Below are 72,089 nucleotides of genomic sequence, written 5' to 3' on the forward strand. Positions count from 1 at the left end.
GCGAAGCGGTTTCCTTGGCACGTCTTGTCGAAGCAAAGATCGTGTTCCCCTTATTCTGGGATTCCCATCAATATGGACGTGGGTAACCCAACCGCGCCATTGATTGTGACGCTTGGGAGATAAGCGAGTTTTACCAGGCCGGTGGGGACACATGTTTTTGTCCGCCCATATAAGGGGATAAAGATCCAACTCTTTTACCTGCACCTTCTTCCTCCTTGGCTTATCCATCCCCGCGAACTCGAGCTCCAGCGCCCAAGTCCGCACTTCTCACCTCAACCTTCTCCAACTATGTCCGGAGCGGGAGGCAAGTGGATGGCCTCCTCCATCACGGAGGGGCAGATCCAGAAGCTACGCGACGCCGGATATTTGTCTAGCAACATCGCGCACCGGCTCCCCGACGAGGGAGAGCTCATTCCCACCCCCAGGCCCCATGAAAGGGTAGTATTTCTTCCCCATTTCCTCCGCGGACTGGGCTTCCCACTTCATCCCTTTGTCCGGGGGCTCATGTTCTACTACGGCCTAGATTTCCATGATCTGGCCCCGAATTTCATCCTCAACATCTCGGCGTTTATCGTCGTGTGCGAGGCCTTCCTCTGCATCCAGCCCCACTTCGGCTTGTGGCTCAAGACCTTCAGTGTCAAGCCGAAGGTTTTGAAGGGCAGCCAAGCGGAGTGTGGAGGCGCCATGGTGGGCAGGATGTCCCACGTTACTTGGCTGGAGGGCACTTTCGTGGAAACCATTAAGGGGTGGCAATCGGGGTGGTTCTACATCACCGAGCCGCGTGACCCTGATTGGGCAGCGGCCCCCAAATTCAGATCTGGCAGCCCTACACGGGTCACCTCCTGGAAAGAGAGTGGCCGGATCTGGGGTGATTCGGAGGAGCTGACCGGACTCCAAGCCTGCATCCAAAAGCTGGTGGACAAGAAGCTCAAGCTTGGCAACGTAGTCCAGGTCATGCTCATCCGCCGGATTCTCTCGTGCCAACGACGGGGCTTCAACATGTGGGAGTTCGATCCGGCACAGCACCAGACTCTGAGCGGGCTCTTCGACACTACGTACGAAGATGTCTGGAAGGTGCTGTTCAAGGGTGCCGAGGCTCCCGCATCCGCTACCGAAGATCGCGGATTCCGCTCGCAGCATCCAGCTGACGAGGTAAGTGATTTTGCCACTTGTTTTCCATAGTTTGACTCTATGCGGGATCTAAACTCCCTTTATGTTTGACAGGACTGGCTGGCGAAGGCCGAACAGACCATCTGTCCGGCCCCATTGCCAAAGGACCCAGCGGACGCCCGCCTAACGGGGCTGCTGGCTCCGGCACCCCACATGGTGCCAGAGAAGAAGGCCAAGAAGAAGGCCACGGGTACTCGAAAGAGTTCCCGTTTTCAAGTGTTATCGGATGATGAATCTGAGGCTGACTCCTCCCACCAAGGCGAGGAGGAGAATAAGAAAGCCTCTCCCCCAGCGGGGGAAGGGAAGAAAAGGAAGGCCTCCCCAACAAGGAAGGCCGAAGGGTCCAAGAAGGGAAAAACTCTTCCCCCGGACTGCTCTGCCAACACCAGTGACGATGACGAGGACTGGCCTCCAAGGGCCAAGCCCCAGGCGAGATCGTAAGTATCCGGACTACCGAATAACTTCAAGGTTTTTCCTTTTCGCCACATAATGTCTTTCTAATGCCGCATACAACCCTGCAGTCCGCCCAAGGATGATCTTCCCGCTTCGTCGAGCAGGTCCTTAGGTGCGTCGGATATGGATTCTCTTCTGACTGCCTCCACCCCCCGTGACACGGACGATGCCGAGGTGGGATCCCAGGAAGGGACCCACCAGGAGGAGGAGGCCCCGGAGGTGTCACAGGACAACCTCCCGGACTTTGCACCGGACTCGGCCTCGGAACCCGCAGTGGCTCCAGAGTCCGGCAGGCGACCCCTTCGTAAGAAGAGCAAGACCGTGATGCCGGCAGCCTCCGTCCAATCGGAGGCGCCGGATAACTTGCTGGAGGCGCTCAATGGCGCCTCCATTGAAGAGGAGCACCGCACTATTATGAGTGCGGTGATTCAGAAGGTTCAGCTCGCCAAGAGCGGGCTGACCGAAGCCTGCAGCAGCCTTCTAACAGGCTTTGAGGTAAGAATTTCGATATATATAAAATGGTACCGCATAGACAGTAGCCCCTGATGCTCGGTTCAGTGTTTGGAAAGAAAAGCGGGACTGAGGATCTAAAAAGATATACACAGGAGTCATAAAAAATATGTCAATATGGGATTGCAGGCTGCGCTGCTGACCTCTGCCGCACTGACTGCGGAGGTTAATACTTTGAAGAAAAGCCTCGAGCGGTCCGAGAACGAGCTCGGCCGTGCCAAGAAGCAGCTCGAGGACAAGGAAGGTGAGTAACACCTTACCTTATTAAAGTTGTACCTTACAGAAAAGGATTTTGGTTGCAAAAAGAATGACAAGGATAACGTGGGTATTGCAGGGGCCACTAACGAGGTGGTGACCCTGAAAAAGGCGGTGGCCGCGGCCGAACGCAATGCGGCCGCGGAGCGCACCGAGCGAGAGAAGCAGGAGGCGCGGGTGGCGGAGGTACAGCAAGAGCTCCAGGATCTCGTGAAAAAACATGAGAGCCTGGAGCGTGACTTGAAGACTCGAGAGTCTGAGCTTGCAACGGCTCTTGAGAGTGCCAAAGCCGCTAAGGCCGAAGCCTACAAGTCCCTCCAGGAGATCGAGGCGGTGAAGAAAATAGCAGTGGGTAAGGCATTTTTCATGCAAAGTAAGCCTGTGAGTGTAAATTATCTGTTGCTTACCCGAATTCGGAGCTCTCCAGGAGCGTTCACAGATCTTCCTCGCAGCGTGTCCGATGCTGCCGCGTTCTACCGGGCCGAGGTGGGGAGCTCGACGGAGAAGGTCTTCTGGTCTCAGTATGCTGAGGCCGGACATCCGGTGCCCCTTAGCGACCAGCTGAAGCAGCTGGTTGAGCTCCACAAGGCGGCCGAACAGGCCATGAAGGGCCTCATAGTTCGTCTGTGGCCTAAGGAGGCCATGCCTGGGAGCTACTTCGGCCTGGTGCGGCGGCTGGTGGATGCGTGCTCGTGGGTTGAAGTCATCAAGCACTCCACCTGTATTGAAGGTGCCCGTCGGGCCCTTGCCCGCGCAAAGGTGCACTAGGGCAAGATGGATGCCCAGAAACTCGTGACGGACCTGCCACGAGAGGGCAAGGAGCATCGCACGCCCGAGATGTATTATAAGAGTGTGCTGAAGGGCGCCCGCACTATTGCGGGTGAGTGCTCCAGAGATGTAATATTTGAGTAGACTCGCATTTTGTTATCCTGTGCACTGAAAACTTAGTTCATATGCGCTAAGCAATGCTTGTTAATTTAAAATATTACCTTCTGTGCGGCTGTTTATCAAATCTAAGAGATGGCAAGTCGTCGACTTCAGCCCCCATGCCACGAGTGCTGGGGTGTTCGGGATAAACTTGAGCACTCTTGTTCCCATTTTTGGGTCCATCTAGGGAGGCGCTCAACACAGCGAACAAGGCAACCGGACTTATAATGCTTGAACACTCTCACTTAGCCATAGAATTCTATAATTTTAAATTTCGGCGAAGCCCCTAGTCTTTGGAAGGCCGAATTTGGGGCGCTATCCACGCCTGGGCCGGACAAGATCCGGCTCCTCGCTCTAAGCGGCATAAGTCTTTAAGGACTCGCAAAAAACCTCTCGAACAGCGACCGGCTCTCGCCTCATCATGACGGTCAGTTTTAACTTTCTCCACTGAGGCGTTAACCCAGCTCAACTGGGGCGCAATCGCAGTGGTTCTCCCAGCGCTACCTTAGCCGATACAACGGAACGTAAGGTACCAAAACATGGGAGCCGGGCAAACCCAACTATTGACCCAAGACATGATTCGGAGCCGATGCATATAATGCTAAGTTCGGGGTGCCACACTTGTGAAAGTGTTCGGACTTATCACACCATGATGCGGGAAACATAAGCCCCTGGTGTGTTTTAACCGTACCAAAGTGTACGGATGCAACATGTCGTAAATGAACATATGTATAAAAAAGAAATGCAATTATAAGCAAAAAGGTGCTGCATTGTTTTATTCAAGAGGTGCTGCTATGAATGCAGAACGATACAAATAGTGCGATAAGCAAGGGACGGGACTGTTAAACATGTCCCCCTCTAGGGGTAGGCTGCGGAGTGGTGTACAAAACAGATTTAATGCTTGTAATGGAGACCACCTGGATATTCGTTGTAGCCTTTATCCTTCCCTGGCTGTTGCATCGTGAGTTCGGTAGGTTTGCTGCCGGACAGGGCCTCTTACGAACGGAGTCCTGTGGGTTAAAATAAAAATAAAAAAGAAAAAAAAGAATGACACACTTGAGAGCCCCTGGTGTGGTTGAGCTGCAGTCTGGGCTTATCGTGGTTGTGCCCCTCTCCCCATGCCCATGGTATCTTGAGAGCGTAATGGTGTATGCAAAGGACCCGTTTTGACGTTTTACAGGGGCTGGGGTTGGGGCCGCACTGCTACGCGTGCTCGGAACGTGCCAGGTGGTCTTGTTGTAGGTTACTCCGGGCGCGCTTAGCTATGTCCGGCCGCTTAACGGCCGGACTCGAGAATTGCCTTAAGAGGCTGCATTGTACTTCTGCCGCGAGAGCCGTTGTATGTTCCTCCGTTCGGAGAGAACGTTCAGTGTTTCCGTTGACCGTGAGGACTCCTCGAGGGCCTGGCATCTTGAGCTTGAGGTATGCGTAGTGCGGCATTGCGTTGAACTTTGCAAACGTGGTACGTCCGAGCAGGGCATGATAGCCGCTGCGGAACGGAACTATGTCGAAGATTAACTCCTCGCTTCGGAAGTTATCCGGGGATCCGAAGACCACTTCCAGTGTGACTGAGTGTCGGTGTCAAAACCGGCGGATCTCGGGTAGGGGGTCCCGAACTGTGCGTCTAGGAGGATGGTAACAGGAGACGAGGGACACGATGTTTTTACCCAGGTTCGGGCCCTCTTGATGGAGGTAAAACCCTACGTCCTGCTTGATTAATATTGATGATGTGGGTTACAAGAGTAGATCTACCACGAGATCGAGGAGGCTAAACCCTAGAAGCTAGCCTATGGTATGATTGTTGTTCGTCCTACGGACTAAAGCCATCCGGTTTATATAGACACCGAAGAGGGCTAGGGTTACACAGAGTCGGTTACAATGGTAGGAGATCTACATATCCGTATCGCCAAGCTTGCCTTCCACGCCAAGGAAAGTCCCATCCGGACACGGGACGAAGTCTTCAATCTTGTATCTTCATAGTCTTGGAGTCCGGCCGATGATGATAGTTCGGCTATCCGAACACCCCCTAGTCCGGAACTCCCTCAGTAGCCCCTGAACCAGGCTTCAATGACGATGAGTCCGGCGCGCATGTTGTCTTCGGCATTGCAAGGCGGGTTCCTCCTCCGAATAATTTATAGAAGATTGTGAACACCAGGATAGTGTCCGGCTCTGCAAAATAAATTCCACATACAACCGTAGAGAGAATAATATTACACAAGGTCAATCTGCTGACGTATTTTGTGGCGTAATGTCGCACCACTACAAAGCCCTCGAATTGTTTTTATTGTTCCATCTCAGCGCGTTTAGCAAGGCGGTTTCCTTGGCACGTCTTGTCGAAGTAGAGATCGTGTTCCCCTTATTCCGGGATTCCCATCAATACGGACGTGGGTAACCCAACCGCGCCATCAATCGCGACGCTTGGGGGATAAGCGAGTTTTACCAGGCCGGTGGGGACGCGTGTTTCTGTCCGCCCATATAAGGGGATAAAGATCCAACCTTTTTACCTGCGCCTTCTTCCTCCTTGGCTTATCCATCTCTGCGAACTCGAGCTCTAGCGCCCAAGCCCGCACATCTCACCTCAACCTTCTCCAAACATGTCCGGAGCGGGAGGCAAGTGGATGGCCTCCTCCGTCACGGAGGGGCATATCCAGAAGCTGCGCAGCGCCGGATACTTGTCCAGCGACATCGCGCATCGGCTCTCCGACGAGGGAGAGCTCATCCCCACCCCTAGGCCCCATGAGAGGGTAGTATTCCTTCCCCATTTCCTCCGCGGACTGGGCTTCCCACTTCATCCCTTTGTCCGGGGGCTCATGTTCTACTACGGCCTAGATTTCCATGATCTGGCCCCGAATTTTATCCTCAACATCTCGGCGTTTATCGTCGTGTGTGTGGCCTTCCTCTGCATCCAGCCCCACTTCGGCTTGTGGCTCAAGACCTTCAGTGTCAAGCCGAAGGTTGTGAAGGGCAGCCAAGCGGAGTGCGGAGGCGCCATGGTGGGCAGGATGTCCCACGTTACGTGGCTGGAGGGCACCTTTGTGGAAACCATCAAGGGGTGGCAATCGGGGTGGTTCTACATCACCGAGCCGCGTGATCCCGAATGGGCAGCGGCCCCCGAATTCAGATCCGGCATCCCTACACGGCTCACCTCCTGGAAAGAGAGTGGCCGGATCTGGGGGGATTCGGAGGAGCTGACCGGACTCCAAGCCTGCATCCAGAAGCTGGTGGACAAGAAGCTCAAGCTTGTCAACATAGTCCAGGTCATGCTCATCCGCCGGATTCTCCCGTGCCAACGACGGGGCTTCAATATGTAGGAGTTCGATCCGGCGCAGCACCAGACTTTGAATGGGCTCTTCGACACTACGTACGAAGAGGTCTGGAAGGTTCTGTTCAAGGGCACCGAGGCTCCCGCATCCGCTACCGAAGATCGCGGATTCAGCTCGCAGTGTCCATCTGACGAGGTAAGTGATATTGTCCTTTATGGGACGCTTGTTATTCATAGTTTGACTCTATGCAGGATCTAAACTCCCTTTCCTTTGAAAGGACTGGCTGAAGAAGGCCGCACATGCTATCTGTCCGGCCCCATTGCCAGAGGACCCAGCTGACGCCCGCCTAACGGGGCTGCTGGCTTCGGCACCCCACGTGGTGCCGGAGAAGAAGGCCAAGAAGAAGGCCACGGGGACTCGGAAGAGTTCCCGTTTTCAGGTGCTATCGGACGATGAATCCGAGGCCGACTCCTCCCACCAAGGCGAGGAGGAGAAGAAGAAAGCCTCTCCCCTAGCGGGGGGAGGGAATAAAAGGAAGGCCTCCCCAACAAGGGAGGCCGAAGGGCCCAAGAGGGGAAAAACTCTTCCCCCGGACTATTCCGCCAACGCCAGTGATGACAACGAGGATTGGCCTCCAAGGGCCAAGCCTCTGGCGAGATCGTAAGTATCCGGACTCCCGAATAACTTCAAGGTTTTCGTTTTCCGCCACATTATGTCTTTCTAATGCCGCATACAACCCTGCAGTCCGCCTAAGGATGATCTCCCCACTTCGTCGAGCGGGTCCTTAGGGGGCGTCGGATATGGATTCTCTTCCGACTGCCTCCACACCCCGTGATGCGGACGATGCTGAGGTGGGATCACAGGAAGGGACCCACCAGGAGGAGAGGGCCCCGGAGGTGTCGCAGGACAACCTCCCAGACTTTGCACCGGACTCAGCCCCGGAACCCATAGTGGCTCCAGAGTCCGGCGGGCGACCCCTTTGGAAGAAGGGCAAGACCGCGACGCCGGCTGCCTCCGTCCAACCGGAGGTGCCGGATAATTTGCTGGAGGTGCTCAACGGCGCCTCCATCGAAGAGGAACACCGCACTGTTATGAGTGCGGTGATTCAGAAGGTTCAGCTCGCCAAGAGCGGGCTGACCGAAGCCTACAGCAGCCTTCTAACAGGCTTTGAGGTAAGAATTTCAATATATGTAAAATGGTACCGCATAGACAGTAGCCCCTGATGTTCGATTCGGTGTTCGGAAAGAAAAGCCGGACGGAGGATCTTTAGAAAGATAATCGCAGGAGTCATGAAAATATGTCAATATGGGATTGCAGGCTGTGCTGCTGACCTCTGCCGCACTGACTGCGGAGGTCAAAACTTTGAAGGAAAACCTCGAGCGGTCCGAGAACGAGCTCGGCCATGCCAAGAAGCAGCTCGAGGAAAAAGAAGGTGAGTAATACCTTATGAAAATTGTACCTTACAGAAAAGGATTTTGGTTGCAAGAAAAATGACAAGGATAACTGGGGTATTGCAGGGGCCACTAACGAGGTGGCGACCCTGAAGGAGGCGGTGGCCGCGTCCGAACGCAATGCGGCTGCGGAGCGCACCGAGCGAGAGAAATAGGAGGCGCGGGTGGCGGAGGTACAGCAAGAGCTCCAGGATCTCGTGAGGAAACATGAGAGCCTGGAGCGTGACTCGAGGACTCGAGAGTCTGAGCTTGCAAAGGCTCTTGAGAGTGCCAAAGCCGCTAAGGCCGAAGCCTACAAGGCCCTCCAGGAGATCGAGGCGGTAAAGAAAATAGCAGCGGGTAAGGCATTTTTCATGCAAAGTAAGCATGTGAGTGTTAATTACCTGTCGCTTACCCGAACTCGGAGCTCTCCAGGAGCATTCGCAGATCTTCCTCGCAGCGTGTCCGATGCTGCTGCATTCTACCAGGCTGAGGAGGGGAGCTCGACGGAGAAGGTCTTCTGGTCTCAGTATGCTGAGGCCGAACATCCGGTGCCCCTTAGCGACCAGCTGAAGCAGCTGGTCGAGCTCCACAAGGCGGCCGAACAGGCCATGAAGGGCCTCATAGTTCGGCTGTGGCCTAAGGAGGCCATGCATGGGAGCTACTTCGGCCTGGTGCGGCGGCTGGTGGATGCGTGCCCGTGGGTTGAAGTCATCAAGCACCCCGCCTGTATTGAAGGTGCGCATCGGGCCCTTGCCCGCGCAAAGATGCACTGGGGCAAGATGGATGCCCAGAAGCTTGTGACGGACCCCTCCACCAGAGGGCAAGGAGCATCGCACGCCCGAGATGTATTATAGGAGTGTACTGAAGGGCGCCCGCACTATTGCGGGTGAGTGCTCCAAAGATGTAATATTTGAGTAGACTCGCATTTTGTTATCCTGTGCGCTGAAAACTTGGTTCATATGCGCTAAGCAACGCTTGTTAATTTAAGATATTACCTTCTGTGCGGCTGTTTATCAAATCTGAGAGATGGCAAGTCGTCGGCTTTAGCCCCCATGCCACGAGTGCTGGGGTGTTCGGGATAAACTCGAGCGCTCTTGTTCCCATTTTTGGGTCCATCTAGGGAGGCGCTCAACACAACGAACAAGGCAACATGACTTATAATGCTTGAACACTCTCACTTAGCCATAGAATTCTATAATTTTAAATTTCGGCGAAGCCCCTAGTTTTCGGAAGGCCGAATTTGGGGCGCTATCCACGCCTTGGCCGGACAGAATCCGGCTCCTCGCTCGAAGCGGCATAAGTCTTTAGGGACTCGCAAAGAACCTCTCGAACAGTGACCAGCTCTCGCGTCATCATGACGGTCAGTTTTAGCTTTCTCCACTGAGGCGTTAACCCAGCTCAACTGGGGCGCAATCGCAGTGGTTCTCCCAGTGCTACCTTAGCCGATAAAACGGAATGTAAGGTACCAAAACATGGGAGCCGGGCAAACCCAACTATTGACCCAAGAACATGATTCGGAGCCGATGCATATAATGCTATAAGTTCGGGGTGCCGCACTTGTGAAAGTGTTCAGACTTATCACACCTTAACGCGGGAAACATAAGCCCCTGGTGTATTTAGCCGTACCAAAACGTACGGATGCAACATGTCATAGATGAACATATGTGTAAGAAAGAAATGCAATTAGAAGCAAAAATGTGCTGCATTGCTGTATTCAATAAAAACCGCTGTAAGTGCAGGACGATACAAGTGGTGCGGTAAGCAAGGGATGGGACTGTTTAACATGTCCCCCTCCAGGGGTAGGCTACGGAATAATGCATAAAACAGATTTAATGCTCATGATGGAGACCACCTGGGTTTTCGTTGTAGCCTTTCTCCTTCCCTGGCTGTTGCATCGTGGGTTCGGCATGTCTGCTGCTGGACAGGGCCTTTGACGAACGGAGTCCTGTAGGTAAAAAATAAAAGGAAAAGAAAAAGAAACGACACACTTAAGAGCCCCTGGTGCGGTTGAGCCGCAGTCTGGGCTTATCGTGGTCGAGCCCCTTGCCCCATGCCCATGGTATCTTCAGAGCGTAATGGAGTACGCAAAGGGTCTGTCTTAATGTTTTACAGGGGCTGGGGTTGGGGCCGCACTGCTACGCGTGCTCGGAACGTGCCAGGTGGTCGTGTTGTAGGTTACTCCGGGCACGCTTAGCTGTGTCCAGCCGCTTGGCAGCCGGACTCGAGAATTGCCTTAAAAGGCTGCTTTGTACTTCTGCCGCGAGAGCCAATGTATGTTCCTCCGTTCGGAGGGAGCGTTCAGTGTTTCTGTTGACCGTGATGACTCCACTAGGGCCTGGCATCTTGAGCTTGAGGTATGCGTAGTGCGGCACCGCATTGAACTTTGCGAACGCGGTACGTCCGAGCAAGGCATGATAGCCGTTGCGGAACGGGACTATGTCGAAGATTAACTCCTCGCTTTGGAAGTTATCCGGGGATCCGAAGACCACTTCCAGTGTAACTGAGCCTGTACAATTGGCATCTACACCTGGTATGACGCCTTTAAAGGTCGTCTTGGTAGGTTTAATCCTTGAGGGGTCTATGCCCATTTTGCGCACCGTGTCCTGATAAAGCAGGTTTAGGCTGCTGCCGCCGTCCATCAGGACTCTGGTGAGATGAAATCCATCGACGATTGGGTCCAGAACCAATGCGGCAAACCCACCATGGCGAATGCTGGTGGGGTGGTCCCTTCGGTCAAAGGTGATCAGGCAAGAGGACCATGGATTAAACTTCGGGGCAACTGGCTCCATCGCGTATACATCCCTGAGTGCACGCTTCCGCTCCCATTTGGGTATGTGCGTGGCATATATCATGTTAACCGTCCGCACCTGTGGGGGGAAACCCTTCTGTCCTCTATTGTTCGGCGGTTGGGTCTCTTCCTCGTCGTCGCTATGTAGCCCCTTGTTGCTATTTTCGGCAATTAACTTGCCTGCCTGCTTGAACACCCAACAGTCCCTATTGGTGTGGTTAGTTGGATTTTCAGGGGTGCCATGTATCTGGCACAAGCAGTCAAGAATTCGGTCCAAATTGGACGGACCCTGAGTTGTTCTTTTGAATGGCTTTTTTCGTTGACCGGGTTTAGAGCCTCTGAATCCGGCATTGACTGTCGTATCCTCACTGTTATCGCCGTTAATGCGGCGTTTGTTTTTGTTGCGACGCGACCTGCCTCTACGGTCCTTGATATCCGGACTGCCAGAATTTTTGTTGAGGTTGTTGCTGCGTGCTAGCCAGCTGTCCTCACCCACACAAAAGCGGGTCATGAGTGATGTAAGGGCTGCCATGGATTTCGGCTTTTCCTGTCCCAGGTGCCGGGTAAGCCACTCGTCGCGGATGTTATGCTTGAAGGCCGCGAGGGCCTCGACATCCGGACAGTCCACGATTTGGTTTTTCTTGGTTAAGAACTGTGTCCAGAATTGTCTGGCTGATTCGTCTGGCTGCTGAATTATGTGGCTTAGGTCATCTACATCTGGTGGTCGCACGTACGTGCCTTGGAAGTTATCGAGGAATGCGGCTTCCAGGTCCTCCCAACTCCCGATTGACTCTGCTGGCAAGCTGTTAAGCCAGTGCTGGGCTGGTCCTTTAAGTTTGAGTGGGAGATATTTGATGGCGTGGAGATCATCTCCGCAGGCCATGCGGATGTGGAGGAGATAGTCCTCGATCCAGACCGCGGGGTCTGTTGTGCCATCATAAGATTCAATATTGACGGGTTTAAACCCTTCTGGGATTTGATGATCCATTACCTCATCTGTGAAGCACAGTGGGTATGCGGCGCCTCTGTACTGGGCGATATTGCGACAGAGCTCAAAAGAGCTTTGTCTGTTGTGTTCGGCCCGGCCGGACTTACTGTGTCCGGGGTGACGGTGATCGTCACGTATCGTGGGGCGCCCACGTGATCCATAGATCGATCTTGATTGTCTTGCCTTATCCTCCAATATGTCGCGCAGGTCCGGAGTGTTCCCCTGTGGCCTTGTGCTTTTCGAGCGATGCCGGGGTACGGGTCTAGTGAAGGGCCTTGATGAAGGAAATATGCCCTAGAGGCAATAATAAAGTTATTATTTATTTCCTCATATCATGATAAATGTTTATTATTCATGCTAGAATTGTATTAACCGGGAACATGATACATGTGTGAATACATAGACAAACATAAAGTCACTAGTATGCCTCTACTTGACTAGCTCACTAATCAAAGATGGTTATGTTTCCTAACCATAGACATGTGTTGTCATTTGATTAATGGGATCACATCATTAGGATAATGATGTGATTGACATGACCCATTCCGTTAGCCTAGCACTTGATCGTTTAGTATATTGCTATTGCTTTCTTCATGACTTATACAAAGTTCCTGCAACTATGAGATTGTGCAACTCCCATTTTCCGGAAGAACACTTTGTGTGCTACCAAACGTCACAACGTAACTGGGTGATTATAAAGGTGCTCTACATGTGTTTCCGAAGGTACATGTTGAGTTGGCATAATTCGAGATTAGGTTTTGTCACTCCGATTGGCGGAGAGGTATCTCTGGGCCCTCTCGGTAATACTCATCACCTAAGCCTTGCAAGCATTGTAACTAATGACTTAGTTATAAGATGATGTGTTACAGAACGAGTAAAGAGACTTGCCGGTAACGAGGTTGAACTAGGTATTGGATACCGACGATCAAATCTCGGGCAAGTAACATACCGATGACAAAGGGAACAACGTATGTTGTTATGCGGTTTGACCGATAAAGATCTTCATAGAATATGTAGGAACCAATATGGGCATCCAGGTCCCGCTATTGGTTATTGAGCGAGAATGGTTCTAGGTCATGTCTACATAGTTCTCGAACCCGTAGGGTCCGCACGCTTAACGTTACGATGACAGTTGTATTATGAGTTTATAAGTTTTGATGTACCGAAGTTTGTTCGGAGTCCCGGATGTGATCACGGACATGACGAGGAGTCTCGAAATGGTCGAGACATAAAGATTGATATATTGGACGACTATATTCGGACACCGTAAGTGTTCCGGGTGATTTCGGAGAAAACCGGAGTGCCGGGGGGGGGGGTTACCGGAAACCCCCGGGAGAGTATTGGGCCTTATGGGCTTTAGGGGAAAGGAGAGAGGGGCGGCAAGCATGGGCCGCGCGCCCCCTCCACCCTCTGGTCCGAATTGGACTAGGAGGGGGGGCGGCGCCCCCCCTCTTTCCTTCCCCCTCTCCCCCTTCCTTCCCCCTCCTAGTAGGAGTAGGAAAGGAGGAGTCCTACTCCTACTAGGAGGAGGATTCCTCCTCCCTTGGCGCGCCCAAAGGGGCCGGCCGGCCTCCCCCTCCCTCCTTTATATACGGGGGCAGGGGGCACCCCATAGACACACAAGTTGATCTACGGATCGTTCCTTAGCCGTGTGCGGTGCCCCCCTCCACCATATTCCACCTCGGTCATATCGTCGTGGAGTTTAGGCGAAGCCCTGCGCCGGTAGAAAATCATCATCGTCACCACGCCGTCATGCTGACGGAACTCATCCCCGAAGCTTTGCTGGATCGGAGCCCGGGGATCGTCATCGAGCTGAACGTGTGCTGAACTCGGAGGTGCCGTACGTTCGGTGCTTGGATCGGTCGGATTGTGAAGACGTACGACTACATCAACCACGTTGTCATAACACTTCCGCTTACGGTCTACGAGGGTACGTGGACGAACACTCTCCCCTCTTGTTGCTATGCCGTCACCATGATATTGCGTGTGCGTAGGAAAATTTTGAAATTACTACGTTACCCAACAGTGGCATCCGAGCCAGGTTTTATGCGTAGATGTCATATGCACGAGTAGAACACAAGTGAGTTGTGGGCGATATAAGTCATACTGCTTACCAGCATGTCATACTTTGGTTCGGCGGTATTGTGAGATGAAGCGGCCCGGACCGACATTACGCGTACGCTTACGCGAGACTGGTTTCACCGCTACGAGCACTCGTTGCTTAAAGGTGACCGGCGGGTGTCTGTCTCTCTCACTTTAGCTGAATCGAGTGTGGCTACGCCCGGTCCTTGCGAAGGTTAAAACAGGACCAACTTGACAAACTATCGTTGTGGTTTTTGATGCGTAGGTAAGAACGGTTCTTGCTAAGCCCGTAGCAGCCACGTAAAACTTGCAACAACAAAGTAGAGGACGTCTAACTTGTTTTTGCAGGGCATGTTGTGATGTGATATGGTCAAGACGTGATGCTATATTTTATTGTATGAGATGATCATGTTTTGTAACCGAAGTTATCGGCAACTGGCAGGAGCCATATGGTTGTCGCTTTATTGTATGAAATGCAAACGCCCTGTAATTGCTTTACTTTATCACTAAGCAGTAGCGATAGTCGTAGAAGCAATAGATGGCGTAACGACAACGATGCTACGATGGAGTTCAAGGTGTCGCGCCGGTGACGATGGTGATCACGACGGTGCTTTGGAGATGGAGATCACAAGCACAAGATGATGATGGCCATATCATATCACTTATATTGATTGCATGTGATGTTTATCCTTTATGCATCTTATCTTGCTTTGATTGACGGTAGCATTTTAAGATGATCTCTCACTAAAATTATCAAGAAGTGTTCTCCCTGAGTATGCACCATTGCCAAAGTTCGTCGTGCCCAGACACCACGTGATGATCGGGTGTGATAAGCTCTACGTCCATCTACAACGGGTGCAAGACAGTTTTGCACACGCGGAATACTCAGGTTAAACTTGACGAGCCTAGCATATGCAGATATGGCCTCGGAACACGGAGACCGAAAGGTCGAGCGTGAATCATATAGTAGATATGATCAACATAGTGATGTTCACCATTGAAAACTACTCCATCTCACGTGATGATCGGTTATGGTTTAGTTGATTTGGATCACGTGATCACTTAGATGACTAGAGAGATGTCTGTCTAAGTGGGAGTTCTTAAGTAATATGATTAATTGAACCTAAATTTATCATGAACTTAGTACCTGATAGTATTTTGCTTGTCTATGTTTGTTTGTAGATAGATGGCTCGTGCTGTTGTTCCATTGAATTTTAATGCGTTCCTTGAGAAAGCAAAGTTGAAAGATGATGGTAGCAATTACACGGACTGGGTCCGTAACCTGAGGATTATCCTCATTGCTGCACAGAAAAGTTACGTCCTGGAAGCACCGCTAGGTGCCAGGCCTGCTGCTGATGCAACTGACGACGTTAAGAACGTCTGGCAGAGGAAAGCTGATGACTACTCTATAGTTCAGTGTGCCATGCTTTACGGCTTAGAACCGGGTCTTCAACGACGTTTTGAACGTCATGGAGCATATGAGATGTTCCAGGAGTTGAAGTTAATATTTCAAGCAAATGCCCGGATTGAGAGATATGAAGTCTCCAATAAGTTCTACAGCAACAAGATGGAGGAGAATAGTTCTGTTAGTGAGCATATACTCAAAATGTCTGGGTATAATAATCACTTGATTCAACTGGGAGTTAATCTTCCGGATGATAGCGTCATTGACAGAATTCTCCAATCACTGCCACCAAGCTACAAGAGCTTTGTGATGAACTATAATATGCAAGGGATGAACAAGACTATTCCTGAGCTCTTCGCAATGCTAAAAGCTGCGGAGGTAGAAATCAAGAAGGAGCATCAAGTGTTGATGGTCAACAAGACCACTAGTTTCAAGAAAAAGGGCAAAGGGAAGAAGAAGGGGCACTTCAAGAAGAACAGCAAGCAAGTTGCTGCTCAAGAGAAGAAACCCAAGTCTGGACCTAAGCCTGAAACTGAGTGCTTCTACTGCAAGCAGACTGGTCACTAGAAGCGGAACTGCCCCAAGTATTTGGCGGATAAGAAGGATGGCAAAGTGAACAAAGGTATATGTGATATACATGTTATTGATGTGTACCTAACTAGAGCTCGTAGTAGCACCTGGGTATTTGATACTGGTTCTGTTGCTAATATTTGCAACTCGAAACAGGGACTACAGAATAAGCGAGCACTGGCCAAGGACGAGGAGATGATGCGCGTGGGAAATGGTTCCAAAGTCGATGTGATCGCGGTCGGCACGCTACCTCTACATCTACCTTCGGGATTAGTTTTAGACCTGAATAATTGTTATTTGGTGCCAGCGTTGAGCATGAACATTATATCTGGATCTTGTTTGATGCGAGACGGTTATTCATTTAAATCAGAGAATAATGGTTGTTCTATTTATATGAGTAATATCTTTTATGGTCATGCACCCTTGAAGAGTGGTCTATTTTTATTAAATCTCGATAGTAGTGATACACATATTCATAGTGTTGAAACCAAAAGATGCAGAGTTAATAATGATAGTGCAACTTATTTGTGGCACTGCCGTTTGGGTCATATCGGTGTAAAGCGCATGAAGAAACTCCATACTGATGGACTTTTGGAATCACTTGATTATGAATCACTTGGTACTTGCGAACCGTGCCTTATGGGCAAGATGACTAAAACGCCGTTCTCCGGAACTATGGAGCGAGCAACTGATTTGTTGGAAATCATACATACTGATGTTTGTGGCCCAATGAATGTTGAGGCTCGCGACGGGTATCGTTATTTTCTCACCTTCACAGATGATTTGAGCAGATATGGGTATATCTACTTGATGAAACACAAGTCTGAAACATTTGAAAAGTTCAAAGAATTTCAGAGTGAAGTGGAAAATCATCATAACAAGAAAATAAAGTTTCTACGATCTGATCGTGGAGGAGAGTATTTGAGTTATGAGTTTGGCCTACACTTGAAACAATATGGAATAGTTTCGCAACTCACGCCACCTGGAACACCACAACGAAATGGTGTGTCCGAACGTCGTAATCGTACTTTACTGGATATGGTGCGATCTATGATGTCTCTTACTGATTTACCGCTATCATTTTGGGGTTATGCTTTAGAGACGGCCGCATTCACGTTAAATAGGGCACCATCAAAATCCGTTGAGACGACGCCTTATGAACTGTGGTTTGGCAAGAAACCAAAGTTGTCGTTTCTTAAAGTTTGGGGCTGCGATACTTATGTGAAGAAACTTCAACCAGATAAGCTCGAACCTAAATCGGAGAAATGTGTCTTCATAGGATACCCAAAAGAGACTATTGGGTACACCTTCTATCACAGATCCGAAGGCAAGACATTCGTTGCTAAGAATGGATCCTTTCTAGAGAAGGAGTTTCTCTCGAAAGAAGTGAGTGGGAGGAAAGTAGAACTTGATGAGATAACTGTATCTACTCCCTTATTGGAAAGTAGTTCATCACGAGAACCGGTTCCTGTGACAACTACACCAATTAGTGAGGAAGCTAATGATAATGATCATGAAACTTCAGATCAAGTTTCTACTGAACCTCGTAGGTCTACCAGAGTAAGATCCGCACTATAATGGTACGGTAATCCTATTCTGGAAGTCATGTTACTTGACCATGATGAACCTACGAACTATGAGGAAGCGATGATGAGCCCGGATTCCGCAAAATGGCTAGAAGCCATGAAATCTGAGATGGGATCCATGTATGAAAACAAAGTATGGACTTTGGTTAACTTGCCCGATGATCGGCAAGCCATTGAGAATAAATGGATCTTTAAGAAGAAGACTGACGCTGATGGTAATATAACTGTCTATAAAGCTCGACTTGTTGCAAAAGGTTTTCGACAAGTTCAAGGGGTTGACTACGATGAGACTTTCTCACCCGTAGTGATGCTTAACTCCGTACGAATCATGTTAGCTATTGCTGCATTTCATGATTATGAAATTTGGCAAATGGATGTCAAGACTGCATTCTTGAATGGATTTCTAGAAGAAGAGTTGTATATGATGCAGCCGGAAGGTTTTGTTGATCCAAAAGGTGCTGACAAAGTGTGCAAGCTTCAGCGTTCCATTTATGGACTGGTGCAAGCATCTCGGAGTTGGAATAAACGCTTTGATAGTGTGATCAAAGCATATGGTTTTATAAAGACTTTCGGAGAAGCCTGTATTTACAAGAAAGTGAGTGGGAGCTCTGTAGCATTTCTAATTTTATATGTAGATGACATATTATTAATTGGAAATGATATAGAATTTCTGGATAGCATAAAAGGATACTTGAATAAAAGTTTTTCGATGAAAGACCTCGCTGAAGCTGCTTACATATTGGGCATCAAGATCTATAGAGATAGATCAAGACGCTTAATAGGACTTTCACAAAGCACATACCTTGACAAAATTTTGAAAAAGTTCAAAATGGATCAGGCAAAGAAAGGATTCTTGCCTGTGCTACAAGGTGTGAAGTTGAGTCAAACTCAATGCCCGACCACAACAGAAGATAGAGAGAAAATGAAAAATGTTCCCTATGCTTCAGCCATAGGCTCTATCATGTATGCAATGCTGTGTACCAGACCTGACGTATGCTTAGCAGTAAGCTTGGCAGGAAGGTTCCAAAGTAATCCAGGAGTGGATCACTGGACAGCGGTCAAGAACATCCTGAAATACCTGAAAAGGACTAAGGATATGTTTCTCGTATATGGAGGTGACAAAGAGCTAGTCGTAAACAGTTACGTCGATGCAAGCTTTGACACTGATCCGGACGATTCTAAATCGCAAACCGGATACGTGTTTTTATTAAACGGTGGAGCTGTAAGTTGGTGCAGTTCTAAACAAAGCGTCGTAGCAGGATCTACATGTGAAGCAGAGTACATAGCTGCTTCGGAAGCAGCAAATGAAGGAGTCTGGATGAAGGAGTTCATTTCCGATCTAGGTGTCATACCTAGTGCATCGGGACCAATGAAGATCTTCTGTGACAATACTGGTGCAATTGCCTTGGCAAAGGAATCCAGATTTCACAAGAGGACCAAGCACATCAAGAGACGCTTCAATTCCATTCGGGACCAAGTCCAAGTGGGAGAAATAGGGATTTGCAAGATACGTACGGATCTGAATGTTGCAGACCCGTTGACTAAGCCTCTCTCACGAGCAAAACATGATCAGCACCAAGACTCCATGGGTGTTAGAATCATTACTATGTAATCTAGATTATTGACTCTAGTGCAAGTGGGAGACTGAAGGAAATATGCCCTAGAGGCAATAATAAAGTTATTATTTATTTCCTCATATCATGATAAATGTTTATTATTCATGCTAGAATTGTATTAACCGGGAACATGATACATGTGTGAATACATAGACGACAAACATAAAGTCACTAGTATGCCTCTACTTAACTAGCTCATTAATCAAAGATGGTTATGTTTCCTAACCATAGACATGTGTTGTCATTTGATTAATGTGATCACATCATTAGGATAATGATGTGATTGACATGACCCATTCCGTTAGCCTAGCACTTGATCGTTTAGTATATTGCTATTGCTTTCTTCATGACTTATACAAAGTTCCTGCAACTATGAGATTGTGCAACTCCCGTTTTCCGGAAGAACACTTTGTGTGCTACCAAACGTCACAACATAACTGGGTGATTATAAAGGTGCTCTACAGGTGTTTCCGAAGGTACGTGTTGAGTTGGCATAATTCGAGATTAGGTTTTGTCACTCCGATTGGCGGAGAGGTATCTCTGGGCCCTCTCGGTAATACTCATCACCTATGCCTTGCAAGCAACTAATGAGTTAGTTATAAGATGATGTGTTACAGAACGAGTAAAGAGACTTGCCGGTAACGAGATTGAACTAGGTATTGGATACCGACGATCAAATCTCGGGCAAGTAACATACCGATGACAAAGGGAACAACGTATGTTGTTATGCAGTTTGACCGATAAAGATCTTCGTAGAATAAGTAGGAACCAATATGGGCATCCAGGTCCCGCTATTGGTTATTGACCGAGAATGGTTCTAGGTCATGTCTACATAGTTCTCGAACCCGCAGGGTCCGCACGCTTAACGTTACGATGACAGTTTTATTATGAGTTTATAAGTTTTACTATGTAATCTAGATTATTGACTCTAGTGCAAGTGGGAGACTGAAGGAAATATGCCCTAGAGGCAATAATAAAGTTATTATTTATTTCCTTATATCATGATAAATGTTTATTATTCATGCTAGAATTGTATTAACCGGAAACATGATACATGTGTGAATACATAGACAAACATATAGTCACTAGTATGCCTCTACTTGACTAGCTCATTAATCAAAGATGGTTATGTTTCCTAACCATTGACATGTGTTGTCATTTGATTAATGGGGTCACATCATTAGGAGAATGAGGTGATTGACATGACCCATCCCGTTAGCTTAGCACTTGATCGTTTAGTATTCTGCTATTGCTTCCTTCATGACTTATACATGTTCCTGTAACTATGAGAATTGTGTAACTCCCGTTTACCGGAGGAACACTTTGGGTACTACCAAACGTCACAACGTAACTGGGTGATTATAAAGGAGTACTACAGGTGTCTCCGAAGGTACATGTTGAGTTAGCATAATTCGAGATTAGGTTTTGTCACTCCGATTGTCGGAGAGGTATCTCTGGGCCCTCTCGGCAATGCTCATCACCTAAGCCTTGCAAGCATGTAACTAATGAGTTAGTTATAAGATGAAGTATTACAGAACGAGTAAAGAGACTTGTCAATAACGATATTGAACTAGGTATTGGATACCGACGATCGAATCTCGGACAAGTAACATACCGATGACAAAGGGAACAACGTATGTTGTTATGCGCTTTGACCGATAAAGATCTTCGTAGAATATGTAGGAACCAATATGGGCATCCAGGTCCCGCTATTGGTTATTGACCAGAGATGTGTCTCAGTCATGTCTACATCGTTCTCGAACCGTAGGGTCCGCATGCTTAAGGTTTCGATGACAGTTATATTATGAGTTTATGTATTTTGATGTACCGAAGGTTGTTCGGAATCCCGGATATGATTACGAACATGACGAGGAGTCTCAAAATGGTCGAGACATAAAGATTGATATATTGGACGGATATATTTGGACACCGGAAAGGTTCCGGAGAAGTTTGGAGCCCCGGAAGGTTACCGGAACCCCCCGGGAGGTATATGGGCCTTATTGGGCCCATGTAGGAGGAAGAGAGAAGGAGCAAGGGAAGGGGGCGCGCCCCCCCAAGCCCAATCCGAATTGGGGAAGGGGGCCGGCCCCCCCTTTCCTTTCTCCTTCCCCCTCTTCCTATTACTACTACTAGTACTACTTCCTAATACTAGTACTCTTTCCTTCCCCCTCCAAATAAGATAAGGAAAAGAGAGGGAAACCTACTTGGAGTAGGTTTCCCCCTCCTCATGGCGCGCCCCCCTAGGGCCGGCCACCTCCTCCCTCCCTCCTTTATATACGGGGGTAAGGGGGCACCCTAGGACACACAAGTTGATCATTGATCGTTCCTCAGCCGTGTGCGGTGCCCCCCTCCACGATATTACACCTCGGTCATATTGTAGCGGTGCTTAGGCGAAGCCCTGCAACAGGAGAACATCAAGATCGTCACCACGCCGTCATGCTGACGGAACTCCCCCTCAGCGCCTCTGCTGGATCGGAGATCGAGGGTGCGTCATCGAGCTGTACGCGTGTCAAGAACTCGGAGGTGCCGGAGTAACGGTACTTGGATCGGTTGAACCGGAGGACGTACGACTACTTCCTCTACGTTGCGTCAACGCTTCCGCTTCGGTCTACGAGGGTACGTAGACAACACTCTCCCCTCGTTGCTATATCATCACCATGATCTTGCATGTGCGTAGGAAAATTTTGAAATTACTACGTTCCCCAACAAGTAGCACCAAAGCAAACTCGTATTCAGAATACTCAATCCACACAGAGAATTACAAGGGGACCCCAAAGTTTCTATCAGAGAAAAGATAATAAAAACTTGCATCAACCCCTATTCATAGATTACCCCAATATCACCGCGGAAATCTGCGAGTTGAATGCCATAACACATATCAAGTGAATCAATATGATACCCCAATTGTCACCTCAAGTATTCATACCGCAATACATACATCATGTGTTCTCATCTCTGAATATTCAATCCGACAAGACAAAACTTCAAAGGTTAAGGACTCAATTCATCACAACAATAGTATAGAGGGGATAAACATCATATTATCCGAATATATTAACAAAGCCCATGATATAGATCATGAGAGAGAGAGATTAAACACATAGCTACTGGTACAAACCCTCAGCCCCGAGGGTGGACTACTCCCTCCTCATCGTGGTGGCCGCCGGGATGATGAAGATGGTCACCGGAGATGATTTCCCCCCTCCGGCAGGGTGTCGGAACGGGTCTAGATTGGTTTCTCATCGATACATAGCCTTGCGGTGGTGGAACTTATGATCTAGGTTAACCTCGAAGGGTTTCGGAATATATGGGAATTTATAGTGCAAAGAAGGGGCGCGGGGGGCCACCGAGGTGGGCACAACCCACCTGGGTGCGCCAGGGGGGCCTAGCGCGCCCTGGTGGGTTGTGCCCCCCTTGGGGAACCCCCAGGTGCTGCTCTGGCCCAATGGGTGTCTTCTGGTCCATAAAAAATCTCCGTGGAGTTTCGTTGCATTTGGACTTCGTTTGGTATTAATTTCCTGCGATGTAAAAAACAAGCAAAAAACAGCAATTGGCACTGGGCCTTGGTCAATAGGTTAGTCCCAAAAAATGATATAAAGTTTCTATAGAATGATTGTAAAACATCCAATAATGATAAAATAACATCATGAATACTTCATAAATTATAGATACGTTGGAGATGTATCACTTCACATGGAAGCGAAGCCTGGGGGAGGGGCGACCTCCCCCTCAGGGCACGCCGGGCAAGCTTGTCACTCCCTCGTGGGCCTCCCTTGACGTGAGACCGACGCCAAAAATTACTATAAATATCCAAACCCCCCGAAAGAACCCTAGATGAGAAGTTCCGCCGCCCCAAGCCGCTGTATCCATGAAAACTCAATCGGGACCCTGTTTCGGCACCCTGCCGGAGGGGGAAATCATCACCGAAGGCCATCTTCATCATCCCGGTGACCACCATGACGAGGAGGGAGTAGTACACCCTCGGGACTGAGAGTATGTACTAGTACCTATGTGTTTGATCTCTCTCTCTCCCTCCCTCTCTCTCTCTCTCATGTTCGTGGTTTGGCACGATCTTGATGTACCGTGAGCTTTCTTAATATAGTTGGATCATTTGGTGTTTCCTCCCTCTCTATCTTGTTATGATGAATTGAGTTTTTACCTTTGAGGTTTCACTATTATCGGATTGAATAATTTTATTGATTCGAGAACACTTGATGTATGTCTTGCATATGAATACCCGTGGTGACAAGAGGGTATATATTGATTCACTTGATGTATGTTTTGGCACTCAACTCACAGATTCCCAAGGTGACATTGGGGTAATCTATGCATAGGGGTTGATGTACATCTTCGTCCTACTTTGTTCAGTCGAGATCTTGGGGCACTCTTTGAAGTTCTTTGTGTTGGATTGAATATTATGAATATGAAGTTGTTTGATGCCTATCGAATAATCAACTCATGGATACTTGTGGTTACATTGGAGTACCTAGGTGACATTAGAGTTGGTTGATGTGTATCATATGGTGTTATTTTAGTACGAACTCTAGGGCTATTTGTGACAATTATAGGAATAGCTCAATAGATTGACCGGAAAGGATAACTTTGAGGTAGTTTCGTACCCTACAAACAATTTCATATTATGTTCTCCGCTAGATAAGAACTTTGGAGTGACTCTTTGTCGCACATTGAGGGATTGCTATATGATTTAATTATGTTAGCACTGTTGGGAGATTGCACTAGTGAAAGTATGAACCCTAGGCCTTGTTTCTAAGCATTGCAATACCGTGTGTGTTCCATTTTATCACTTGCGACCTTGCTGTTTTTTATTTTCAGATTACAAAAACCTATATCTACTATCCACTTGTATCGCCATCTCTTCGCCGAACTAGTGCACCTATACAATTTGCCATTGTATTGGGTGTGTTGGGGACATAAGAGATTTCTTGTATTTGATTGCCGGGTTGTTTGAGAGAGACCATCTTCATCCTACGCCTCTCACGGATTGATAAACCTTAGGTCATCCACTTGAGAGAAAATTGGTACTGTCCTACAAAACTCTACGCTTGGAGGCCCAACACGAGTCTACAAGAATAAGTTGTGTAGTAGACATCAGTAACTTCTATGTAAATAGAAATATATGCACCGTGGACCTAATAACTTAGGTACAAACATCACGATAACTTTGACCAGCAAAAGGAAGATGTTGAAAATATACCCCGGTCACTTTTGTGTAAGTAACATGGTAATATGCACACCACCGACCTGATAACTACATACAAACACCATGATAACTTTGAACCAAGGTTATTTTTTTGGTTGAAAACATCCCGCTGGTCACTTTTGTATAAATAGAATGGTATTTTACACATCGTAGAGTTGAAAACTCAGGTACAAACACCGTGATAACTTTTTACCCCCCCCCCCCGGGGGGGGGGGGGTTGTTGTTGTTGTTGAAAACATGCCTCAGTAACTTGTGTGTAAATAGCATGATCATATAAGAATCCAGACTTGATAACTTACGCAAAAACACCATGGTAACTTTTGGTCGGGGCAAAAATATATTTGAAACATACACACAGTAAATCCTGTATAATAACATGATAATATAAGCATCACATATCTTATAACTTGCATAATAAACACCACAATAACTTTAGCTGGGGTTTTTTGTTTGAAATATACTCTAATAATTTCTGTGCAAATAACATGGTAATATACGTAACATGACAACTTATGTGCGAACACCATGGTACTTTTGATCGAGGTGGAAAAAGTTGTTGAAAACTTACAACGATAACTTGCATTAGAAAAGAATGGTATTTTTACACGCCACATATCTAATAACTTACGCTCAAACAGTACGACAAAGTTTCCCCGGTCAAATAGTTGTTGAATTATATCCCGGCAGCTTCCGTGTAAAGTTTTCATGTTACCCATGCTAAATTTACCATGCTTCTTATGCTTTAGTTATCAGCCTTCTAACGTTATAGTTATCAACTTTACCATGTTTTTTTGTTATCAGGATGGTAATATTGAAGTTATCAACCTTATCATGCTTCCCATGTTCTAGTTATCAGCCTTCTAACGAGATAGTTATCAACCTTTATCACGCTAACGTTTACCATGCTTCTAATGTTCCAGTTATCAGCCATCTAATTAGATAGTTATCAACCTTTATCATGTTATTTTGTTACCAGGGCACTAATGTTTTGAAGTTATCATGATCGGCACTGTTGGGAACGTTGCATGGAAAACAAAAAAAATTCTACACACATGCAATGATCTATCCATGGAGATGCATAACAACGAGGGGGAGAATGTGTCTATGTACCCTCATAGACCGTAAGAGAAAGCGTTTCTCAACGCGGTTGATGTAGTCGAACTTTTTCGTGCTTCAACTAATCAAGTACCAAATGCACGACACCTCCGCATTCTGCACACGTTCAACTCGGTGACGTCCCTCGCCTTCTTGATCCAGCAAGACGTCGAGATAGTAGATGAGTTCCGTCAGCACAACGGCGTGGTGACGGTGATGGTGAAGTGATCCTCGCAGGGCTTCACCTAAGCAGTACGAAGATATGTTCGTGAGAGTAAACAATGGAGGGGGGGCGCCGCACATGGCTAAGAATTTTCTGGGGTGTGTTAGGGGCGCCCCCATATATATATAGGTGCAAGGGAGAGGGGAGGCAGCCAGGGTGCGCCCCAAGTAGGATCTGAATCCTACTTGGGATTTTCCCAAGTGGCGCCCCCTTCCATAAAACACCGGAGAGAAAAGGGAAGGGGGAAGAGAGAAGGAGGGGGGCGAACTGTTGGGGAACGCAGTAATTTCAAAAAAATTCCTACGCACACGCAAGATCCATCTAGGTGATGCATAGCAACGAGCGGGAGAGTGTGTCCACGTACCCTCGTAGACCGAAAGCGGGAGCGTTATGACACCGCGGTTGATGTAGTCGTACGTCTTCACGATCCGACCGATCCTAGCACCAAAGGTACGGCACCTCCGCGATCTGCACACGTTCAGCTCGGTGACGTCCCACGAACTCTAGATCCAGCTGAGGTCGAAGGAGAGTTTCGTCAGCATGACGGCGTGGTGATGGTGATGATGAAGTTACCGACGCAGGGCTTTGCCTAAGCACTGCAATGATATGACCGAGGTGGAAATCTGTGAAGGGGGACACCGCACACGGCTAAGACAACTATCAACTTGTGTGTCCTAGGGTGCCTCTCCCGCGCCCCCGAATATAAAGGAGCAAGGGGCCCAAGTAGGTTTCCTACTAGGAATCCTATTCCTAGTAGGTTTCCAACAAGGGAAGAGAGGGGGAAGGAAGGAGAGGGAGAGAGGGAGAAGGAAAGGGGGGCGCTGCCCCCCCTTCCCTAGTCCAATTCAGACAGAAGGGGAAGGGGGCATGCGGCCTGCCCTCACTGCCCCTCTCTCTCTCCACTAAGGCCCATGTGGCCCATTAGTTCCCCCGGGGGTCCGGTAACACTCCGACACTCCGGTTTTATCCGAAACTTCTCCGGAACATTTCCAGTGTCCAAATATAGTCGTCCAATATACCAATATTTATGTCTCGAACATTTCAAGACTCCTCATCATGTCCGTGATCACATCCAGGACTCTGAACAACCTTCGGTACATCAAAACACATAAACTCATAATACCGATCGTCACCGAACGTTAAGCGTGCGGACCCTATGGGTTCAAGAACTATGCAGACATGACCGAGACTCATTTCCGATCAATAACCAATAGCAGAACCTGGATGGTCATATTGGTTCCTACATATTCTATGAATATCTTTATCGGTCAAACCGCATAACAACATACATTGTTCCCTTTGTCATCGGTATGTTACTTGCCCGAGTTTCGATCGTCCGTATCTCAATACCTAGTTCAATCTCATTACCGGCAAGTCTCTTTACTCGTTTCGTAATGCATCATCCCGCAACTAACTCATTAGTCACATTGCTTGCAAGTCTTATAGTGATGTGCATTACCAAGAGGGCCCAGAGATACCTCTCCGAAACACGGAATGACAAATCCTAATCTCGATCTATGCCAACCCAACAAACACCTTCAGAGACACCTATAGAGCATCTCTATACTCACCCAGTTATTTTGTGATGTTTGATAGCACACTAAGTGTTCCTCCGGTATTCGGGAGTTGCATAATCTCATAGTCATAGGAACATGTATAATTCATGAAGAAAGCAATAGCAATAAACTAAATGATCATAGTGCTAAGCTAACGGATGGGTCAAGTCAATCACATCATTCTCTAATGATGTGATCCCGTTAATCAAATGACTACTCATGTCGATGGCTAGGAAACTTAACCATCTTTGATCAACGAGCTAGTCAAGTAGAGGCATACTAGTGACACTCTGTTTGTCTATGTATTCACACATGTACTAAGTTTCCGGTTAATACAATTCTAGCAAGAATAATAAACATTTATCATGATATAAGGAAATATAAATAACAACTTTATTATTGCCTCTAGGGCATATTTCCTTCAGTCTCCCACTTGCACTAGAGTCAATAATCTAGATTACATTTAATGATTCTAACACCCATGGAGTCTTGGTGTTGATCATGTTTTGCTCGTGAGAGAGGCTTAGTCAATGGGTCTACAACATTCAAATCCGTATGTATCTTGCAAATCTCTATGTCTCCTTCCGACACTTGATTACAGATGGAATTAAAGCGTCTCTTGATGTGCTTGGTTCTCTTGTGAAATCTGGATTCCTTCGCCAAGGCAATTGCTCCAGTATTGTCACAAAAGATTTTCATTAGACCCGATGCACTAGGTATGACACCTAGATCGGATATGAACTCCTTCATCCAGACTCCTTCATTTGCTACTTCTGAAGCAGCTATGTATTCTGCTTCACACGTAGATCTCGCCACGACGCTCTGCTTAGAACTGCACCAACTGATAGCTCCACCGTTCAATATAAACATGTATCCGGTTTGCGACTTAGAGTCATTCAGATCAGTGTTAAAGCTTGCATCGACGTAACCATTTACAATGAGCTCTTTTTCACCTCCATAAACAAGAAACATATCCTTAGTCCTTTTCATGTATTTCAGGATCTTCTTGACCGCTATCCAGTGATCCACTCCTGGATTACTTTGGTACCTCCCTACTATACTTATAGCAATGCACACATCAGGTCTGGTACATAGCATTGCATACATGATAGAACCTATGGCTGAAGCATAGGGAATGACTTTCATTTTCTCTCTATCTTCTGAAGTGGTCAGGCATTGAGTCTCACTCAACTTCACACCTTGTAACACAGGCAAGAACCCTTTCTTTGACTGATCCATTTTGAACTTCTTCAAAATCTTATCAAGGTATGTGCTTTGTGAAAGTCCAATTAAGAGTCTTGATCTATCTCTATAGATCTTGATGCCCAATATATAAGCAGCTTCACCGAGGTCTTTCATTGAGAAGTTCTTATTCAAGTATCCTTTTATGCTATCCAGAAATACTGTATCATTTCCAATTAATAATATGTCATCAACATATAAAACTAGAAATGCTACAGAGCTCCCACTCACTTTCTTGTAAATACAGGCTTCTCCAAAAGTCTATATAAAACCATATGCTTTGATCACACTATCAAAACGTTTATTGCAACTCCGAGAGGCTTGCACCAGTCTATAAATGGATCGCTGGAGCTTGCACACTTTGTTAGCATCCTTTGGATCGACAAAACCTTCTGGTTGCATCACATACAACTCTTATTCCAGAAATCCATTCAGGAATGCAGTTTTGACATCCATTTGCCAAATTTCATAATCATAAAATGCGGCAATTGCTAACATTATTCAGACAGACTTAAGCATCGCTACGGGTGAGAAAGTCTCATCATAGTCAACTCCTTAAACTTGTCGAAAACATTTCGCGACAAGTCGAGCTTTGTAGACAGTAACATTACCGTTAGCATCAATCTTCTTCTTGAGGATCCATTTATTCTCGATGGCTTGCCGATCATCGGGCAAGTCAACCAAAGTCCACACTTTGTTCTCATACATGGATCCCATCTCAGATTTCATGGCCTCAAGCCATTTTGCGGAATCTGGACTCGTCATCGCTTCCTCATAGTTCATAGGTTCGTTATGGTCTAGTAGCATGACGTTCAGAACATGATTACCGTACCACTCTGGTGTGGATCTTACTCTAGTTGACCTATGAGTTTTAGTGGTAACTTGATCTGAAGTTTCATGATCACTATCATTAGCTTCCTCACTAATTGGTGTAGGAATCACTAGAACTGATTTCTGTGATGAACTACTTTTCAATTCAGGAGAAGGTACAATTACCTCATCAAGTTCTACTTTCCTCCCACTTACTTCTTTCGAGAGAAACTCTTTCTCTAGAAAGGATCCATTCTTAGCAACGAATATCTTGCCTTCGGATCTGTGATAGAAGGTGTACCCAACAGTCTCCTTTGGGTATCCTATGAAGACTATACCTTCGATTCGGGTTCGAGCTTACAGGTTGAACCTTTTTCACATAAGCATCACAGCCCCAAACTTTAAGAAACGACAACTTGGGTTTCTTTCCAAACCACAGTTCATATGGTGTCGTCTCAACGGGTTTAGATAGTGCCCTATTTAACGTGAATGCAACCGTCTGTAAAGCATAACCCCAAAATGATAGCGGTAAATCAGTAAGAGACATCATAGATCGCACCATATCTAATAAAGTGCGGTTACGACTTTTGGACACACCATTACGCTGTGGTGTTCCGGGTGGCGTGAGTTGCGAAACTATTCCGCATTGTTTCAAATGAAGACCAAACTCGTAACTCAAATATTCTCCTCCACGATTAGATCATAGAAACTTTATTTTCTTGTTACGATGATTTTCTACTTCACTCTAAAATTCTTTGAACTTTTCAAATGTTTCAGAATTATGTTTCACCAAGTAGATATACCCATATCTGCTCAAATCATCTGTGAAGGTCAGAAAATAACGATACCCGCCGCGAGCATCAACACTCATCGGACCGCATACATCAGTATGTATTATTTCCAACAAGTCTGTTGCTCGCTCCGTTGTTCCGGCGAATGGAGTTTTAGTCATCTTGCCCATGAGGCATGGTTCACATGTATCAAGTGATTCCAAAAGCCCATCAACATGGAGTTTCTTCATGCGCTTTACACCAATATGACCTAAACGGCAGTGCCACAAATACATTGCACTATCATTATTAAACTTATATATTTTGGCTTCAATACTATGAATATGTGTATCACTACTATCGAGATTCAACAAAAATAGACCACTCATCAAGGGTGCATGACCATAAAAGATATTACTCATATAAATAGAACAACCATTATTCTCTGATTTAAATGGATAACCGTCTTGCATCAAACAAGATCCATATATAATGTTCATGCTCAGCGCTGGCACCAAATAACAATTATTCAGGTCTAAAACTAATCTCGAAGGTAGATGTAGAGGTAGTGTGCCGACCGCGATCACATCGACTTTGGAACCATTTCCCACGCGCATCATCACCTTGTCCTTAGCCAATCTTCACTTAATCTGTAGCCCCTGTTTCAAGTTGCAAATATGAGCAACAGAACCGGTATCAAATACCGAGGCGCTACTGCGAGCATTAGTTAAGTACACATCAATAACATGTATATCAAATATACCTTTCACTTTGCCATCCTTCTTATCCGCCAAATACTTGGGGAAGTTCCGCTTCCAATGACCAGTCCCTTTGTAGTAGAAGCACTCAGTCTCAGGCTTAGGTCCAGACTTGGGCTTCTTCACTTGAACATCAACTTGTTTGCCGTTCTTCTTGAAGTTCCCCTTCTTCCCTTTGCCCTTCTTCTTGAAACTGTTTGTCTTGTTGACCATCAACACTTGATGCTCCTTCTTGATTTCTACCTCCGCAACTTTTTAGCATCGCGAAGAGCTCGGGAATTGTCTTATCCATCCCTTGCATATTATAGTTCATCATGAAGCTTTTGCAGCTTGGTGGAAGTGATTGAAGAACTCTGTCAATGACACTATCATCAGGAAGGTTAACTCCTAGTTGAGTCAAGTGGCTGTGGTACCTAGACATTCTGAGTATATGTTCACTGACTAAACTATTCTCCTCCATCTTGCAGCTATAAAACTTATTGGAGACTTCATATCTCTCAATCCGAGCATTTGCTTGAAATATTAACTTCAACTCCTGGAACATCTCATATGCTCCATGACGTTCAAAAGGTCGTTGAAGTCCCGGTTCTAAGCCGTAAAGCATGGCACACTGAACTATCGAGTAGTCATCAACTTTGCTCTGCCAGACGTTCTTAACGTCATCAGTAGCATCTGTAGCAGGCCTAGCACCTAGCGGTGCTTCCAGGATGTAATTCTTATGTGCAGCATGAGGATAATCCTTAAGTTACGAACCCAACCCGTGTAGTTGCTACCATCATATTTCAACTTAGCTTTCTCTAGGAATGCATTGAAATTCAACGGAACAGTAGCAAGAGCCATTTATCTACAACAACATAGACATGCAAAATACTACCAGGTACTAAGTTCATGATAAATTAAAGTTCAATTAATCATATTACTTAAGAACTCCCACTTAGATAGACATCCCTCTAATCATCTAAGTGATCACGTGACCCAAATCAACTAAACCATGTCCAATCATCATGTGAGAGGGAGTAGTTTTCAATGGTGAACATCACTATGTTGATCATATCTACTATATGATTCACGCTCGACCTTTCGGTCTCAGTGTTCCGAGGCCATATCTGCATATGCTAGGCTCGTCAAGTTTAACCCGGGTATTCTGCGTGTGCAAAACTGGCTTGCACCCTTTGTATGTGAACGTAGAGCTTATCACACCCGATCATCACGTGGTGTCTCGGCACGACGAACTTTCACAATGGTGCATACTCAGGGAGAACACTTGTACCTTGAAATTTAATGAGAGATCATCTTATAATGCTACCGCTGAACTAAGCAAAATAAGATGCATAAAGGATAAACATCACATGCAATCAATATAAGTGTTATGATATGGCCATCATCATATTGTGCCTTTGATCTCCATCTCCAAAGCACCGTCATGATCACCATCGCCACCGGCTTGACACCTTGATCTCCATCGAAGCATCGTTGTCGTCTCGCCAACTATTGCTATCAACATGGTGGTTGCATTTCATACAATAAAGCGACAACCATAAGGCTCCTGCCAGTTGCCGATAACTGTTACAAAAGATGATCATATCATACAACAATTTATATATCATCACGTCTTGACCATATCACATCACAGCATACCCTGCAAAAACAAGTTAGATGTCCTCTACTTGTTGTTGCAAATTTTACGTGGCTGCTACAGGTTTAGCAAGAACCGTTCTTACCTATGCATCAAAAACCACAACAATTTTTTGTCAAGTGTGTTGTTTTAACCTTCAACAAGGACCGGGCGTAGTCACTCGATTCAACTAAAGTTGGAGAAACTGACACCCGCCGGCCACCTGTGTGCAAAGCACGTCAGTAGAACCAGTATCGCGTAAGCGTACGCGTAACATCGGTCCGGGCCGCTTCATCCAACAATACCGCCGAACCAAAGTATGACATGCTGGTAAGCAGTATGACTATTATCGCCCACAACTTTTTGTGTTCTACTCGTGCATATAACATCTACATGGGGAATGCAGTAATTTCAAAAAAATTCCTACGCACACGCAAAATCCATCTAGGTGATGCATAGCAATGAGCGGGAGAGTGTGTCCACGTACCCTCATAGACCGAAAGCGGAAGCGTTATGACAACGCGGTTGATGTAGTCGTATGTCTTCACGATCCGACCGATCCTAGCACCGAAGGTACGACACCTCCGCGATCTGCACACGTTCAGCTCGGTGATGTCCCACGAACTCTAGATCCAGCTGAGGTCGAGGGAGAGTTTCGTCAGCATGACGGTGTGGCGATGGTGATGATGAAGTTACCGACGCAGGGCTTCGCCTAAGCACTGCAACGATATGAGTAAGGTGGAAATCTGTGGAGGGGGGCACCGCACATGGCTAAGACAACTATCAACTTGTGTTTCTTAGGGTGCCCCCTGCCCCCGTATATAAAGGAGCAAGGGGGAGGATGGCCGGCCCTCCTGGGGTGCGCCCAAGTAGGATTCCTACTAGGAATCCTATTCCTAGTAGGTTTCCAACAAGGGAAGAGAGGTGGAAGGAAGGAGAGGGAGAGAGGGAGAATGAAATTAAGGGGGGTGCCGCCCCCCTTCCCTAGTCTAATTCGGACCCAAGGGGGAGGGGACGCGCGGCGTGCCCTAGGCTCCCCTCTCTCTCCACTAAGGCCCATGTGGCCCATTAGTTCCCCCCCCCGGGGAGGGGTCCGGTAACCCTTCGGCACTCCCGTTTTATCCGAAACTTCTCCGGAACATTTCCGGTGTCCGAATATAGTCGTCCAATATATCAATATTTATGTCTCGACTATTTCGAGACTCCTCTTCATGTCCGTGATCACATCTGGGACTTCGAACAACCTTTGGTACATCAAAATACATAAACTCATAGTACCAATCATCACAGAACGTTAAGCGTGCGGACCCTACTGGATCGAGAACTATGCAGACATGACCGAGACTCACTTCCAGTCAATAACCAATAGCGGAACCTGGATGCTCATATTCGTTCCTACATATTCTACGAAGATCTTTATTGGTCAAACCGCATAACAACATACGTTGTTCCCATTGTCATCGGTATGTTACTTGCCCGAGATTCGATCGTCGGTATCTCAATACCTAGTTCAATCTCGTTACCAGCAAGTCTCTTTACTCGTTCTGTAACGTGTCATCCCGCAACTAACTCATTAATCACATTGCTTGCAAGGCTTATAGTGATGTGCATTACCGAGAGGGCCCAGATATACCTCTCTGAAACACGGAGTGACAAATCCTAATCTCGATCTATGCCAACCCAACAAACACCATCAGAGACACCTGTAGAGCATCTTTATAATCACCCAGTTACGTTGTGACGTTTGATAGCACACTAAGTGTTCCTCCGGTATTTGGGAGTTGCATAATCTCATAGTCATAGGAACATGTATAAGTCATGAAGAAAGGAATAGCAATAAACTAAACGGTCATAGTGCTAAGCTAAAGGATGGTTCAAGTCAATCACATCATTCTCTAATGATGTGATCCCGTTAATCAAATGACAACTCATGTCAATGGCTAGGAAACTTAACCATCTTTGATCAACGAGCTACTCAAGTAGAGGCATACTAGTGACACTCTGTTTGTCTATGTATTCACACATGTACTAAGTTTCCGGTTAATACAATTCTAGCATTAATAATAAACATTTATCACAATATAAGAAAATATAAATAACAACTTTTTTATTGCCTCTAGGGCATATTTCCTTCACGAACCCCCTCTTTTCCTTCTCCCAATCAGCCTCCTACCATAGGGGGGTGCGCCAACCCTTGTGGGTTGGTGTGCTCCCCACTCATGGCCCATATGGCCCATATATTCCCCCGGGGGGTGTCCGGTAACCCTCCGGTACTCCGATAAATACCCGCGACCTTTCGGAACGCTTCCAGTGTCCGGATACCATTGTCCTATATATCAATCTTTACCTCTTGACCATTTTGAGACCCCTCGTCATGTCCGTGATCTCATCTGGGACTCCAAACAACATTCGGTCACCAAATCACATAACTCATATAATACTATATCGTCAACGAACGTTAAGCGTACGGACCCTACGGGTTCGAGAACTATGTAGACATGACCGAGACACCTCTCAGGTCAATAACCAGTAGCGGAACCTGGATGCTCATATTGGCTCCTACATATTCTACGAAGATCTTTATTGGTCGAACCGTTATGACAACATACGTAATTCCCTTTGTCCATTGGTATGTTACTTGCCCGAGATTCGATCGTCGGTATCTATATACCAATTCAATCTCATTACCGGCAAGTCCCTTTACTCGTTCCATAATACATCACCTCATGACTAACTCCTTAGTCGTTTGCTTGCAAGCTTATGATGTGTATTACCGAAAGGTCCCAGAGATACCTCTCCGATACTCGGAGTGAAAAATCCTAATCTCAATCTATGCCAACTCAACAAACACCTTCGGAGATACATGTAGAGCATCTTTATAATCACCCAGTTACATTGTGACGTTTGATAGCACACAAGGCATTCCTTTGGTATCCGGGAGTTGCATAATCTCATAGTCGAAGGAATATGTATTCGACATGAAGAAAGCAATGGCAATAAAACTGAACGATCATAATGCTAAGCTAACGGATGGGTCTTGTCCATCACATCATTCTCCTAATGATGTGATCCCATTATCAAATGACAACTCATGTCCATGGTTAGGAAACCTTAACCATCTTTGATCAACGAGCTAGTCAAGTAGAGGATCACTAGGGACACGGTGTTTGTTTATATATTCACACATGTATTAAGGTTTCCGGTCAATACAATTCTAGCATGAATAATAAACCTTTATCATGAATAAGGAAATATAAAATAACAACTTTATTATTGCCTCTAGGGCATATTTCCTTCAGCATGTCATAATTATTACGCTGCTTATGCCAAAGTTATCAAGCCTAATTATAAAGATGAAGCGTTTAAACACCCCTGCTTATGTAAGGCAACTAGAAAAGATTGGTGAGTTGGTTATTGGGTTTAGTAGCAACCCAGGAGACCAGGGTTCAAATCCCCCTTTAAGCACTTTATTTCTTTTTCTCCTTCACCAAGACTAACTCACATAAAACTGGGCGAGTAAAAGAAGTCCTTGAACCAAGGTGAGGAAAAAGAATCGAGAGAAAGAAAATCGGAAAGCGGGAGGATCGAACGAGACACGGGAAGGGAGGACCGATCTAGGGTCCTTCGCATCTACCGCTAAAATCAGAATGTTCAGAAGTTAGCATTGTCCATCAATCTATGCGTAGTTTAATGTGGAAAAACATCCCTTCACATAAGTAACCCCGAACACATGATATGTTCTCACCTGTATTTAGAACTTTTTATCCAATCATGGTCATGTGTGAACCCGCTAAGCTGTGATGGAGCAACGAGACGTCGTGTCCAGCAAGGCGGGGCTCGGCGACGGCCGAGATGTCCTTGTGGCTCAGCTCCAGGCGTCTTGACGCCATGGATCTGGATCTCCAAATCCTTTGGTTGCGGGCATCTGGGGACTGGATCCTTGCATCAGAGCGGTTCGCGGGTGGACTGATAGGTGGAGAAGTCGGTCAAGATCAAGGTGGGCGAGTGACTGTCAGAAGGCTCTGGTGGCGGTCAGAGTAGTCAACGACAGCGCCCGTGGGCATCCTAACCTTGCCGAAGGCGTCCCCGACGTAGTTCGCATCCTGCCTAAATCACTATGGGGGAAACCCTAGATCTCCCGAGTCAGACATTGGTGGCGCCTAGTGTTGCCCTTCCTTTGGCGCAACATGTGGGAGTTGGACTTGGCTTGTGAGACCAAGGCCAGATGGTGGTGCTCGAGGAGGTGGAGCGGCGTGGCTTCTACTATGTGGAGAACGGCGGGTCTAGGCGGCATGGCACAGTGGGGTCTTAGTGGCGAACGTGTGATGGTGGACGAGCACAAGACAGTGGTGTTGTTTGGCGCCGTGGCGGCGTCTATGGTTGGCATGGCAAGGATCATGCAGATGTCTGGCCTAAAGATGGGTTGACATTTCGATGGTGATGATGGCTTCTAGAGCGTGTGCATGTGGATTGTGGTGCACACTTAGGGTCTGCTGGAACAGATGTGTGCTGCCGGTACGCCAAGCGAATGCGGGTGGCTCCGTGATGACCCCCAAATCTAGATGGTGGGGTGTTGTGATGGCATCCTCCACTGTTAAGTTTGTAGGTGTGACGTGGTGGCTTGAGATTGTTTGATGTATGTTTTATGTTTGTGCTAGACCTTTGTGGAATAATAATTTAATAAAGATGGTTGTGTGTATCTTTTGATGCACAGAGACGAGGGTTCCGACCTCCTTCAAAACATCTCTTCACACGCAGATACGTTGATTGTGCTGTGCATCCACGTACGGCGTCCAAAACCAAACTACCAAAGATGAAGTGCAGGATCACAGCTTATTTCCGAGAGAAGCAGATAGGGATCGCTTAGACTTCTAGTATATGTAGCACGATGACGACCGTGCATACAGTTAACAAATAGGAGTATTGATTAATTTTGCTTCCCCAGTTAAGGGCTCCATTGATTCAAAGGATCTTCATAAGAATTTTGAAGGATTAAAATCCTTTGGATTTTTTCCTATGTTGGTTGTTGAAACCATAGGATTGAATGCTATAAGAATTTTTTTTATAAGGATTTCTCTGTACTAGTTCCCATAGAACTTTTAGCGTCCCCTCAAACCTCTCAAAGAATCCTTTGTTTTTCGATGATGTAATCAAACAAACCAAAATCATGTAGGATTGAGATGAGCATAACATTTCAATCCCATGCTTTTTCTGTTCCTGCGATTTTAGAATCCTACGCATCAAAGAGCACCTTACTTCATCCTCAAGGTAGCTCGTTTTCTTGTCCGGGCAAATTGGGGAAAAACTGGCAACCAGCTCCAAGCCTCCGACAGATCGCCATTTCCTTTCGCTTACACCACCACACATCAGGGTGAGTTTCCACACGCAGACTTACAAATCGATAGGAAAAGGAAAAAAAAACTAGTACAGTTTCAGAAACACTAAAATTATTCGCTCCAACGCAATCAGCAAAGTGCAGATTGATAGGAAACATGATGATCATCATTCATGGGCCGGGACACTGGCAAGTCTTGACGCAATCGTCTCTGTGCTTGTAGCACGGGCCACCCCAGCAAGGACCATCGCAGCACCACTTGAATGCATTTGGCGGAAATATGGCGTAGCGACAACGATAGCTCACATCCGTTATGTTGATCCCCATCTTGTCGATGCTCTGTCCTAAGAGAAAGAAAATTGAAGTAGTTACAATATATTCTCCCAATAACAAGATAAGTAGATTTATTCTGTATATGAAGTCATAAAGTCTACATGGAAAACCACTCTGGATCTGATCTTTCCATGGGGTTGATGAAGCAACTTTGAACATACCGATGACCACTCGAAATAACAGACTTTAATTGTTAATTTTACCGTATATCGGCGGAGGAGTGGCCAAGCAAATCACAAGAACCAACGAAAGTAGTAGGAGAGCTTGGCCATTGTGCTTGATGTGCTTCGCCATGGTGTGAGAGATTCACTGGGTCTTGGTTATGTATCCTTTACTTGCTGTTCATTGCAGTGTATGCAGAGCCTCACACATAGCTGCACATTGCACATACAGAAGTGGTCATAATCAACTTTAATTCAGAGCCTGTACATTGCACATATGTTTTTTTCTAAGAGAAAATAAGCTTCCTCCTCTCTTCAAGATACATATTTTTCTTGTTTCATCACAGCCGCTGTTATGAGCTACAAAACTGCTATCCAAATCAACTATAATTCAGAGCCCTGTCTACTGGGATTTTGTAAGCTACAAGAGTGATGTCTAAGTCAAGAATTTGGGCTTCAACAGCACCTGAAAGAGTCACTGTAGTGCTGCAGTCTCAGAAGATCTGAGTTGAAGAAACTTACTGTAGTTGTTATGAATCAAAAGAGACAATATCATGTTCTCTGAGTATCTGATGCTCAAATAAACTATGTGGATGATTCTTATTTTGATTCATAAGAAAATTAGCTGGCCGCTTCCCCTAATTGAACTTCTCAAGGAAGCGATCAATGTAAGAGAAGGGTGTCAGAGAGAGCATCCTCCATTTCAGAGTGCTTAGCACGGGAAGCTCCATACTGTGAATAGCATTTGCTTCAGAAGGGAGAGATGACAATGCTCTACCTTCTCACCACCGAGGCGAGGTGGACATGCTCGGGGCGACGACTGCGGAGGAGATCGGGCGGCAACCAGTAGCGACCCGAACCGGCGGCCGGCAGGCAGCTGGAATACGAGGTAGGCGGCCAAGCTAGAAGACGAGGTCGACGGCGCTAGGGTTGGGCAGGAGCTGGGAGAAGAGGTCGGTGGTGGAGCTTGAGGATCCGGTCGATAGAACTCGGTGTCGGGCAGGAGCAGGAGGACGGAGCTCGGGTCGAGAGGCTGCTTACGTCGGCGGTGTCGGGGTCGAGCTGGAGCTGGAGGACGGCGAGGGGATCGGCGCGGCCAGTGGGAGGGGGCGCCGGGAGACGAGGTGGGCGGCGCTCGGGTGCGCTTGCTGGGACGTGGGATGGGGAACGGGCGGCGCACGGCCAGGGTTTGGTGGTGGCGCGGGGTTGGCAACGGCCGGCGGAAGCGGAACGAGGGGAGTGGGAGTGGCTACTGGGCACTCGGTGGTCCAGTGTGAGAGCATCTCCAACAGTCGTTGAAAAAAATTGGTGCCAGCGGCTGGTTAAACATCACAAAAGATTACATTTCCACCACAAATTATCTATGCGTAACAAGGTCTAATACACGTGCCGGCAGGTCTTGATACAGGAATAATATTCATGCTGAAAATATTGCAAGTAAGCCTATTTAGTCAAGTGTGAGTGTTGAATGCCTGTGTCCCTGTATGTACGCCTGTGTATCCACAACATTTTGCCATAATCCCTCGACTGCCATCAGTAAAGGTACTAAACTCCCACGAAATGCAGCTCTAGGGTGAATCAGGGCGTTGAAGGGTGCATGAACCACTTTGTCAGCCTATGTTGACTCATGTTCAACCGCCTTTGAAAAGCCAGGTGCCACTTTAGGAAACACACGTCCCTTCGAGCTCACTCTGGGTGGCGACGCGGCGTGGGGAGGGAAAAAATTGATGGCGTTATGTGCGATTTGTCAATGTAAAGAGGAGCTATAGGGGCGGTCGGTGGGTAGCAGGCTGGGAGCAAGTGGCCTGGCCTGAGCGCCTCGCCGGTCTGAATCTCGCCTGATTTGATTTTTGTTGCCTTCTTCCTTCCATTGATTCTTTCCTGTATCTGGCATTCATCCCTCTTCCAGTCTTTCTTCCCTTTATTTTGATTTAGCCTGTGTGGAGTTAATTGAAAGGAAGTACCACACTTGGGGCAGTTGTAACAGATCAGTATCACTATTCAGATTTTTTGCAAGTCAGTACCACGTTTGAGGCTAATCGTTGCAAAACGAGCTAAACACCGTATTGACGATGTATCTGACCACGCGGCCCCACCTGTCAGGTGACACGTGGCATATTGTTTTTGCAGATAAGACCCCCGCATTGATTTTTGTTGCCTTCTTCCTTCCATTGATTCTTTCCTGTATCTGGCATTCATCCCTCTTCCAGTCTTTCTTCCCTTTGTTTCGATTTAGCCTATGTGGAGTTAATTGCAAGGAAGTACCACACTTGGGGCAGTTGTAACAGATCAGTATCACTACTCAGATTTTTTGCAAGTCAGTACCACGTTTGAGGCTAATCGTTGCAAAACGAGTTAAACGCCGTATTGACGTTGTATCTGACCATGCGGCCCCACCTGTCAGGTGACACGTGGCATATTGTTTTTGCAGATAAGACCCCCGCATTGTACTTAATGACGCAAATGCCCCCGCGATGTTAAAAAAAAGAATTGCGCGCGGCGGGGATTCGAACCCTTGCGGTCCCACCTGTCAGGTGACATGTGGCATATTGTTTTTGCAGATAAGCCCCCCGCATTGATTTTTGTTGCCTTCTTCCTTCCATTGATTCTTTCCTGTATCTGGCATTCATCCGTCTTCCGGTCTTTCTTCCCTTTGTTTCGATTTAGCCTGTGTGGAGTTAATTGCAAGAAAGTACCACAGTTGGGGCAGTTGTAACAGATCAGTATCACTACTCAAATTTTTTGCAAGTCAGTACCACGTTTGAGGCTAATCGTTGCAAAACGAGTTAAACGCCGTATCTGACCATGCGGCCCCACCTGTCAGGTGACACGTGGCATATTGTTTTTGCAGATAAGACCCCCGCATTGTACTTAATGACGCAAATGCCCCCGCGATGTTAAAAAAAGAATTGCGCGCGGCGAGGATTCGAACCCTTGCCGTCCCACCTGTCAGGTGACACGTGGCATATTGTTTTTGCAGATAAGACCCCCGCATTGTACTTAATGACGCAAATGCCCCCGCGATGTTAAAAAAAGAATTGCGCGCGGCGAGGATTCGAACCCTTGCTGTCCCACCTGTCAGGTGACACGTGGCATATTGTTTTTGCAGATAAGACCCCCGCATTGTACTTAATGACGCAAATGCCCCTGCGATGTTAAAAAAAAAGAATTGCGCGCGGCGGGGATTCAAACCCTTGCCGTCCCGGTTTCGACGGAGAGGCCCTGCCACTACGCTAGCCCATGTTGGCTATTGTAGTAATATAGTAGTTTCATATATTATGTGATCTTTAAATAAATAAAACAAACGGAAAAAGCTCGCGTTTGCGCTGATTCGAACCTGCGCCTACGACTGAAAGAAAGAACGCGCCAGCCACTGCAGTAGAAAGATGCCCGCGCCAGGCTAGTGGCATTCTTACATTTATCTAGTTTGGACACGTCCTGGTCTTTTTTCATTTTTAGTTATGTTTTTTGTTTCGCATTTCTTTTTTATATAGGTTTAGAATGCAATATTTTTTGTAAATACAAACTAAACATTATTATATAAATAAACACTGAACATTCTTGTATAATGTACGATGAACAATTTTGTTATACACACTGAACATAAATATACGATGAACTTTCTAAAAAAATGCATAAGCTCCTTTTTTTGTACGTGTTTTTTTGTTTCTGATTTCTTTTATCTTTTTCAGATCTTTGGTATTCTTCGGATTTTCATGTTTTCAATTTTTTTTACAGTTTTTATATAGGTTTAGTATGCAAAAAAGGTTGTAAATACACACTGAACATTATTCTATAAAAATACATTGAACATTATTGTATACTATAAATGAACAATTTTGTTATATACATTGAACATTTTTTTAATATACAATGTACTTTTTAAAATTTATAAATTACAATTTTTTTTGTATACGATGTAATTTTTTAACAATATACGATACACACACTATGTAGGGCACGCGCTATTTATCTTTTTTGTTACCGTATGAAAAAGAGAACGAAGCACAGTATAAAACATTTACGCGTGCTACGTAAACAGAGGAACACTCGCGGCGCAGCGGTAGTGAGCGCGCGCTGCATCGCCCTCGTCGCTTGTTTGAATCCCGGCTGCGGCGCGCTCTCTCTGCGATCGCTACTTTTTTGGTTCGTTTTATTTATTTAACGGTCTAATAATATAAGAACTTAATATCCTAACTGAGCAACTGACTGGGCCTTGCGTAGTGGAAGGGCCTCGCCGTCAAAACAGGGAGGGCGCTGGTTCGAATTCTAGCTTGCGCAATTTCCCTTTTTCAACTTCGCGGGAGCATTTATGTGATTAAGTGCAATGCAGGGGTCTTATTTGCAAAAACAATATGCCACCTGACAGGTGGGGCCGCGCTGTTAGATACAGTGTCAATACATCGTTATACGGCGCTTAGCCTGTTTTGCAACGATTAGCCTCAAACATAGTATGGCCAGAAGAAAGAAAAGGCGACCTCACCGCCAGGAGTCAACTTCGCGGGAGCATTTGTGTGATTAAGTGCAATGCAGGGGTCTTATTTGCAAAAACAATATGCCACCTGACAGGTGGGGCCGCGCTGTCAGATACAGTGTCAATACGTCGTTATACGGCGCTTAGCCTGTTTTGGAACGATTAGCCTCAAACATAGTATGGCCAGAAGAAAGAAAAGGCGACCTCACCGCCAGGAGTCAACTTCGCGGGAGCATTTGTGTGATTAAGTGCAATGCAGGGGTCTTATTTGCAAAAACAATATGCCACCTAACAGGTGGGGCCGCGCTGTCAGATACAGTGTCAATACATCGTTATACGGCGCTTAGCCTGTTTTGCAACGATTAGCCTCAAACATAGTATGGCCAGAAGAAAGAAAAGGCGACCTCACCGCCAGGAGTCTTCCCCGCCGCCGCCGTCCGGCGCCCTCGGTCGTCGGTGGTGAGGGGGATCGTCGGATCCACGCGCGTGGATCGTTTTCTCTTTTGTAGATTAGGATTTTAGTCCGTTCATCGTCTTGGCTTCGGCGGCGGCGATGGCGGCGCTGAATAAAGTTTCTTCGGATTCTACTCCAACAAGGCGATCGGTCTTATGGTTGGGAATGGATTTGGCAATCAGTCTGTTCAAGCAAGGTTTGCATGGCGGCGGCGACATCCTTGTGGTGGACCTGTGTCCTCGGGCTCCGCCGTTGCGACGACATTTGCTCCAGTGCCGGCGCGGAGCTTGGGAGGTAGTCTAGGAGCGGATACAGATTGTGGTCTGCATCGGCGGCATCTGAAAGATGGTGGATCGTGTGCTGGGTTCGCGGTTCGTGGATGGCAGATGTGGTTTTCTCCTCCGGCGTTCTAGTCGTGTGGGGGTGCCGGATCTGGAGTTCGATGGCGTGTCCGGGGTGCTGCCCCGGTCTGATTCATTCAACGGTAATGGTTTTACTTTTGGTGAACCACCTTGGAGGTCCGCAAAGCTGCATGTCAGCGATGGAGCCGTTACGAGCTCAGGTGTGAAGGTGATCCGTCACTTTTCCCTTTGGTGGCTACTGTCATGGTTCCAGAGGCAGGTGACGGATGTTGGTGTCAAGTTCAGAGGTTTCTTCAATCTTGATTGTAATTTTACATCTTGATTGTTGTTCCTTTGTGCAAAAGGCTAGCTTTCTGCCGTCTTTTCAGTTTTGCCAGGTCGGTTACGTGACTTGTACTATGATACTTATGATATAAATGAGACACGTATTATCATGCAAAAAAAAGCCTCAAACATAGTACTGACTTGCAAAAAATCTGAATAGTGGTACTGATCCGTTACAACCGTCCTAAATGTGGTACTTCATTGTAATTAACTCGCCTGTGTGGGACGGTGGCGCCGCAACCTTAGAGGCATTGGTGGCGCACCTCCTGGTGTGGATGAGGTCCAGCAAAGGGTTCGAGGGCCGGTACAACTTCTCCGTCTATGACGGCGCAGACGAGATGGTGTTCCGGGTTGATAACTGCTTACGCCGCCGGAAACTCTTCGCCCGCGAGCAGACCCTCATGGGACTTCAACGGCGCGCTGCTCTTCCCCATGAGGCTGCTACTCGCAACGCCACAGGAGGCCGCCAAGAACCCATCCTCGCCGTCGCCGCTTGGTGCAGGGGATGCCGCCAAGATCCCCCATCCTTGCCGCCACGGCTCGGCGCACAGGAGGCGCCAGGAGCCTCGCCCTAGCTGTCGTCGCTTGGCATACGGGAGGCCGCCACGAGCTGTACCCTCGCCGTTACCGCTCGGCTCACGGGAGGCCGTGAAGAGCATCACCGTTGTCGCCGTCTATTGGGGGACAAGAGGTTGCCACGAGCCTCACTCTCGCCGCCGCCGCTCGACCATAGGAACCCGCTACGCTTGCGTGCTTCTGGACAAGGGCTCCTCCGAGGCATTTGTGGTGTCGTCGATGATCTTTGCCGGGCACGCGGACCAAGCTATGGCGGAGCTGTATGGCGTTGACTTCCTTGTGGTCGACGCAGCGGCGATGCTGGCGGCAATCTGGCCTAGAGCATCCGTTGCTACCTAGCCTAGCGCATCTCAATGGCAAGCTGAGAATGAGATACATGTAGTAAGCAGCTAGCCACCCAATTGGGCGATCAATGTGTAGGATGCCCACCTCCTCGTGGGGCACAGGAAGTGTTCGACGAAATGGCTAGCATCAGCAAAACCGCCATCTCTATTCTTCCAGTACCATAGTTTTATGTTCACGTGTTGGTAGTGGTTCAGGCTAAGACATGCAAACTTCTGCTTTATGGATGTCCTGCAGAACTGGGCATTTTCTCAGAGTTGTTGTGATCTTGCCCTCTTTATTTGGCCTTCTTTTGGTGCACTCAAAAACCGGTCAATTGTACACCAACTCTATGTTCCACTACAACAAACTGGCTATTGTTCATTTAGTTTTTGAATTTTGTACACCTAACTCTATGTCGCTCTTGCGATAAACCAAAATGTTCTCCACCTTGTGAATATAATGCAATGAGTAGGAGCTTGATTTCCTTTCTTGGTGAGACAAAATATCATCAATCTTCCAGATGGTGGATTTTAGCTTGCAAGAGGTATGTTCATTGAAAGATTTCAAACATAATTAGGAGCATGAATTGCACAAGACTGCTGAGCTATCTACGACATAAATTGCTAGCTAAATCTGTAACTCTGGTATATTTTTGGTCCATTGAGCTATCTGGAACATGAATTGGTAACTTCATCCTACATTTTTATTTGATAAAAGAACTACATCTTTCATGTATGCAATTTCTTTTGACTTTTGCAGAACAGATGGATTTAATGAGAGAACTGGGCATGCAAGTATTTTGGTATTCCATTAGATTTATGCAACTCTGATAAAGCTTTTAGTCGGCCAGTTCTCTAATTTCATAGCTGATGTTGCTTGCCCTGAATAAGAGACTGAAGAACTGAGCACTCATTCAAAGTATTTTGCTATTAACATTCAGGTTTATACAACTCTGATAAGCTTTTAGTGGATTTCGTATTCTAATAGCATAGGTACATTCCTAAAATAAGAGATTGTCTATCAAGCAAAACCGAAAGAGACATGGAGAGTAAGAATGCAGATGGAGTAATGAAAACATGTCGTTCTCTGAATCACTGTCTAGCTTCAAATTCAGAAGTTGTGCTTGAGTTCACATGCCAGAAATGAGGTACTAGGCTTCAATAATAAAATATATAGTGTTTTAAGGTAACATAGTCATCTCTTCAGTTACTAAGCTCCTGGGAAATAGCAATCCCACAATGATGTTGCATTTTTTCTGACTGCAATGCCCCCGCCTGTCAGATGGAGAAATGTTGTGTCCCACCTCCTAGGTGGAGCTGCTCTGCGCGTGTCGCCTATTGCCATATCGTCGGTTCCTGATGAACCAGTCGTCGTTTTCACGGGCTTTGACCGCCGCTTTTCGCGAGGGGAGGTGGTTGCGTGGACAGTGAAAAACTAAAAAATCTGGATCCACGTTCTATGTTTTTTCGAGTTGGTTAGCAAAAGCATTACTGGAGCTAAGGTAAGGATTGATCCATCTGGATCCACGTTCTGTTAAGTAACAGCTAGCTGGATATAGTTTAATTTAGTTAATGTACATTGTTACATATGACCATTTCTGCAATATTACTATCCATTTCTGAAGCAGTAGTGATGATTTGCATGTTCCAATTTTCTATGAATGTTGATTCTTTCATGGCAGAAGGAATGAATGATAAATGAGAGAAGCTTGGGAACTATCGGCTGATACCTCCTTTAAGGTCAAATATATTTTGTTGTAGCGTACATCTGTCCAAAATAATGGTGTTCAGAAAATTCAACTTTCTATGATTTATATAGCTTTTACTGCAGGAATAAATACTAGGTAGTACCATGCTGCAATGCTATCATTTTGACCAACAAAATTTGATTTTCCTCTTCCTAATTTCAATCATGACAACCTGTAATGAAGCTGTGGTGATGTAGAGGTATGAACACGGAATTTAAAAAGCTTATGAGCTAAAGAGCTTTGGAATAATGGATGCTAATAATGACTCCTCCTGCAATGGTCACACACCTATAGATTCTTCAAATGGCAATGGTTAAGTCAATATCATTTCAAATAGCTAGGGTAAATGTTACTATCTTTTAAATTAAACAATGATTTATTCTTCTTTCCCATTTTGACTTCTAGCCGGTTCAAATTACAAGAATATATTTACTATCAATGGTTGTGGAAATCCACGATTTTGGATCTAGCTATGCTCGGTGATCTCCAGTACTGCCATGTCTCGCACACATTTTAAATGATAGTTCCACTCTTCTGTTATGATCTTTTGGTCCATTATTATAAGTTAGCGCTATGTTTTTCATTGTGCCCACAAGGTTGCAAGTATTATCGCCATTTGTTAGCAAGTTGCATCAGCAAATACCTGGCATTTATTATTATTTTTATCATGGTAACTATAGTCTCTTATCTGACAAAACAACATTAAGTTCAAAGCTTCTTTTCAGATATGCATGCATCATTGTTATGCTGCTTTTATTGTTTTTGTCAAGTGAAATTTTGATTATACACTTGTTTATCAGCAGACATTTGATTGAAGATGAAGAAGAGGATTATCACTCCAGGCCTGCAATAGAAGCTTAGTAGTGTATTAGTTATAGCAAAATTGGCATTTATAAAAAGCTAAGGTGAGAGAAATATCTTGATGATTGTGGTAAGATAGTGTGCTTATGTATGTCCTTGATTTTGGTATTTGTCCTTCAAATAAATGATGGATTAATTGATTTATGGCAGTATGGCTGTAATTGTCCTATGATCTCCTATGTACTATGTAAGAGATGAACAGAAAACATATTGAAATGATTAGCATTTCTTCCTTTGTAGGAGTACCTATTTTCTGTTTGAAGATAACTAATATTGTGTCTTGGTAAGACATGGTTGGAGCTCCTCTTTTGGGATGGCATGCCTGATTGGTGGATTGGTTGATCCTGGAAGAGATGTGGGAAGTAATGTCCTTGCAATATGTTTCATCCCAATTTGTGCTCCCAGGAACAATTAATATGCTGGGGAAGGGAAGTAATGTTTAGTAAAAAATATGTAATTATAATCCAAGGGACTTCTCTGTAGTACAAATATCCCAGAGCTTGGCTGATTGCCTACTTTTGTTTTGGTAAATATAATTCTATATGTGATGTTTTGCCCCTTAAAACAATACATTGTTTAGATTGATTGACTATAAAACCATTTTCACAACAACAATGAGAAAAACGGCGCGGCAAGGCGCGCATTTCCCTCTAGTCAGCTACATATGCGCTATGCTCAGAGCACTGTTAACCCGGCGAACATGAGCGCAGCAAGCGCAAAGCATAATCCTACAATCGTCGCAAATGCCTACAGAATGGTAAATGTAACCAAAAAAAAAAAGAAACACATTAGAGGGTCGGTGATTAAACCTAGCACCTTCCCATTGCTTAAGGCTCGAACAAACTGCTGCCAGTAAAAAAAGTGAATGGGAAGTCTCATAGTTTACCTTTCCTTCTGACTGGAAATTGAACTTGACAGTGAACCATCTCACTCCTCTATCGACAAGAGGGGCCAGTGCAAGGGCTCTATAGTAAACTAAAGAAGTCGTCTGTTAGAACATATGGCAATGGACTTCGACAAGTAGCAATGCATTCTTTAAAACTTGAAAAGCTTAAGGATGTTCCTCAAGTTACCACTGCAAAGCAGAGTAGTATCCAACTATGCTTCACTACACTAATCCGGGTAACAAGTTATACACTGAGTTGGAGACTAACTCACCCTCCTGCGAGAAGAATTTTAGTAACTTGACTACCAGCCCACAACATTGCCATTAATTTAAGGAATCTGTTTTAATTGGTATAGAACACATTATAGTGGGAACTGCTTTACAAGAAACATATTTTACAACCATTACCATACCTCTCCACTGTTGCAGCATAACCCATCCTACCAGGAGCAGGCGAAAAATGGAACCTGAAAAGTAAATCAGTCAGTGACTCCCTTCCGGTCCATCCAATGCTCCTATTGCATCTGCAGTTGTTTTGGCTCATGAAGATGCATGAAGTGAAATAAGGTTTTAAGTGAATTAATGGTCTTTTTCTCATGACCGATGAAAACTTTACATTTTGAAATTACATAATAAAATGTTTGTTCTGAAATTAATGGAAAACTAAAAAACAGCATGGCATCACAGTTACCATGCATTGACCTACCAAACTAATAAAAAGGTGGTGACATAATACACAATATTATGTAGTCGATAAGACAAAACTCCAGCAGCACCATATCTCTTCAATTGTTCTAGCAACCTGAACCAGCAATAAGACATGAGAAATGGTGAACTGTCATTTTATAAGACAAAATTTAAAGAGTAAACATGATGTGTCATTCCAAGTATTGGTATAATTGGCCATAGGGGACATATTAGTATAACATGAAAAAGGTTTGAGAGCTTGACTTGACATTCATTAGACTCCGTTGCATGGATGGTGCTAGGTTCTTCTGTAATACATGCGAGGGTATCGGTATAACAATCCATGACTAAGGTTGAGTCCTTAGGCTCAATTAAATGGATGATGCAAGGTTCTTCTGTAAGGTATTACTCACACTACCATTATATGCTATATGTTAGTCCTAGCCTAGCAATTTTTCTGCCCATATATATTTGCATAAAAGACTAACTAATTTTCAAGCGAACCCAAATAGATACAAGAGCACCAACTTTGGTGAGGTCTTCTGCTTCTCTGAGTACATTCTAGTGCAGAATGCAAACTCAACTGTTAAGCTAAAGTCCTAAAGACTGTCATGGGACATGATAAAACGAAGATGTATTATTGTCTTTGGATTTACAGTTAGTTGTGGATACTCTTTAGGCAAAAATCTTCTGAAAAAATCTTTGCCATAATTTCTTTCCCCTGTATGAAAGAAGAAAATAATTCATCCCTAGAAAAACACAAAAAATTGGAGAAGCAAAGTTATTATGTGCCACAAAGATCATACCGGTCGAGCCTCCTTGTAGCTGCTTGCTTTCTTCAATATTAACTGCATGCATGAACCTAAAAAGAAAATACAGATCAGAATATGCATCAACAAAAAAACATGTACCCAAATCTAAATTATATTATTGTAAGTGTTCGTTTGTTTTAAGGAGTTCCCTTAATTCCTTATTCCCTAAATGAGCGGTTTTCAACTTTACATAATAGCGCCAGTAACTACCTACGGGGATTTACAAAAGGTCAAAAATTGCATCAGAGTTACACTCCTAACGATGCAACATAAATTCCATGAATATGATGTACGCGTTGCAGGCATGTTTTTGTCTACCCAACAAAAGCGCGGGTAATTTCAGGATTTTGCCAATCAAAGAAGCACCAGGACTAGCTGATTGCCTCTACTCTCATCACGCTACAAATTCAAATTTTACTACAACATTTCAGAATTATTATCTTCTACTCCCTCTTTTCAAATGTAAGTCTTTTTATTGATTCCAACAAGGGACTACGTACGAAGCAAAAATGAGTAAATCTACACTCTAAAATATGTCTATATACATCCGTATGTTGTAGTCCATTTGAAATCTCTAAAAGGACTTATGTTTAGGAACGGAGGGAGTAGTTCCAGGAAGACAACAGACATCCTAACAATATTTTGTTAATTTTCTGCATTAGTTACTAGTTACAACTCTTTTAGTGGAAGTATTACACATCTCAGTTAACAAAATTATCTGTAAGAAGTTTACAAAATGAGAAATGTCCTCCAAAAGTTTGTTAAGCATCCTAGGGATTAATCTGCAACATTCTTTGGGCTTGGAGAACATATCTTCACTGGAAAGTCTATTATGCTTCCAAAATGTGCTCATAATAATTGTTGTTTGTATAGTTGAATAACATGACATTATTGTATGTGTAGTATTTCATCAGTTGTTGGATTCATGTCATACCAAGAAACATCATTTGTTACAATTGGATAGAGATTCCTCACTGATCCTTTGAGGTGAAAGCATGCTTCTCATCTTATAGTGTTTGCTATGATTGCACAAGCTAATTTTTTATCCTCTAGTGTTCTTACCTTTTATTAATGTTAGGGTGTCATATTGAATACCATGCATATTTTTACCAAGCACTGACAGTATGTTTCTGTACCAAAAAAATCAAAATGGTTGTAGGGTGCGATTTTACTATGATCATTCGGATATTTTTTTACAAGAGGTGGTATAAGCAAAGGCTCTAAAATCATAAACTTAAGTGAGGATGTATTCGCAATATTATTTACCCGGGGAGATAGATGCCCTTAAAACCATTGATATGGATCAAGTATTAGACATTTTTATAGTTTAGGTTCTTTGTATAAATTGTACGTGACATTAATCTTCAAACCTTTTTATACTAAATATTTATACCTCCTTATACCTCATTTCATCACCAATCTTAATAAAAAAAATCTCAATACAACATTTAGTGACATTAATAATTTACCTATATTGAAGAAAAACAGTCGGTTTAATACAATTCAGAAATCTATTATAATTTTTATCTCTGGTCATTTAGTTGAACTCTAATCAAAGTAAACATGGTGAGAAAAAGAGAATTCTAGGGAGGGGTGATGAGTGTGTTTGTGTCATATAAATAGTGTATTTATATGTGTTTGTGCCTACTCCAATATCCTGATAATGTTTTGTACAATCTACAGGTCAGAAAAATATCCTAAATAAATATTTTGAGGGTGTGCTTTTCTAGTTTGGTTTGTTAGAAATTCTAGAGTGTATAAGTTAGCAATAAATGCCTTTCTCCTCAATAACTGACGTGTAATTGTCTATAAACTTTCTTCACGACTATTTCCAAGTCGGGGCGGTCGTGTGGCACTCCCCCCCGATCTTGTACATATTTCTGCCATCGACCAAGGGTCATAAGAGCGCGGCTCAAAAATATGTGGGAGTCATGGTAGAATGCCAAAAATTCACATCCTGTCGTGGAATTAACACGTCAGGCGTCCTTGCAGAAGGACTTAGTCATGGAGCCATCGCAACGAGATTAGAAAAAAGGGGTTAAAACGGACAAGGGACACGAGAGTTTTATACTAGTTCGGCCCCTTACGATGAGGGTAAAAGCCTACGTCTAGTTGTGATGGGATTATTGGGGTTTCGATGATCAGGGAGAAAATACGCTTGCCCGAGTCTCGAGTTGTTGTTTCTTGTCTCTGAACCGCCGCCGGGTCGTCCCTTTATATACACAGTTTGATGCTCGGCCGGTTTACAGAGTTCCGAGGCCGGCTCATACAAGTGTCCGGCTCGGTCTCTTCCTTTCCCTAACTTACAACACAAGTTATACAACTATGGCGGTTTACAACTATGGGCCCTAATCTGCCTTTGGGCTCTTGGCCTCTAAGCTTTACTAGTAGAGTGCCATCTTCTTTATCTTCATGGGCTTCAATACGGATGAGCGTGAACCGGCCCCTCCTGGGCGGTTTACACTCAGTAGTTATATCCTCAACATTAGGCCCCAGATTGAACCTGTTGATGTCAATCTTCAATACTTAGAAAAATTCCCTGAATATCTTCTTACAATCCTCGTAAACCGCCATGATATCTTCTCCTTGTAAACTTTGGTAAACCGCCATGACGTCATCTTCTAAAATTGCAATAAATCGATATGATGTCATCTCTGTATAAAAAGGTTATAAAGATTCCCTTCATTTAATTAACTTCCGAAGATCGAGGCGATAGCTGCGCCCCCTCTTGCCGCTTCGGGCTCCTCGATTCTCATGCCTGCCGCTTATCCCCTTGCCTTTATAAATAAGACCGGGGGTCCTTCCATTTCCCCCCTTGCCTCTTCGCATCTTCCTCCTCGCGACCTCGAAGAGCTCAAGCATCGCCGCCGCCGTCGACCCTTGAACCTGCACCGACTAGGCCGCTGCATCATCCTATTCGTACCAGGGACCTTGCGACACTCCTCCGCCGCTACGTGGCCCTGGTAAGTACTCCCTTCCTCAACTATCAAATCTGCATTAGGGTTCCAAAGTTCTTCGGTGTTCATCAGCATTCATCGGTGCTCATCTGCTTTCCCTTAGCATCTTCTTGAATCTAGCTAGGACTGACAGCTTCCTCTAGTGGCCGAAGCCGTAGTTTTAATCTATCCCTCCATAGTATCTCGTTGTTCCTAGATAGATCCCATCTGGACTATTAATGTTCTACCGTCGCCATTTTTAGGCCTCAGAAAATTTTCTTTACTAGGCCGCGGTAGATCCAAAATTACAATGCCATCTTGCGAAACCTGTTTCTTCAGTACTTGGTAAATTTTAGATGTGCTTCTTCCATTTGTAGGCGGTTTAACCTTTAAAAAATGATAATCCGCCAGGTACCATTAGCCCTCACATAAACCACCACCTTAACTTGAGCACAAATATCCGGTTTATAGTGCATATATGTTTGAATTAAATCCCCTGGTTTAACACCGGTTTCTGCACATCAATCTTGAATCGTGAACTGACTTTTGCACTTCCTTTACAGTTTGTCTTCCAAAATGGCCAAGCAATTTGCCTCTTGCAACTGGGTTCCTTCCCGGATCACAGAAACACAACTCAATGGATATGTTCTAACTGGTGCTTTGGCTAAGAAGGAGGTCATTCATTTGCGAGTCCCTGGCTCTGAGTGCCCTCCTGAACCTCAAGATGGATAAGTGGTTGTATTTATGCAGCATATAGACCGTGGATTTAGCCCTCCCGGATCAAAGTTTTTCCGAGATGTACTTGCTAGCTTCCAACTCCATCCTCAAGACATTGGACCGAACTCCGTGTCCAACATATGCAATTTCCAAGTGTTTTGTGAAGTTTACCTTCAAGAAGAACCAATTGTTGAGCTCTTCCGGGACTTCTTCCACTTAAACCGCCGAACTAAATTCTCTGATGGCCCCAATACTGAACTTGGCGGAGTGTCTATTCAGAAGAGGAAAGAAGTCGATTTTCCTCATGCCAAACATCACAGCCACCCCAAAGATTGGAATCAAACATGGTTCTATTGTCAGAACATTGCTCCTGCTGATGAAAACCCTCTCCGAGTTACTGTGCTCACCGGCTCAGCAATGGCCATCCACTGCCTCAACGGCTCACTGCCAAAGAACGACAAACTTATGCACCTCAACTTGCTAAGCTCCGGGCTTTCCTAGCAAACGGCTTAACCGACATTGACCTCGTTCGTTGCTGGGTTTCGTGGGGTATCCTGCCTTTAAGTCGCCGCACCAGGTTGATGCATGAGTATACCGGGGACATCAAGGACCCTCAATGGCACCATGAAATAGAGATAACTGATGATGAAGTCACTGAGGCTGTCAAGAAGATGCTGGATGAACCGATCACTGAATGCGGCAAAACTGGGATGCATCCCTTTTATGCCTCCAACAAACCTCCAGCAGTAAAAAAATTTATCCTTCTGCCTTTTTGATCCTTCTCCGCTTTAACACTGTTCTGATAATCCTTTGTTTATTCTTATAGGCCAAAGATCCTTTCTGGAAGAGGAAAACTCAGGACAAACCGCCAAAAACTCAAGACAAACCGCCGAGGGCTGCTCGTGCCAAGAGCAAGGCCATCAAGAAGCCAGCCAAGAAGAAAACCGTCGAGTCCTCTGATCCGCCCGAAGATGTTGATGATTCGGAACAAGAGGTAGACCTTGACTCCCTTGGCTCATTTTTCATACATCTTATTGACAACGACCATTACCAGGATGATGCGGAAGCTAGCCTTGCTGACAATGTAGAGGTAATCTCCCTTTCCTCCAATTCCGATCTTGTGCCAGTAAGAAAAATTCGTCGCGCAGTCCGGAAAGTGAAGCGTTCACATCCTTTCACTCATTTGGATCCACAGCATCCTGAAGCTTGTCGCACAACCCGGCATAGTGGCCAGCAAGTCACTTCTTCCGGTACCCTCTTAATCCTTCTGACTCAAATTATCAGGTAATTTCCAATTCATCCTCTGGCGATTCATCAACCACGCAAATGCCTCCCCTTAAGACCGTCCCTGGGTAAGTACAATAATCTTAGCTTTGCCTTCTTGCGCCGGTTTACCATATTAATCCTTTGTATGCCATTTTGCAGTGCCAAAGCCCGATTTAGCAAGAAGGCAAAAACTAATGCTCCCACTGGTGAAATTGAACTAGATAGGACCTCAGAAGGTGCTGGCGGAGATGTTGATGTCGCCATGGATGACTCTATGCCACAAGGCCAGGCCACTGATGCTGACCCGCCCGAAGTTAACCCGACGAGCCCTCATATCAATCCACCAAGCCCACAAGACAAACCGGCGAGCCCAAATACAACAACTGATGATGTTGTGATTACTGGGGTTGGCCATACTTCTCCTGGTAATCCTGTCGCTTTGGCAAAGCACAGTGCCAAAGTGGAATCTGCTGCTGAAGAGAAAGGCAAGTGGAAGGCTGATGTGTCGAGTTATGCTCATCTCCCCGCTCAGGAACTTCATTCTGGATACCTAAACCGCGTATACACCAGTCGTGACTATGAGGCCGGTTTGGTCAATTTGATGAAGGAGCATTATGAGGTAACTTCCAAACACTTCATAAATTTTCTTTGCACTATATATCAACTCCATTGTAGCCCCCAAGGGCCGGTTTATCTCTTCAAGATGAACCGTGACTTTAAATAAAAAGACTTTCAACTGTGTAGCCCCCAAGGGCCGGTTTACCTCTTCAAGATGAACCGAGACTTTCTGTTCCAAACTTGTCCTTGTTGAATTCCTTCACCTTTGATTTTTCTGATCAATTATGCATTAGCCCGCAAGTGCCAAGATTAATACTTGTATTGAGCCTTGGGACTTTGAATGATAGTCAAAAATAAAAAGCAATTCGCATTAGCCCCCAAGTGCCAAGTATATAACTTGTTATGTGCTTGGGACTTTGAGAAAAAATCTTAACCTCTTCATCATTTGTCTTTTGCAGGCTGACTTGAACAACAAGGATTCCCAGATTGCTGATCTTCAAGAAAACATTAAGTCCCAGCAAGCAGAAACCTCCAAAGCAAAAGATGAACTAAAGGGCGCTTTGACTGCCATGGAGCAGTTAAAGGATGGTTTCAAAAGTGAGCGGGCAGATTGGGAAACATAAAATGCTGCTCTTTTATAGTGGGTTGAAGATGCCGAAGCAGCGCTTAAACCGGTGGCAGAGGAGCTAACTGGGCTGAAACATCAAATCAATGCCATGACTTCAGCAATATTTGGTAAATACCTTTTGTCAACACCTTCCTTGAACATTTTTGAAGTTGCCGGTTTAACACCAAATTCTTAAACCTCTTGTAGGTAGCCGTGTTGCTCATCTGGGCTCAGATATACGGATGAAGTTGAAGGCAGCCTATATGGTGATAGAGCAATTGTATACTGGTGCTCAATGAGTCATCTGTGCATCTTCCTTCAACAAACCGGCACCAATCTTGATCAAGGATACATTGGCCAAATTCTCTATGGCCCCAGCCCAAATAGAAGAGGTAAAGCGATCTACTGCAAGAGCTGGCGCTTTAACAACACTGATGCGGGCCAAAGCATGGATTGCTGATCTTGATCCGGCAGATATTGCAAAAGGCTATCCCGGTCAACAAGAAGATGGATCAGACTTTGATAATGAAGCTCTCAAAGTCTTGACAAAAGAGATGCGCCCACTGGCAAGACAATTGGCTGAGGAGGTTGATTTGATTGTCTACCGGTCCAGCTATGACGCAGACGGCAAACGGGTTGACGCAACTGTGAAGGAAGCTCAAAATTTAATCCCTCCAATCCGTAAGCACACCTATGCCCTTGACATTGAACTGTCCAACCTTATAAGCAACGAAGCTGCCTTTCAAGCCTTAACCAGGATTGATTGGACCACCCTTGACTTCCAGCCACTGGGTGAGGAGGAGGAGGTTGAACCAGCGCGAGACGATCCTTCAACTTCACGTCAGGCTGGTGCTGAATCATAATCCGCCAGCCGGTTTGATTTTTACGTGTTGCGGGCAACAAACAATTATTCTTTTGGGCATCAAAGCGCCTTGTAATAGGCTAGTTGAAATACTTTGATCTTCTGCCATCGTGCACTGCTACCTGATACTGTAATCCGGCATGATTGTTGCTATGCTTGCTTTATTTGCCTTGGTATTTCGTATAAATCCTGGCTTCTGCATTTTAAACACTTAAACATGTCCTGGCAGTTTACTGCCGGACAGGTTATGATATCCAATACAGAACCAGAATCCTCATAACCAAGGTTACAAAGTAATGAAATATGAAATATATCATACCTGTGATATTAAATCACTTTTGTTGGTTCACCAACTTGTTTAGTAAGGGTGAGAATCCAAACTTTGAGTATTGGAAAATACCCACCGCATTATGCTGGTGCGTAATAAGCCATGCCGGGTATTGATAAACACCAGATGATCATCCTGGCGACTTAGAGTCAATGCCAGACCGGATTGAAAGATGCCGGTTCATAATTGATTATGTGCTAACAGCTGTGTAACACCCCGGATGTAACTTTCCATCTTTGTAACTCCAACTCTTGCCATTTTCGGCTATGTGATATGATATTCCCTCCGTGGTTGGGTTTTGTCTTTTGTTTTGCATTTTATTCATGTCATGCATATCATATCATGTCATCATGTGCATCTCATTTGCATACATATTCGTCTCATGCATCCGAGCATTTTCTTCGTTGTCCGTTTCGCAATCCGACACTCCCACATGCACCGGCGCACCCCTCTTGTCTCTTTTCGTGTGCGGGTGTTAAACATTCTCGGAATGGACCGAGCCTTGCCAAGTGGCCCTGGTATAGCACCGGTAGACCACCTGTCAAGTTTCAGGTCATTTGGAGCACGTTTGATACTCCAACGGTTATCCGCATATCCGCAAATGCCTCTTTTGAGTTGCAGCCCAACACCCCTCCAAAACAGCCCAATAACCCATCTAAGTCACTTCCATGCTCTCTGTCGTCGGATCACGATCGTGTGGGCAAAAACTACACCTCATTTGGACACTCCTATCTCCTTCTACCTATAAAAACACCCCCTCCCCCAAAATCCCTGATCATTTCCTACCCTAACCCTAGCCCCGCTCCTCTCCGCGCCGCCAGACACGTTCGGACGGAGCCGGACGCGTCCGCCACCGCGCCCCCGGCAAATCGGATCCTGCCACGTGGTGCTTCGGCCGCCGCCGCCGCCGTCGGCCCGCCAGGCCCGCGGGAGGCCCCCGCGGCCCGCGCCTCCGCCCCCGCGGCCCGTCGTCCGCGCCGCCGCCGCCCATCTCCGCCGCCGTCGCCGGCCTCCACGCGCCGCCCGGCCGGAGCCGCGCCGCCCCGGCCCTCCATCTCCGGCGCCGCGCTCGCCGCCCGAGACCTCCTCCGGCCGCCGCCCCGTGCGTCGCTGCGCGCACCGGCCGCCGCCGTCGCCTCTCCGCCGCCGGCCGCCGCGCCCCCGGCCGGTTCAAGCCGCCGCCGGCCCAGATCCGGCCCCGAGCTCCATCCCCGGCGGCGAACCTCGAAGACGCGCGCAGCCGGATCCAGATCCAAGCATCAGTTGACTTTTCTTCTCCCTGATTTTCGTCTAAGTCATTTTCTGTCATAAATTTTGTTGCATGTTCATCACCCCACATCTTTGCACCCATGGCTCTGTTTTGGGCATGTAGCATACCGAATTGTTCGTTCCGAAGAGTAAATCATTTCATCTCATTGCATCATTTACATTTGAGATCATCTTGATGCCCGAAATGCTGTTAGAAGAGTGCTTCATAATGTTAGTTTCAGAATCTTATCAGAACGAGCTCTTTTGTCATTTTTGCCATGATTGATGTGTGCATCCTATGGATTTGATCCCTAAATGTGTTTTTAACTAGGCTATGTCTTATTTACAGAGGTGCTTACCATGTATTTTTGTGATCAATGTGGTGACTAGCACAAGCATGCAAACTAGGCTTCGTGATATTGCTGATTTTAGTCCCTGTTCTGGTGTAATTTTGATGCCATGTAAACATGTTGCTACAGAGAGATCCATGCATAATTTGAGATACTTAAGTAAGGGTGTGTTGAACATATGGTTATGCTCTATCCATCCATGGTCCTGGTTGCAATTATGGATTAGTCTAGCATGTCATTTTCGAGCTCCACTTTTGCTTCAAAATGTTTCCTGGCAGATTGTTTACATGTTATTCAATTTGGCCAAGGTTGTTGTAGTTGATCCGGGTATGCTATGATGTTGTTCTTGCCATGTATAGCTTCTATGCCATGTCTTCTGTATGGATGTATGCTTAGTTTATCAATAGATGCTCTGTAGTGAGTGCATCGAGCTCATGAAGGTGCCTTCGTAATTATGTCAATGCCATGCTTTGTTTGCTGAATCTGTTAACGAAACTTGCTATGTTTACATGGGTGCCATCATATTCTCTGTTCCTTTTTGGCTTATGGTCAGTAAGGGACTTTTGATCTAGGCTTTGAGTAGATTCATGCCATGTCTTGTTTTGCTATTATAAGTTCCTGTAGCATGTTGATAACTTGCTCTGAACATTGCTTCGTGATGCTGTTTATGCCATGTACAACCTGATATTTTTTGCACTTTCACCATGCTTGTTTGAACCTGTTATGATGTGATTTAGCCGTAGCTCAGTGTTCCTCTTTTGTTAAGCATCTCCTGTAGATCACTTCCATATGTTTTGTTTTTATGTTGGGGTGCTGTAGCATAGTTTCTTGTTGCATGCTAAGTAGCATCATGCTGTTAATCGCAGCTTTGTGCCATTCTTGTTTTGCTTGCCATTTGCAAACCGTGCATCCGTTCCCGGTGATCCTTATATCGATTTCAACCGAAATCATCTCATCTTTCCAGCGGCATACTTGGTTTGCCAAGTTTATGCCTTGTTCATCCTTTTTCCTCCCGAAGCACGCATACGCATTGCATATCACATCTCGCATATCATGACATGTAGTGCATCATGTTGCTTGTGCATTGCACCGTGATTTATTGTGGTTCCTTTGCTTGTGTTCTTGCCTTGGGTAGAGCCGGGAGACGAGTACGTGCACGAGGAACCGGTTGAGAACGCTTACAAGGATCAAGCCTTCGACAACTCTGAGAACCTTGCAGGCAAGACGACCATACCTTCGATATCACTTCTATCTTTGCTTGCTAGTACTCGTTCTATCGCTATATTAGCTGTACCTGCCATTGTTTATCATGCCTCCCTATTGCCATGTCAAACCTCTAACCATCCTGTCTTAGCAAACCGTTGTTTGGCTATGTCACCGCTCTTGCTCAGCCCCTCTTATAGCGTTGTTAGTTGCAGGTGAAGATGAAGTTTGTTCCTGGTCGGAACATGGATATTTTGGGATATCACGATACCTCCTGTTTAATTCATGCACCTTATATACTTGGTAAAGGGTGGAAGGCTCGGCCTTATGCCTGGTGACTTGTTCCACTCTTGCCGCCCTAGTTTCTGTCATACCGGTGTTATGTTCCTTGATTTTGCGTTCCTTACACGGTTGGGTGATTTATGGGACCCCCTTAACAGTTCGCTTTGAATAAAACTCCTCCAGCAAGGCCCAACCTTGGTTTTACCATTTGCCACCTAAGCCCTTTTCCCTTGGGTTTTCGCGAGCCCAAGGGTCATCTTTATTTTAACCCCCCGGGCCAGTGCTCCTTCGAGTGTTGGTCCGAACCGAGCAGCCTGCGGGGCCACCTCGGGGCAACTTGAGGGTTGGTTTTACTCATAGCTTGACTCATCTGGTGTGCCCTGAGAACGAGATACGTGTGACTCCTATCGGGATTTTGTCGGCACATCAGGCGGCTTTGCTGGTCTTGTTTTACCATTGTCGAAATGTTTTGCGAACCGGGATTCCGAGACTGATCGGGTCTTCCCGGGAGAAGGTATATCCTTCGTTGATCGTGAGAGCTTGTGATGGGATAAGTTGGGACACCCCTGCAGGGTATATAATCTTTCGAAAGCCGTGCCCACGGTTATGAGGCAGATGGGAATTTGTTAATGTCCGGTTGTAGATAACTTGACACTTGACTTCATTAAAATACATCAACCGGGTGTGTAGCCGTGATGGTCCCTTCTCGGCGGAGTCCGGGAAGTGAACACGGTTTGTGTTATGCTTGGCGTAAGTAGTTTCAGGATCACTTCTTGATCACTTCTAACTTCTCGACCGATGCGTTGCTTCTCTTCTCGCTCTCACTTGCGTATGTTAGCCACCATATATGCTTAGTGCTTGCCGCAGCTCCACCATATTACCCCTTTTCCTACCTATGAGCTTAAATAGTCTTGATCTCGCGGGTGTGAGATTGCTGAGTCCCCGTGGCTCACAGATTCTACCAAAACAGATGCAGGTGCCGAGGATACCAGCGCAGATGGCGCAACTGAGCTGAAGTGGGAATTTGATGAGGCCCTTGGTCGTTACTATGTATCGTTTCCAGATGATCAGTAGAGGAGCCCAGTCGGGACGATCGGGGATCTAGCATTTGGGGTTGTCTTCTTTTCATTTGAATTTGACCGTAGCCGGTCTATGAGTGTATTTGAATGATGTATGATCTTAATTATGTATTGTGTGAAGTGGCGATTGTAAGCCAACTCTCTTTATCCCATTCTTGTTCATTACATGGGATTGTGTGAAGATGACCCTTCTTGCGACAAAACCACCATGCGGTTATGCCTCTAAGTCGTGCTTCGACACGTGGGAGATATAGCCGCATCGTGGGTGTTACAAGTTGGTAATCAGAGCCATCCCCGACTTAGGAGCCCCCTGCTTGATTGTTTGCTGGCGATGTTGAGTCTAGAACAAAAATGTTTTGAGTCTTAGGATTATATATATCGGAGAGTAGGATTCTTTTTACTCCTCAGTCCCTTCGTCGCTCTGGTGAGGTCTCCTGACGTAGATGTTTTGACTTTCCTCTCCTCAAATTTCACTAAAAAAATTTTAGGATCACGCGGGTATCTTGGAATCGTTCCGATGGTTTTGTGACGAGAACATTGTTCTTGGTGCCTCCTGACATTTAGGGGTTGTGGCAGTGTCCCAGGGAGTTGAGATCCGAGGTGTTGTCGTCACAATTTTATCGTTGCAGTTCTGGAATACCTGAGTTTTGCCGACATCGAAAATCTCTTTTATGCAGTTGTTGGTGAGATAACCTCGACGTCACCCAGTACTGGGGGAGTTCGGGAGTATTGCCATAACTCGTATAACGGATGCTTTTCGAAGGTTGAGGTACACAATTTCCGAAGGTTTCTTGGTTATGTGTTGACGGATGGATACAACTGGATGTAGGGATTGTTAGTTTGGGTGAGATATATTGCTTCCCCTGTATCCCCAACACCTGATTGCATAACCAGAAAGTTTCGGGAGTTTATAGGTGGGATTCAAGTAGCTCTAGCATTTCTTCCCGCAGATATTTGGTTTGTGATTGGGTAATCCTTACCACTTATTTGTTCCAGTTGTACCTTGTTTATTTCATTCATCAATCTCTTATCAAGTGGCTTCTCACCTTAATGGACGTGTGATGTTTGCTTTGGAATTCATTCGTTCATCCTTGTTCGAATGTTTATTGTGAAGACTATATGTTGCAATTTCTATCCGTTGATTCAACTTGTCTATCTGTCTATCAAGATGCTAACGGATGTCACCCTCTTCAGGATGGCTCCGCCAACGCGTCAGAATCCGGAACGCAATGATGGGAGTCAGGCGAACCCTCCACCTCCACCTCCGCCTCCGGAGGCATGGCAAGCTTTGATGGCAGCCTCAAACGCCCATGCCCAGATGATGATCCAGCTCATGCAAGAGCGCAACCAAGGCCAAGGCAACCAAGGGAATCAAGGTCAAGGGCAGTTCAATCATCAGCCTCTATTTCCTACCCTCAACCAATTCCTTGCAAATCAGCCGAAGTCTTTCAGCTACTGTGTCGAGGCCACAGACGCCGATGATTGGCTCGTGGATATCAACAAGCATTTTGAATGCAGCAATGTCAGGCCTGAGGACTATGTCAAGTTCGCTTCTTTTCAGCTCAAGGATCAGGCAGCTGATTGGTTCCAGCAATACAAGGATTCCAGAGGTGGTCGAGTGATTACTTGGACTGATTTCTGTCGGGACTTTAAAGCTCACCATATTCCTACCAGTGTTGTTGAGAGCAAGCGTGAGGAGTTCCGCAATCTCAAGCAAGGCAACATGTCAGTGTACGAATACAACAAGCAGTTTCAGAAACTTGCTCGCTTCACTAAGCAAGATGTTCCTGATGAGAAGAGTATGATCTATCAATTCAGAGGTGGCCTTAGAGAGGATCTGCAGTTAGCTCTCGTTCTTGTTGAGCCTACTCAGTTTGATCAATTCTACAATATGGCACTCAAGCAAGAAGGTGCTCAGCTCAAGTGTGAGGCTTCTAAGAAGAGAATCAGGGATGCAGTGCAATCTTCTTCTTCCTCACAAGTGGCAGCTAAGCAGCAGAAGTTCTTCCTTCCTCCTCCTCCGTTTCGTCAGCCTTACCAACAGAAGAACTCAGGTGGTCGTGGATCATCCCACCCACCCAACCCACGCTATCAGAACAAGTCTCAGCCTCAAGCTCCAAGGTCAAATGCTCCTTATCATCGTCCGCTCTCAGAAGTGACTTGCAACAAGTGCCAGCAGAAAGGTCACTACGCGAACAAATTCTTCAATCAAAGGCGCCTTCCTCCTCCTCCTCCTGCGAGATCTTCAAGCAATGCTGTGGTCAAGCATAATCCAAAGTCTGCAAAGGTGAACATGATGAATGCAACTCAGGCAGAGGATTCTTCTGACGTGATCATCGGTAATCTTCCTGTTAATGATATTCCTGCAAAAGTCTTAGTTGATACTGGTGCATCGCATTGTTTCATGTCAAGACCGTTTTTTGCCAAGCATGAATTCTCTTCATCACATTTGGGTAAACCCATGGATGTCGTTTCTCCGGGTAAACGGTTGAGCTCCAGTTTGGTGGTTCCGGATACCACAATCAAGATGGGCGACTATAAATTTCTGTCTTCTCCAGTTGTTCTTGGCGACTCTGATATTGATCTAATTCTCGGGATGGACTGGCTTTCTAAGCACAAGGCTCAGCTTGATTGTGCTGCCAGGCAAATTCAATTGACTCACCCTTCTGAGGATGTTATCATCTATGCCGCTCGCGATGAAACCATTCGGTTGTTTTCTCTCAATGAGAAGGGCGAGTTGGATGCTATTTCTCAAATTCCAGTTGTTTGTGAGTACCAAGATGTCTTTCCAGAAGAGCTTCCGGGTATGCCTCCTCATCGGCCAGTCGAGTTCGTTATTGATCTTGAGCCTGGAACTGAACCTGTTTGCAAGCGTCCTTACAAGCTTGGACCCAAGGAGCTGAAGGAATTGAAGAAGCAGCTCGATGAACAAGAGCGTCTGGGTTTGATCAGACCGAGTTCATCCCCATGGGGTTGTGGAGTTCTTTTTGTCCAGAAGAAGGATGGCACGGACCGACTTTGCGTCGATTACCGCCCATTGAACAAGAAGACAATCAAGAACAAGTATCCACTTCCCAACATCAATGAGCTTTTCGAGCAACTCAAAGGTGCTAAAGTATTCTCCAAGCTTGACCTTCGTATGGGTTATCATCAGATTCGCATTCGTGAACAAGATATTCCCAAGACAGCATTCAGAACAAGCTATGGTTCTTATGAATATACTGTCATGTCTTTCGGCCTTGTCAATGCTCCTCCAACATTCTCTTGCATGATGAACTTTATCTTCAACCCCTACACCAATGAATTCGTTCTGGTGTATCTCGATGATATCTTGATCTTCTCCAAGAATAAGCAGGATCATGCCAAACATTTGCGATTGGTGCTCGACAAGCTCAGAGAGCATCAATTCTATGCGAAGTTTTCCAAATGTGAGTTCTGGCTTGATGAAGTTCTTTACCTTGGTCATATCATCTCTGCCAAGGGCATTGCTGTTAATCCCGCGAAGGTTTCTGCAGTTCTGAATTGGGAACCTCCTCAGAATGTCAAGCAGCTCCGCAGTTTTCTTGGTCTTGCAAGCTATTGCCGAAGATTCGTTGAGAACTTCTCTAAGATTGCAAAGCCTCATTCCAACCTCCTCCAGAAGCATGTCAAGTATGTCTGGACGCCTGAGTGTGACGTCGCTTTCAACACCCTCAAAGAGAAGCTAGTCACAGCTCCTGTCTTGACTCCTCCTGATGAATCCAAGCCATTCGAAGTATTCTGTGATGCTTCCCTTCAAGGTCTCGGTGCTGTGTTGATGCAAGAGAAAAAAGTTGTGGCCTATACCTCTCGTCAGTTGAAGCCCAACGAAAAGAACTACCCCACTCACGATCTTGAGTTGGCGGCAGTTGTCCATGCATTGATAACATGGAGACATCTCTTATTGGGAAGGCAAGTGGACATTTTCACCGATCACAAGAGCCTCAAGTATATCTTCACTCAACCCAACCTTAACCTCAGGCAAACTCGATGGGTCGAAATGATTCAAGAGTACAATCCGAGTATTGAATATACTCCTGGCAAGGCGAATGTGATTGCAGATGCTCTGAGCAAAAAGTCTTATTGCAACAGTCTAATTCTCAAGCCGTTTCAACCGGATCTTTGTGAGGCTTTCCGCAAGCTGAATCTTCAAGTTGTTCCTCAAGGCTTTCTTGCCAACCTCATAGTCTCTCCTACTTTGGAAGATCAAATTCGTGAGGCACAACTCCTGGATACCATGGTGAAGAAGGTGAAACGTGGTATTGACAAGGGCATTCCCAAATACAAGTGCTATCGCTTGGATGACAAAGATACTCTTTTCTTCGAGGATCGAATTGTGGTTCCAAAAGGCGATTTGAGAAAAGTCATCATGAATGAGGCACACATTTCCCTCCTATCCATTCATCCTGGAAGTACAAAGATGTACCATGACCTCAAGCAGTCGTATTGGTGGACTCGAATGAAGCGAGAGATTGCTCAATTCGTGAATGAATGTGATGTCTGCAGAAGAGTGAAAGCAGAACACCAAAGACCAGCTGGTCTCCTCCAACCTCTTGCTATTCCGGAATGGAAGTTTGACCATATCGAGATGGACTTCGTGACTGGTTTTCCTAAGTCCAAGCGTGGAAATGATGCTATCTTCGTTGTCATTGACAAGCTTACCAAAGTGGCTCATTTTCTTCCTATCAAAGAATCTATCACAGCAGCTCAGCTGGCAGAGCTATACACCTCCAGAATTGTCTCCTTGCACGACATTCCACAATTGATATCTTCAGATCGTGGAAGCATCTTCACTTCTAAGTTCTGGGACTCCTTTCAGACGGCCATGGGCACCAACATTCGTTTCAGCACAGCTTTCCATCCTCAAACAAGTGGCCAAGTCGAGCGAGTCAATCAAATCCTTGAAGATATGCTCAGGGCTTGTGTCATTTCCTTCGGTATGAAGTGGGAAGATTGTCTTCCATATGCCAAGTTTTCCTACAACAACAGCTTCCAAGCGAGTTCGGGCAAGGCCCCATTCGAAATTCTCTATGGCAGAAAGTGCCGTACTCCTCTCAATTGGTCTGAGACAGGTGAACGCCAACTTCTTGGCAACGACTTGATCACAGAAGCCGAAGAAATGTGCAAAGTCATTCGTGAGAATCTCAAAGCTGCGCAATCGCGACAGAAGAGTTACTATGATAGCAAGCACCGTGACTTGGCTTTTGAAATCGAAGACCATGTCTACCTCCGCGTCTCTCCAATGAAAGGCACTCGTCGCTTCGATATCAAAGGGAAGCTTGCCCCTAGATACGTGGGTCCTTTTAAGATCATTGGCAAAAGAGGCGATCTCGCCTATCAACTTGAGCTTCTATCCAACTTCGCAAACGTGCACGATGTGTTTCACGTGTCACAGCTTCGCAAGTGCTTCAAGACTCCTGAGCGCACTATCAACTTCGAAGAGATCGACCTCCAAGAAGATCTCTCTTATCATGAGCATCCCGTTGCTATTCTCGAAGAAACCGAGCGCAAGACTCGCAACAAGTCAATCAAATTCCTGAAAGTGAAGTGGTCACACCATTCCGACCGATAAGCCACCTGGGAGCGCGAGGATCACCTCCGTTCTGAATATCCGGAGTTCTTTCAGTCCTAGATCTCGGGACGAGATCCTCTTGTAGTGGTGGAGTGTTGTAACACCCCGGATGTAACTTTCCATCTTTGTAACTCCAACTCTTGCCATTTTCGGCTATGTGATATGATATTCCCTCCGTGGTTGGGTTTTGTCTTTTGTTTTGCATTTTATTCATGTCATGCATATCATATCATGTCATCATGTGCATCTCATTTGCATACGTGTTCGTCTCATGCATCTGAGCATTTTCCCCGTTGTTCGTTTCGCAATCTGACACTCCCACATGTACTGGAGCACCCCTCTTGTCTCTTTTCATGTGCGGGTGTTAAACATTCTCGGAATGGACCGAGCCTTGCCAAGTGGCCCTGGTATAGCACCGGTAGACCACGTGTCAAGTTTGGGGTCATTTGGAGCTCGTTTGATACTCCAACGGCTATTCGCATATCCGCAAATGCCTCTTATGAGTTGCAGCCCAACACCCCTCCAAAACAGCCCAATAACCCATCTAAGTCACTTCCATGCTCTCCGACATCGGATCACGATCGTGTGGGCGAAAACTACACCTCATTTGGACACTCCTAGCTCCTTCTACCTATAAAAACACCCCTCCCCCGAAACCCCGAATCATTTCCTACCCTAACCCTAGCCCCGCTCCTCTCCGCGCCGCCGGACACGTCCGGACGGAGTCGGACGCGTCCGCTGCCGCGCCCCTGATGAATCGGATCCTGCCACGTGGTGCTTCGGCTGCCGCCGCCGCCGCCGGCCCGCCAGGCCCGCGGGAGGCCCCCGCGGCCCGTCGTCCGCGCCGCCGCCACCCATCTCCGCCGCCGTCGCCGGCCTCCGCGCGCCGCCCGGCCGGAGCCGCGCCGCCCCGGCCCTCCATCTCCGGCGCCGCGCTCGCCGCCCGAGACCTCCTCCGACCGCCGCCCCGTGCGCCGCTGCGCACCGGCCGCCGTCATCGCCTCTCCGCCGCCGGCCGCCGCGCCCCCGGCCGGTTCAAGCCGCCGCCGGCCCAGATCCGGCCCCGAGCTCCATCCCCGGCGAGGAACCTCGAAGACCGCGCGCAGCCGGATCCAGATCCAAGCATCGGTTGACTTTTCTTCTCCTCGATTTTCGTCTAAGTCATTTTCTGTCATAAATTTTGTTGCATGTTCATCACCCCACATCTTTGCACCCGTGGCTCCATTTTGGGCGTGTAGCATACCGAATTGTTCGACTCGAAGAGTATATCATTTCATATCATTGCATCATTTACATTTGAGCTCATCTTGATGCCCGAAATTCTGTTGGAAGAGTGCTTCATAATGTTAGTTTCAGAATCTTATCAGAACGAGCTCTTTTGTCATTTTTGCCATGATTGATGTGTGCATCCTATGGATTTGATCCCTAAATGTGTTTTGAACTAGGCTATGTCTTATTTACAGAGGTGCTTACCATGTATTTTTGTGATCAATGTGGTGACTAGCACAAGCATGCAAACTAGGCTTCGTGATATTGCTGATTTTAGTCCCTCTTCTGCTGTAATTTTGATGCCATGTAAACATGTTGATACAGAGAGATCCATGCATAATTTGAGGTACTTCAGTAAGGGTGTTTTGAACATATGGTTATGCTCTATGCATCCATTATCCTGGTTGGAATTATGGATTAGTCTAGCATATTATTTTCGAGCTCTACTTTTGCTTCAAAATGTTTCCTGGCAGATTGTTTACATGTTATTCAATTTGGCCAAGGTTGTTGTAGTTGATCCGGGTATGCTATGATGTTGTTCTTCCCATGTATAGCTTCTATGCCATGTCTTCTTGATGGATGTATGCTTAGTTTATCATGAGATGCTCTGTAGTGAGTGCATCAAGCTCACGAAGGTGCCTTCGTAATTATGTCAATGCCATGCTTTATTTGCTGAATCTGTTAACGAAACTTGCTATGTTTACATGGGTGCCATCATATTCTCTGTTCCTTTTTGGCTTATGGTCAGTAAGGGACTTTTGATCTAGGCTTTGAGTAGATTCATGCCATGTCTTGTTTTGCTATTATAAGTTCTGCAGCATGTTGATAACTTGCTCTGAACATTGCTTCGTGATGCTGTTTATGCCATGTCCAACCTGATATTTTTTGCACTTTCACCATGCTTGTTTGAACCTGTTATGATGTGATTTAGCCGTAGCTCAGTGTTCCTCTTTTGTGAAGGATCTCCTGTAGATCACTGCCATATGTTTTGTTTTTATGTTGGGGTGCTGTAGCATAGTTTCTTGTTGCATGCTAAGTAGCATCATGCTGTTAATCGCAGCTTTGCTTGCTAGTACTCGCTCTATCGCTATATTAGCTCTACCTGCCATTGTTTATCATGCCTCCCTATTGCCACGTCAAACCCCTAACCATCCTGTCCTAGCAAACCGTTGTTTGGCTATGTCATCGCTCTTGCTCAGCCCCTCTTATAGCGTTGTTAGTTGCAGGTGAAGATGAAGTTTGTTCCTGGTCGGAACATGGATATTTTGGGATATCACAATACCTCCTGTTTAATTAATGCACCTTATATACTTGGTAAAGGGTGGGAGGCTCGGCCTTATGCCCGGTGACTTGTTCCACTCTTGCCGCCCCAGTTTCCGTCATACCGGTGTTATGTTCCTTGATTTTGGCGTTCCTTACACGGTTGGGTGATTTATGGGACCCCCTTAATAGTTCGCTTTGAATAAAACTCCTCCAGCAAGGCCCAACCTTGGTTTTACCATTTGCCACCTAAGCCCTTTTCCCTTGGGTTTTCGCGAGCCCAAGGGTCATCTTTATTTTAACCCCCCCGGGCCAGTGCTCCTTCGAGTGTTGGTCCGAACCGAGCAGCCTGCGGGGCCACCTCGGGGCAACTTGAGGGTTGGTTTTACTCGTAGCTTGACTCATCCGGTGTGCCCTGAGAACGAGATACGTGCGACTCCTATCAGGATTTGTCGGCACATCGGGCGGCTTTGCTGGTCTTGTTTTACCATTGTCGAAATGTTTTGCGAACCGAGATTCCGAGACTGATCGGGTCTTCCCGGGAGAAGGTATATCCTTCGTTGACCGTGAGAGCTTGTGATGGGCTAAGTTGGGACACCCCTGCAGGGTATATAATCTTTCGAAAGTCGTGCCCGCGGTTATGAGGCAGATGGGAATTTGTTAATGTCCGGTTGTAGATAACTTGACACTTGACTTCATTAAAATACATCAACCAGGTGTGTAGCCGTGATGGTCCCTTCTCGGCGGAGTCCGGGAAGTGAACACGGTTTGTGTTATGCTTGACGTAAGTAGTTTCAGAATCACTTCTTGATCACTTCTAGCTTCACGACCGATGCGTTGCTTCTCTTCTCGCTCTCACTTGCGTATGTTAGCCACCATATATGCTTAGTGCTTGCCGCAGCTCCACCATATTACCCCTTTTCCTACCTATGAGCTTAAATAGTCTTGATCTCGCGGGTGTGAGATTGCTGAGTCCCCGTGGCTCACAGATTCTACCAAAACAGATGCAGGTGCCGAGGATACCAGCGCAGATGGCGCAACTGAGCTGAAGTGGGAATTTGATGAGGCCCTTGGTCGTTACTATGTATCGTTTCCAGATGATCAGTAGAGGAGCCCAGTCGGGACGATCGGGGATCTAGCATTTGGGGTTGTCTTCTTTTCATTTGAATTTGACCGTAGCCGGTCTATGAGTGTATTTGAATGATGTATGATCTTAATTTATGTATTGTGTGAAGTGGCGATTGTAAGCCAACTCTCTTTATCCCATTCTTGTTCATTACATGGGATTGTGTGAAGATGACCCTTCTTGCGACAAAACCACCATGCGGTTATGCCTCTAAGTCGTGCTTAGACACGTGGGAGATATAGCCGCATCGTGGGTGTTACAAGCTGATAACTGTAAGCCACACCGGGTTAAGAAACACCGGGTTGATGAAATGACATATAGTCTGAATGAGTCAATAAATGCCGGTTTAGAATTTGATCAAAAAGAGATAAAACTTGCAAAAAACAAAATCAAATAAAACTTGTAGTCGAGGCTTTTCGAGGGCTGCCAGGCCCAAATTCGAGGCTTTTTGTGGGCTGCCAGGCCGCTGAGTTAAACCATTTGACAAAGCTTTTTAAGATGGGCCTCCAACTAACCAATCGTCATTTTAACTTTGACAAGTTCAGGGTCTGTATAAGCGTAACTTGTCAAATGTTCGGCGGGTCATGCCAGGATTACCTGGATAGGAGTGGCTTACTTGATGAAGGAAGGTTAACCCGGGGTTTTAGGTGAATACACCAGGCTTCCAAGCTGTGGGTCGATACCCAATTACAAGGGTCCTTTCAAACTCTTTGTTACTTTACACAAAGAGCCCCCAAGTAACTTTGTGAGCTGTGCTCAATGGGTGCCTATGTTTGAGTTGTGCTGTTAACAACAATACTCTCTTTGGCACCTTGAGTGTGAAGCTCCCAAGCTGTATTGTGGCATAATAGCCGGTTTAATGGACAAAACAGGACATCTCTTTGTAAGCAGAAGCCCCCTTGTAACTAAGAAATATTGGAAGAACGGCGGAGACCCTCCTTGTAGCAAGGATGTCGGTTTATTATATTGATCATAATATATACATTGTCAAAATATGTACATAATGAGAGCCTATGACTCAGGTGTAGTAAGGCCGTAGAAGAGGGATATTCCACGGCCGACGGGTCTCTTCCTCTGATTTTCTTGAGTCTTTGTGCTCACGAACGTCGATGAGGTAGTATGATCCGTTGTGCAGATTCTTGCTGACCACAAAGGGCCCTTCCCAAGGTGGGGATAACTTGTGCATATCGGTCTGATCTTGGATGAGCCGGAGCACTAAGTCGCCTTCTTGAAAGGTTCTTGTTCTAACCCGGCGGCTGTGATAATGCCACAGGTCTTGCTGATAAACCGCCGAACGAGCCAATGCCATGTCCTGTTTTTCATCTAACAGGTCCAGTGCTTCTTGACGTGCTTGCTCGTTGTCCGCTTCAACATAATTGGCAACCCGGGGCGAGTCATGACGAATATCACTTGGGAGTACCGCTTCTGCCCCATAAACCATGAAGAAAGGTGTATAACATGTAGATCGGTTTGGGGTGGTGTTTATGCTCCATAACACAGATGGTAACTCCTCCACCCAACAACCCGGTGTCCTCTTCAAAGGAACCATAAGCAGGGGCTTGATGCCCTTCAAGATTTCCTGATTGGCTCTCTTAGCTTGACCATTAGATTGGGGGTGAGCCACCGATGCCACATCAAGCCGGATGTGTTCTCGTTGACAAAAGAACTCCATCTCTCCCTTGGAGAGGTTCGTGCCATTATCTGTGATAATGCTGTGTGGAAAGCTAAAACGGAAG

General features: G+C 46.0%; 1 protein-coding gene and 1 long non-coding RNA gene across 2 annotated transcripts; both read right to left on the reverse strand.

The window, feature by feature from the left end:
- Positions 1–37,574: 37,574 nt before the first annotated feature.
- Positions 37,575–39,444, reverse strand: LOC123116167 (uncharacterized). Its single transcript, XR_006456968.1, has 3 exons — positions 38,944–39,444; positions 38,208–38,378; positions 37,575–38,015 (listed from the first exon to the last, which is right to left on the reverse strand). It is a non-coding gene; the product is annotated as an uncharacterized lncRNA (long non-coding RNA).
- Positions 39,445–47,962: 8,518 nt separating this feature from the next.
- Positions 47,963–54,855, reverse strand: LOC123114789 (uncharacterized). The gene is made up of 6 exons (XM_044536199.1): positions 54,686–54,855; positions 48,880–48,975; positions 48,587–48,640; positions 48,446–48,511; positions 48,174–48,252; positions 47,963–48,034 (listed from the first exon to the last, which is right to left on the reverse strand). The coding sequence occupies exons 1-6, from the start codon at positions 54,853–54,855 to the stop codon at positions 47,963–47,965; spliced, it is 537 nt and encodes a 178-aa protein (XP_044392134.1).
- Between the last annotated feature and the right edge of the window lie 17,234 nt (positions 54,856–72,089).

Source organism: Triticum aestivum, chromosome 5B (assembly GCF_018294505.1).
Source record: "Triticum aestivum cultivar Chinese Spring chromosome 5B, IWGSC CS RefSeq v2.1, whole genome shotgun sequence".
In the NCBI taxonomy this organism is placed as follows: Eukaryota; Viridiplantae; Streptophyta; class Magnoliopsida; order Poales; family Poaceae; genus Triticum; species Triticum aestivum.

What these genes read in the sequence shown, in the direction of transcription:
- LOC123114789 (XM_044536199.1), bottom strand. Translation starts at nt 54,855, where the DNA reads ATGGCGACATCAACATCTCCGCCAGCACCTTCTGAGGTCCTATCTAGT. An exon ending in AAAATTCTTCTCGCAGGAGG is followed by an intron (nt 48,253 to 48,445) that starts GTGAGTTAGTCT and finishes AGTTTACTATAG; the next exon opens with AGCCCTTGCACTGGCCCCTC. An exon ending in ATTTCCAGTCAGAAGGAAAG is followed by an intron (nt 48,035 to 48,173) that starts GTAAACTATGAG and finishes ACCATTCTGTAG; the next exon opens with GCATTTGCGACGATTGTAGG.